The sequence below is a fragment of the Vicia villosa genome, linkage group LG1 (assembly GCF_029867415.1).
Source record: "Vicia villosa cultivar HV-30 ecotype Madison, WI linkage group LG1, Vvil1.0, whole genome shotgun sequence".
NCBI classification, from domain to species: domain Eukaryota; kingdom Viridiplantae; phylum Streptophyta; class Magnoliopsida; order Fabales; family Fabaceae; genus Vicia; species Vicia villosa.
This window is the reverse complement of record NC_081180.1, coordinates 246550341-246620670: the sequence shown is the minus strand read 5'-3', so window position 1 is coordinate 246620670 and position 70330 is coordinate 246550341. Positions and strand designations below refer to the sequence as shown.

General features: G+C 34.2%; 7 protein-coding genes across 15 annotated transcripts; 5 read left to right on the top strand and 2 right to left on the bottom strand.

The window, feature by feature from the left end:
• Positions 1-10574: 10574 nt before the first annotated feature.
• LOC131645085 (phospho-2-dehydro-3-deoxyheptonate aldolase 2, chloroplastic-like) lies at positions 10575-13845 on the bottom strand. Its single transcript, XM_058915745.1, has 5 exons — positions 13338-13845; positions 12123-12400; positions 11679-11955; positions 11178-11423; positions 10575-11085 (listed from the first exon to the last, which is right to left on the bottom strand). The coding sequence occupies exons 1-5, from the start codon at positions 13788-13790 to the stop codon at positions 10816-10818; spliced, it is 1524 nt and encodes a 507-aa protein (XP_058771728.1). The 5' UTR covers positions 13791-13845; the 3' UTR covers positions 10575-10815.
• Positions 13846-17751: 3906 nt separating this feature from the next.
• Positions 17752-22473, top strand: LOC131645084 (uncharacterized). 5 transcript variants are annotated; one of them, XR_009296876.1, is made up of 3 exons: positions 17752-21723; positions 21877-21978; positions 22063-22472. XR_009296876.1 is itself a non-coding variant. In XM_058915743.1 (2 exons), the coding sequence occupies exon 1, from the start codon at positions 17876-17878 to the stop codon at positions 21680-21682; it is 3807 nt and encodes a 1268-aa protein (XP_058771726.1). In that variant the 5' UTR covers positions 17752-17875; the 3' UTR covers positions 21683-21730; positions 21877-22473. The 5 variants fall into 5 exon arrangements, 3 of the variants coding, with proteins under 3 accessions (XP_058771726.1, XP_058771725.1, XP_058771727.1); XR_009296875.1 differs by having other exon boundaries at positions 17752-21978; positions 22063-22473; XM_058915743.1 differs by having other exon boundaries at positions 17752-21730; positions 21877-22473.
• A 5007-nt stretch (positions 22474-27480) lies between these two features.
• LOC131625133 (tRNA (cytosine(38)-C(5))-methyltransferase 2) lies at positions 27481-31782 on the top strand. 3 transcript variants are annotated; one of them, XR_009290748.1, is made up of 11 exons: positions 27481-27638; positions 27713-27823; positions 28747-28840; positions 28918-29036; positions 29136-29258; positions 29614-29950; positions 30091-30185; positions 30283-30345; positions 30504-30568; positions 30750-30885; positions 30964-31779. XR_009290748.1 is itself a non-coding variant. In XM_058896027.1 (10 exons), the coding sequence occupies exons 1-10, from the start codon at positions 27585-27587 to the stop codon at positions 30826-30828; spliced, it is 1140 nt and encodes a 379-aa protein (XP_058752010.1). In that variant the 5' UTR covers positions 27481-27584; the 3' UTR covers positions 30829-31778. The 3 variants fall into 3 exon arrangements, 2 of the variants coding, with proteins under 2 accessions (XP_058752010.1, XP_058752022.1); XM_058896027.1 differs by having other exon boundaries at positions 30750-31778; XM_058896039.1 differs by lacking the exon at positions 27481-27638 and having other exon boundaries at positions 28926-29036; positions 30750-31782.
• Positions 31783-33760: 1978 nt separating this feature from the next.
• On the top strand, positions 33761-45040 carry LOC131645082 (probable DNA helicase MCM9). Its single transcript, XM_058915738.1, has 20 exons — positions 33761-34093; positions 34175-34277; positions 34412-34517; positions 34608-34746; positions 34969-35035; positions 35745-35919; positions 36739-36838; positions 38142-38239; positions 38860-38925; positions 40340-40432; positions 40671-40787; positions 41115-41187; positions 41806-41872; positions 42000-42081; positions 42317-42438; positions 42516-42583; positions 43197-43306; positions 43390-43437; positions 43526-43678; positions 44391-45040. The coding sequence occupies exons 1-20, from the start codon at positions 33963-33965 to the stop codon at positions 44468-44470; spliced, it is 1998 nt and encodes a 665-aa protein (XP_058771721.1). The 5' UTR covers positions 33761-33962; the 3' UTR covers positions 44471-45040.
• Positions 45041-45203: 163 nt separating this feature from the next.
• On the bottom strand, positions 45204-48635 carry LOC131645083 (dicarboxylate transporter 2.1, chloroplastic-like). Of its 3 annotated transcripts, none has more exons than XM_058915740.1 (5): positions 47679-48635; positions 46592-46905; positions 46056-46504; positions 45831-45963; positions 45204-45342 (listed from the first exon to the last, which is right to left on the bottom strand). In XM_058915740.1, the coding sequence occupies exons 1-4, from the start codon at positions 48501-48503 to the stop codon at positions 45848-45850; spliced, it is 1704 nt and encodes a 567-aa protein (XP_058771723.1). In that variant the 5' UTR covers positions 48504-48635; the 3' UTR covers positions 45204-45342; positions 45831-45847. The 3 variants fall into 3 exon arrangements, with proteins under 3 accessions (XP_058771723.1, XP_058771724.1, XP_058771722.1); XM_058915741.1 differs by lacking the exon at positions 45204-45342 and adding an exon at positions 45346-45468; XM_058915739.1 differs by lacking the exon at positions 45204-45342 and having other exon boundaries at positions 45606-45963.
• Positions 48636-51236: 2601 nt separating this feature from the next.
• Positions 51237-54734, top strand: LOC131598546 (uncharacterized). The gene is made up of 4 exons (XM_058871136.1): positions 51237-51435; positions 51832-52774; positions 52970-53156; positions 53292-54734. Exons 1-4 carry the CDS (start codon positions 51237-51239, stop codon positions 54732-54734), a joined length of 2772 nt encoding a protein of 923 aa, XP_058727119.1.
• Positions 54735-62488: 7754 nt separating this feature from the next.
• Positions 62489-66182, top strand: LOC131645081 (bifunctional riboflavin biosynthesis protein RIBA 1, chloroplastic-like). The gene is made up of 7 exons (XM_058915737.1): positions 62489-62728; positions 63412-63724; positions 63821-64042; positions 64417-64739; positions 65007-65136; positions 65220-65516; positions 65632-66182. The coding sequence occupies exons 1-7, from the start codon at positions 62670-62672 to the stop codon at positions 65884-65886; spliced, it is 1599 nt and encodes a 532-aa protein (XP_058771720.1). The 5' UTR covers positions 62489-62669; the 3' UTR covers positions 65887-66182.
• Positions 66183-70330: the final 4148 nt, after the last annotated feature.

The window sequence follows — 70330 nt, the reverse complement described above, 5'->3', positions numbered from 1 at the left end:
TTGGGCCTGCCACGAACAGCTGCTATTCGCACACCTCGAGGCCCATACTGTCGTTTTTGGCAGAGTCATTGCTGTAACAATAAAACTCTGTTGGGCCCTGCGCCCTATTACTTATCACACATCTGTTTTCAGATCGCACCCCCCTGTTTCCATTAATATTTGTAGGTTCTATTAGTTTTTTTTGCCATTTCTTTTTAGTGAATAAGAACTAATTTTTCCCTATTAATTTTGAGACTTTAGTACATAAATTTTGACATATAAAAAATGACCACAAAAATATTAGTTTAGGCTTTTATTTTAATTCTTTTGCTTGATTAAAATTCTTGTTTTTGTCATATAAAAAAATCATAAAAATAAATAATATCTTTTGATTCATTTTGTACCATATTTTGAATCATTTGTTTTGATGTTTTGTGTTATACTTTCAAGTCATCCTTTTATTCATTTTTGTACTAATTTTGTACCATTGTTTACTTGTAATTTTTACTTGTAATTGTGGTTTCACTTGTGTGTTTCCTTAGATTTTAGGACCTATAATCCATAACTTTTAGGCTAATTCCCTTAAACCATATAATTTTAGGTAGAGCTTTAACTTGACAATTTAGGACTTAGAATCATCTTTTAGTTCATATTAGATTAGGTTCTTTTCCTTTTGCTTTTCAACTTCAAAACATTAATAAAGGACGACGCGAATCATGTTAATACTTTTTTTTTAGTGGGAAAGAAATGATTGGGGCGTAGGCCCCGATGTATGTTCTTTCCTACTTAGTGAAAGAAATGATTGGGGCGTAGGCCCTGATGTATGTTCTTTCCCACTTAGCGGAAGAGAAATGATTGAGGCGTAGGCCTCGGTGTATTTCTTAACCGTTGTTTAGAGAAACGATTGTGGCGTAGGCCTCGATGTGCATTCTCTAAATATTCAAAACTTTGTATTTCTTAACCACTATTTAGAGAAACGATTGTGGCGTAGGCCTCGATGTGCATTCTCTAAATATTCAAAAAAAACTCTTTTTAAGGCATGATTCAAGTCACAAATTAATTTCCCTTAAAAGACACCCAACCAAAAACACATAAAATATCTAATAAAGGCTCAGACCTAAACAAAGTAAGGAAGTGATGCGAAGCCTTGTAGTGGGTTTTCGTCCATCATGGAATTACACCTAAAAGACACAAACCAATTTTCTCTCTTCTCTCTCTTGCCTCCGAGGCATTCTTTCTCTTGCCTTCAGGGCATTCTTCCTCCTAATCGGACACGTTATTTCCGCTCCATTCCCAGCTTAAGACTCCAAAGGTCGAGCAGCGGAGTGCGAATGTAACTGTCCACTAAAAAACACAAAAACAAACAAAAACTAAAGAGCCGAACTACGGCGCTCTGAATCCTGAAAAGGATACGTAGGCATTAGGTCGCGGGGCCTAAGCGAGCACAATTATTTATAAACCTTATTTTCCCCGTGTTTCTTTTTCTTTCATTTGCATGCATTCCCTTAGCATTAAGCTTTAGATTTACACACCCTTGGAATAGAACAAACATAAGTGGATCCTGTGGAGTACCACAGACGTGAGGGGTGCTAATACCTTCCCCTTGCGTAACCGACTTCTTACCTGATCTCTGGTCGAAAGACCTCTTCTTATCCTTCCTTATTCTAGGTTTTCTGATATTCCTTTCCCTCTTTGGGATAAATATATGAGTGGCGACTCTGTTCATTTTCGCGAGCATGCGACAATAAGGTTTTGAAAAACACATTTTCAAGAGGTAACACTCTTGATAAGTGAAAATACATTGATTTAAAGGAAAACAATGCATATGTAAAAGGAGATTTTGAAAATTCAAAAGAATTACAACGTATAACCCATATAAAGATACCAGTAAGCCCCAAAAGACGGGAAAACATAAAGTTTCATGGAGGAACACCAATGAACGTCGGAATTTCCACCAAACGAGTAATCGAAGAGCCTCGTGACCATTCACGATTATAGTAAGTTCATCATAAACTTTAAAAATGGAATCGAGAATTCATGTTTCTGAAGTGTATGTACAAGGTTTTCACAATAAGCAAGAAATATTTAGGGAAATAAAAAATTATGTGTGAGTTTCGGGGACAAAATTATTTTAAGGGAGATATTGAAACATTCTAACCTAATTGACTGATTGAAGTTTCAGTTATTTCATAATTATTAGAATTGAATGGATAAAGGATAAAATGTGTAACACCCTTCTAAATACCGCGACAATTAAATAAATAATCAGAGTAACATGAAACAAGGGTGCCACAATTCGCTTTAAAAACACAAAATAACGTACGTTATTGTCATGCATTAACTAAGGAACATTCATCAATGGTTAACAACATCTCATGTCAACACAGCGGAAAATTAATCAAACGGATAGGCACAACATCTTTGATACCATATCCCATAAAATACCCCAATTCAAACAATTAAAGTTATAAACTCAAAACTAGCGTTCCCCAGTGTTACAATATCATAGCATGACACTTGACGCTACACTAAACACACTGACTTATGAGCTAATCCTCACCAAGTCGAAAGCTGTTATCCTCAATCTGAAAAATGACAACATGTAAGGGTGAGTCTCATTCACAGTTAATAAATATTATGCATTCATAAGCAACATAACATCATAGCATACCATTCACCCAAATTGCATTATATTCAGATTTTCATACAATTATCAAGTAACCATACCAACAATTACATCACCAAAATATAACACTGAAACTCATTCAATCATGTTATATCAATATGCATATGGACCAACTGACACTATGCATGTGGTACCAATAAACCGTGGACTTAATCCACCCGACCGATCTAAACATCACCGAGATACGGCCCAACCGACACAATTTCCACACAATGGGAAATATGTCTACCATTTGATCCAAACATCACCGGGATCCATCATCGAATGCATATGAATGAATGCACACATATAACATACTTAAAAACATCACCGATCCGATGCACCGCATCGTCTCATCATAACTCACCATTTCCATCACCGACAAAGTATGTACATGTTTGCACAATCATTCAATTATTCACACATTCATCATAACAACCATAATAATAACCACCATTCATTTGTCATCACACTGAAACATTGTCATATTCACACAATCACACATATGCACAATATTTCATTTTGCAAAGCAATTAAATCAATTTTAAAAATAAGTCGGGCCACTGCCCATCCCACCAATTCATCATATAAAATATTTAACTTGCTTTACAACGTCCAAAACGGCACTAAGAAAGGATACACTGATCAAAAGATACGTTATCTCAAAGTTCAGAAAAATTTCTGCACTGCTGGGTCCGCTCAGCAGACCACTAGCGACGTGAGGCAGAAGCGACTTCCTTCGGACCTCCGCTCAGCGGACCACTAGCGACCCTTGACAGAGGCTAACCAGGCCAGGTCCTCCGCTTAGCGGACCCCCCTCCGCTTAGCGGACATGCGATTTTGCAGATTCACAGGTCTGCGACAGACCCTGCAATTTCACACATTTCAGGTCTAAAATCGATTCTAAACATCATATACAGCCAAATGATCATCAATTGCATCATCATACATCATTATACATCAAAACAACACATTATCAACCAATAATCTATGCAATTTCATCAATCATAACCTCCCTAAACCTAATAATCCAAATCCCAATACAACCAATTGAATCAAACAATTTCCTAATCAGTCCTATTACCTATAACCACATAATAGATACTAAAAGGAAGAGTCCCCCCTTACCTTCGATCGGAGTTCTTGAAGGTTCCCTTCTTCCTCTTCTTCTTCTCTCCTTTGCTCTTTCACGTGTTCTTCTTTTTCTTCCAATTGGTTCTTTTCTTATTTTATGAAAAATAAAATAAAATGAACACAACTTAGTAAAAGGCCTAACCAAATAGCACCTCTCTTTTACTAACATTACACCATAAGGCCAATAGCTCTTATTCCATAATTTTCCAGTTAAATCCAAATTAAAATACAAAAATTCCAATTAATTAATTTAAATCCAAATTAAATTAATAAACGGAAAATATGGGGTGTTACAAAATAGACTTTTACTATATGAGGGTAATTGTGTCATTTCACAAGGACAAACGTATCATCAAACTACCTTATTAATTAATTTGGATATAATCATTTCCCACTTCATTTAAATAAGAAATTGAGGCAAAATGACCTATGTGAAATTACACTAATTCAAGCATAGGAAAAAATAGTCATTTTATCATGAAGGATTACTTTATCTTGAAGGATAGGCAAAATGAACTAGCAAAGAATATATGATATTTATAAAATAGTTAAGATTAATATAGGCTTAAGTGTGCGTGTGTGTGGTCTAGCGGTGAAAGGCTTGAGTCCTGAGAGTGTGCTTCTCTCAAGGTCTCTGGTTCGAAACCCGCTAGATACAAATTGCTTATTCAAAAAAAGATTAATATAGACTTAATAAGATAAAGAAGAATCTAATCCACTAAAACCACTATTAGTGAGTAAAAGACCGATTTAGGGATTATATTATAAAGAAATGGCATTTTAATAGGAAATTTCTTTACCCACCTCGTAACCTTCTTGGTCACCTCTGGTGAATTTACAAAAATGCCCCTTGTTTCGGAAGTTCATTTCCGAAAACGTACTTTTATTAAAAAAAAAGGTGTTTTCGGAAATGCATCTCCGAAAAGGTGAATATTTTAATGAAAAATATTGATTTCGGAGATGCTTCTCCGAAATAAAGTTGTTTTTCAGAAAATTGGTGTATTCGGAAGTTCATCTCCGAATTCACCCCCTTGGAGGAATTCGGAAATGCACTTCCGAAATAAGGTCTGGACAGAAGAAAAATAACAAACAAGAACAATTCGTTTTATTTAATCGGATGAAGATTACATCGATCACATTACATAAGATTAAAATTACATATTGTTAAACACGGGTAGGTGAGGATGAGTCAACATTTTGATAACGTCGGCCCCCGATCTTTGAAGTTTCGCGTCCAACTCGATCGGACCCTTTGAAGAAAATCGGTCGAACGTTGTCCACAAAACCGCTAAATCTTCGTCGTTCTTGATCTCAAAAGGTGTGAACTCAATGTCTCCCTCGTCGTTAAGCGATGGCGAGCGGTACTCGAGCTTGACAACCTTTCGATTTTCGGGATATTGCAATAGCGCGTGGAGCGACGTTATCAACTCCGCAGACGGCGTGTCGCGCGAGAAGCGAAATTGGAACGGCATCGGGTAGCCGCTGGTGAAGTAGACAAATGCTAGGTGGGGGTATGTTTGTGTCATTTGTGTTTCTAGGTGTGAAGAGGATGAAAAAGAGTGTGTTGTATTTATAGACTTATTGGATCAATGATGGCCCAACAAACCTTATCCTGCTTCAGTGGTCTTTTTGGAAATGAACTTCCGAAAATTGGAGGCAGACAAGTATATTTCGGAAGTTCATTTCCGAATTATGCAGAAACAGATGTAAATTTTGCATTTTGTTGATTGCTTAGTGTTTTGTGTAAAAAATACAAAAGGAATTCAAAATAGACATAAATTAGACAATGATGACATAAAACATACTTATATTATATATGTATTGAATCGGTCCGATTTTACATGATAAACAACAATACATACAAAAATGGTCATTATAAACAAAAAACGATCCGGAACAAACTAAAATTCACCGAACCAATCGGTGGATCCTAAGTCCAAAATAGGTACGTTCTTTGACCGCTCTCTATTTTGCTCGCGCTCTTGGCTCATCATTTCTTCAAACTCCGTCATTCTTAAAACGAAAGGATCCGGCCAAGTCTCCGCCTCATTTGAACGATGTGTCGTCCATTGATAAGAAGTAGCCGGTATAGGACACCCCGGTTTCAAAAACACTTAGACGAAGTGCCGCGATCGTAGATACCCGATGCATATGATGCGGCTCGACGCGTCCAATGGCGGTCGACTATGAAGTGGAAAGAAAGTCTCACTTAGTCCAAACCTCGTCAAATCGACACACACCATATCATATGCACTTGCTATTAGATGACCCATATCGGGGAATGACATCCACTTCGAAACCGGAGCGATACCGGTAAGTGATGGAACAAGTGAATCATGAATTTTCGCAAACTTTTCTTGATTTTCATATAGTCGGCCGTAGATGTCCCGATACGAAGTCAACTCCGCAATAAGTTCCCGTCGGACTAAAGTGTGATTATTTTCCCCTTTACCGAGCAAACCCGCAACGGCCCGATATCCACAATTGCCGTCGCCTCCAACATCAACGATGTTATCGATATATTTGTGCATAAAAAGTGGCATCTCATCAATGTAGACAATCGGTGATTTTTTGATCGGCGGTGTGCGAGGTGGCTTCGAAATACGGGCTCCTTTGTTACCACTACACTTGGACTTCGGTGTCGGTGAATCCAGGAATGATGCATCAACATGTTCAAAGTAGGAAGGAGATCGTTTTGTTGATGTGTCTTCTTGTGTAACTTTGGACTTTTTCGGTGCACCTTTCGTTTTAACCGGTTGAGATGGCGGTTTCAAATCTGTGGTCTCCGGAAATGCAATTTTTCGCAATTGTTCTTTTATGTGCATTTTCATTGTGTCATCCGTTTTAGCAAACTTCTCCATTATCACATCCAACTCGTCGGAGATGGTGATTTTGGAGTCATTTTCTTTCGGCGGATCAAAATCATCAAAACGAAGCTTCTTCCAATGGTAGGTTACCTCATCCATGCGTATTGGTGAATTCAACTTCTTCTTTTTTGAAAGTATACAAGCACGTGGAAGGTCGTATGTCTTTCTAATGGTACACCCACATAAAGAACTATCCGGACCCGTGGTCTCCGACTGCTTCGCTTCATGAAACAAAAAATTCAAACCCGATCGGAATATGTTGTAAATCAATTGGGAGAATAAAACTTGGCCCCTATACCGGTGTTCCATAACCGTCTTGCTCCGACCGAACAATGTTTGAATTTCATTGTGTTGATTTTCAAGCATTTGGTTCACGGTGTCCCATCCCCGACACAAATCTCCCTTGCTATCACCCAACCACCTCTTGAAGACCGCATGTGCGGATTCAACTCGGTTAGTCGTGGTGCAACCAAGATGTCTAACTCGATTTGTCCAAGCGCACACGACTTTTTCTCTGACTTTGTCAAGAATGGTGGATTCGACGTAATGACAAAAAGTCTTAATGGAACCACACAAAGACCTAAAGTGTACCAATTTCTCGGTATACACCTCTTCGGAGTATGCATCTAAAATTTCCCTCCATGCCGCCATTATCCCATCAACCACAACACCGGCTTTGATCTTTACCGTTTTCATCCGGCCTATCTTTTGTCCCAACCGCGGGTTTCAACTTACTTTTCACGTTGCAAGTTATGTGATACCGACAAAGTAACGCGGTCGATGTCGGGAAGACGGTATCAACCGCATTCATCAAAGCATTGTCCCGGTCGGTGACAATGACGTCTAGCATAACCTTTTGATCAACCAATAAAGACTTGCATATTCCCAAAGCCCATGTAAAGTTTTCTTCTTTTTCACACTCCAAAAAAGCAAACCCGACCAAATAAGTCTTGTCCGTCGAGGTCACACCGACGATCTCTAGAAGAGGAAGCCTATACTTGTTTGTCTTGTACGTCGAATCCATGACAAGAACGGTTGAAAATGTGTTGAATAATTTGATACTTTCGGGATGAGTCCAAAAAATATCACGCACCGTAACTTTGTCCTCAGACGTTCGGAAGCTTGACACATATTTGTTATCGCCTAATAGTTTCAAAAGTTGTTGCATTTCCGAGCGAGGGCCCATTTTCAAAACTTTGAGATTGTGTCGTTCATTGTAAACTTGCTTGATATTTGAAACGCTATCCGGTTTTTTACGCTTCAAATCGGCAAGTATGTTGCGAGGCGCCACTTTGACTATCGTTAAATCCGAAATCACATTCTTCTCTTCGCGGGACAAACGACACGCCATTGGATGTCCGTGTAACTTGGCATCCAAGGCATGATTATGAATTCCACAAATTACGGTTAAACGCCACAAATCATCAACCCTCCGAGTCGCGCGCAACTTAAACGGACACCCGCACTTTCTCGATCCCGTGTCTTCGTGTTTTAGCACCCGGTTTGATTGTGCATAACTCCCACCCCGTTCGCAATTCAAAACAACGAAAGCTTTCCGCCTACTATTTCCATTGTCGGACCTTAAAATAACAATTCCAAATCCAAGTTTACTAGCTTCGTTCCGAACCCAATCAATCAAATGCTCGCGACTACCGAAGCTCCGATCATTAGTAAATTGTTGTTGAACATCAACCGCGTTGATCATAGGTTTAACGTCGATAACCGGATCGTTATTAACGTTGACAACTTCCGGAACTACTGTGTCATCGTTTTGCACAATGTTGTCCGGATGCACCATACCTAACATATGCAAAAATTAGCAAAATTGGCCAAAACTGTTTTTTTTTTAACTGCCAGGGCATATTTCGGAAGTTCATTTCCAAAATTTGTTAGGTAATATATTTCGGAAATGAACTTCCGAACCATCGCAGGTTTCAGCATAAATTTGTTGAATCAATGTAGTGAAATAGGGGATGAAATGAGAGATGTTTACCTCACATTGTAACTTTTTATGCTCCCTTTAACGTGATCAACGATTTGAAACTTGATTTTGAGACGAAAAATGGATGGAGATTGATTAGGTTTTGGAGAGGGTTTGGAGAAGTTTTGGAGAAAAAATGATGAAATAGTGAAGGAGGGAAAATTGTATATGCAGGAATATTTTCGGAAATGAACTTCCAAAATATTCACGGTTTTGAATTTTTTTTTACTTCGGAAATGCATCTCCGAAAACACCACTTTTTTGGTGTTTTCGGAGATTCATTTCCGAGATGTATGAAAAATCTTTAAAAAAAATAACTTCGGAGATGCATCTCCGAAGCAGGGGTAATTTTGGGATTTCGCTGGGGGTGACCCCCATAGGGAGGTGAATAAAAAAAATTTCTTTTAATATTTACGCTTGAGGGTATATGTGTCATTTTGAAGCTTGAGGATATATGTGTTATTTTGAAGTCAAAATTTAGAATTAGAGTTGAAGAAAGAAGTTCTACACGTTTTTGAATAAGAGGAAGTAGAAAATTCAACACAAGAAACCTCGTATGCAACGAGGGAAACTCAATTTCATGTTGAATTCAAATAAGGCAAGATATCTTCCTACCTCGTCCACTCCTAATTTTTGCCCACTCCCTTCTAACCACAATCTTTTCTCCTTGTTAAAAGACAGAAAAAACAACTTTGAAAGGGATTATTGAGCACTAAGCCACCACTTGCAAATGATCATTCGCTTGAGAATTCATGGAAGAAATTAAGGGGAGAATCATACCCGAGTTCAGTTTTTTATTATGAATTAATCATGATGCATGCATGGTTACATTGTTGGTTCAATTTTAAAGTTAGTGAAATAAATAGTTTAATTTAAATTTAGTGCAAGTTTTACTCTTGGGTGTGTTATGTTATTGTTTATTACTTTTCAAAACGTATAACTATTATGGAAATAGACATAACTCTTTACCTATATTAATCAATGATATTTAAGATGGATTAGATTGCCTCCACAATAATGTCAAAATAACAATCTTTCATGTAATTTTTTTGACAGGAAAGAAAATCTCATTCAATAAATAGAGAAGAATAGATAGAGAAGGGAGAATACAACCATGGATGAGGAAATAGAGTTAAGAAATTTCCCAACCACAAGATAACAACAATACAAAGGATTAAGCCAAATAAGATATGGATATTGACCACCTTGAAGAGATTAGAAACCTAAGGAGAAGTATCAATCCAAACCTCAGATCCAAGCAGCCAAGAAAAAAACTTCCGCAAGAGCCAAATGAGCTGAGGAACCACAATCTTTAAATCTTTCCAATTAAGGAACATATCTTTAACTTTATCACGCGCAAATCGATTATACGGGCTTCCAAGATTGAACAAACTCACGATTTGTGGCGGAATCAATTGTTGACCGAAAGGACGAGGTTGATTTGCACCAGTCCTAAGTAATAACCCCCTCAAAAGCAAAACTTCAACATTCAAGCTTCTTTGAGGCAAATCCACAAACACCTTGAACACCAACCTACTGCAGCCTAAATCTAGGAACCAAATACACACAAGAACAAAACAAACAATACACCACAGCAACCACAACAAACCAAACATAATAAAAAAACACAAAACAGGAATACACATACATAAACGCATGAGATCCAAAACCTTTGGTGGAGGAGGCTCTGGGGGAGGCCGCTTTCCATGGCTGAGATACCTTGGGCCACCGAGAGGCAGAGATGAATCTGTCATGGGAAGGAGGTTGATGGAGGTTGTAGGAAGAGAGAGTTGGGAGGAGATTGTCATGGTGTCAGCTGCACAAACTCTCCGCCGTAGCCTTCAAACACAAATAAACTTCACTATGATGCATGCATTTTGATATCAACATATCTAAAACGTGGGATTTCGTAATCTTTCATGTAATAAACTTCACTATGATGCATGCATTTTGATATCAACATATCTAAGAATTTTTATTCATTACTAGTTATTTTTCAAACACAAATACACACAATATCTCTCACATCTTCAGAACAAAACTTGCAAGAACAACCAAACTCACACCTACAGACATTACACTCAAACAGCACAATTTAAGTTGTGCTACAAGATTTGGTCTGTGTCCATTGCATACTTTTTTACACTATCAGTTCAAATCCAAAGGCAAAAGGTAAGAACCCTTTTTCCTTAAATTGTGAATGAAGAAGACAGAGATTGAGTTGAGTTAAGCCTTCTCTTGCGCAGTCTCTCTGCAATAGCAAATGCAAGCTCAAGAGATTGAGAAGCATTAAGTCTTGGATCACAATGAGTGTGGTAGCGTGAACTCAAGTCATCAAAAGTAATAGTACGCGACCCTCCGACACATTCTGTCACGTTCTGCCCTGTCATTTCTAAATGAACACCTCCCGGGTAGCTTCCTTCTTGGTCGTGGACATCAAAGAATGCCCTCAGTTCAGCCTATCATCAACAAAAACATTCAGGGAATTCATTCATTCATATATTATGCAGAGAGAGATGAAGAAGAATAACCAAGTATAAGTGAGAATTACCCTTATTGAATCGAATGAGCGGGTTTTAAGTCCAGATGGAGCTTTAATGGTGTTCCCATGCATGGGATCACTAACCCAGGTGACAATTTGACCAGCACTACGGACCGCTCTGATAAGATGTGGAAGCTTCACTCGCATATTCTCAGCTCCCATTCTTACAATAACTGTACTTCTTCCAGGCTTGTTTTTGGGGTTCAGAATATCTATCAGCTTAACAAGTTCATTTGGATCCATCTTATCACTAGCCTGAAAACCAATTAGTCATTTAGTAGTTGCATATTTTTCATCAGAAACGCATTACGTGTACCACCAAGACCAAAACAGGATTGTAGTTAAGAGCACGTTAATACATAACTATATTTAATTACTTAGCCTGGTCAAGCATATGCGAAGTAATAACTTTGACAAAATCAGAGCACAAGCAATGCGAAACAAAATAGTAATAAAATCATATGAAAAGTAACTTATTGGGGTCGTTAATAACGAACACTTTATATGCACCTTGATGCCAAGTGGATTAGCAACTCCTCTCAAGAATTCAACATGTGCACCATCGAGTTGGCGGGTACGTTCCCCAACCCATAGCATGTGAGCAGAGCAATCATAATGAAACCCGGAAGTAGAATCCTCCCTGGTAAGTGCTTGTTCATAAGGGAGAAGCAAACACTCGTGGGAGGTCCAAAAGTCGGTTGTAGTCATGATTGGATGGTCAGCTGTAAGTCCAGCGCAACTCATGAAACCAAGAGCCTCATCCACTCGATGCGCCAATTCACGGTACCTGTTGATCCACGTCCAAAAGAAATTACTAAAATAATTTCACGAATAAGCATATTACTTGCAGAAAGCACAAAAAATGAACAGACATTAATGTAGTACAAGAACTAGAATAAAAAATGAACAGACACTAATGAGTCAAAATCCCAAAATAAAGTTTAGAAATGGTACCTGTCTCCCTGTTCACTTTGCTCCATGAAATCAAGATTCCACTGGTTGACCCTTTGCATGGCAGCATAACCTCCAGTGGCAAACGCCCGCAAGAGATTGAGAGTAGCCACAGACTGACAGTAGGCCCTTACCATTCTCTGTGGATCTGGAGTTCTAGATACTGCATCAAATGCATCCCCATTCACATTGTCACCCCTGTAACTCGGCAGCTTGACTCCATTTTTCTCTTCAAATGAATCGGATCTTGGCTTCGCAAACTGACCCGCCATTCTCCCCACCTAATTCATTCAGCAGATATCCAATCAAACACAAGATAGAAACATGTCGTTCTCATTGACCATACATAAAACTATAAACAATTGTGTTATTTGAACTAAAACTTGACAACTTTTCCGACAATAATCCAAGTGACTAACGCCAATCAAATAAGCTGCTTAACTCATTAATCATCAAACTAATTGCAAAAACCACGAATTTGGATATGCTTAACCAAATTTTCCAGGTGCTAAAATCTACATATACTTGCAAATCCAACCACATCTAAACTAGTGTTTATTGAAGTTAGGTAGGTGGTTAACGAGTTTCGACACCTAAACATAAGTAACCATCTATTTGAGCACAAAAATTGTCTAGGGTCTGTTTGGACAAACAACTTATTTGCAGCTTATAGAATAAGTTCTTATCAAAATAAGCAATATCTCATAAAACTTAAAAAATAAGCTAACAAAAGTTTTTTTTGGAAAAATATCATAAGCTGTTTATAGCACAAGTTCTTATCAAATTAAGCACTTATGAATAAGCTATACGTTATTTTCATAAACTATTTCATAAAACTTAAAAATAAGCTAAAAAAAAAATTTTTGATAAATATCATAAGCTGTTTATAGCACAAGTTCTTATCAAATTAAGCACTTATGAATAAGCTATAAGTTATTTTCATAAACTATCTCGAAAACTTAAAAAATATAAGCTAAAAAAAGTTCTTCTGAAAAACATCATAAGCTATTTTGATAAGGTCTACCAAACAGTGTCACAAAACTTATGCCCCTATATAAGCTCAAATAAGTCAATTCAAACATACCCTAAATTCAGTCTTAAAATGCCTAATTAGGGTCCCAAATCCAAATAATTATAGCTAATAGTATAGAATCTGATCTCAAATCCCAATTCCAGTAATAATCAAAGAGAAAGAGAAAAAGGGGATAAAGATGAAACCTTGATAACAGGCATTTGAGCCCCAAACATAAGAACAACACCCATTTGAAGAATAACCCTAAAAGTATCCCTTATATTATTCGCACTAAACTCCTTGAAACTCTCAGCACAATCTCCACCCATAAGAAGAAACGCGTTCCCCATAGAAGCTTGCGCGAGCTTCTCCTCCAGATGTCTAGCCTCACCGGCGAACACAATCGGCGGAAAAGACGAAAGCGTTTGAAGAACTTGATCGACCTCATTCTGATCTGGGTATTCGGGAAGTTGAAGTGCCTTTTTGGTTTTCCAGCTGTCTAGCTTCCATGAGGCGGTGGAGATTGATTGGGAAGGTGTGGCGGTTGAGTTTGGAGATTTGGAAGAGGTGGAAACGATGATGGATCTGCGGTGGAGACGGTGGTGTGAGGTTGAAAGGGAGGGTGTGAACCCGATTAGGGTTGCAGAAGCCATAGCCATTTTCTGTTATCTGTAATAATAACGGTAAGAGAGAGAGAGAGAGAGAGAGAGAGAGAGAGAGAGAGAGAGAGATATTTTATTGTTATATGTAGTCCGATTGAGAATTGACTTTTTTTTAAAATTGTTTGATTTTGATCGGACGGTCACGAATATCTTAATATTATAAATATGTTTTTTTATTGAATGATATACCATCTTTATTTTTAAACTTTGAATTTGGATTAATTTGGCTTAATTTGTGAAATAGGCCTAATTTGTAAAGTGGAGAGTTTTCTTATTTATAAATATATGGTCAAAAGGTATAATATTTTGATGGGAGATTTTTAATATTTATCATATATATATTGTAAAAATTTGAAATTATGTTTGGAAAATAATTTGTTGAGATTTATTTTATGAATTAAAGGAGTGGAATTTGAGCTGAAAATATAGAAGATTTGAATTTAAATTAGGAGTGAAAATAAATATATTTAATGATTATGTACAATAAAAATAAAAAATGGAATATTTTAAATTGTAAATATTATTATGAAACTAGACTAATATAAATTTAATGGTTCATAACTCGAATTCATGTAGCATGTAAAAGCATGGGCTTTTTATAATTAGGGGACGTTCTATAAAGGTCGAGCTTAAATGTTAGATTGAGTAGAGGCGAGGAGGATGTGAGACCAACCACTACTCCCTAGTGAGTATGGAAACCAACTTCAATAAACTTATATGTCCTCTTACATGGTTGCTACGTTAAATATAATATCTTAAATATGTGTTTGGTTTTTCAGTTATGTATACCATTGAATTTTAAAAACAAGGCTTATCACATGCTCACATTTTAATCTTCTTTAACCTTGAAAGCAAATATCTGAGGACATCCGACATTGATAACATAATATGTGCAGAGATACCAGACCCTTAAATACATCCTACTTTGTACAACTTAGTAAAGGCAATATGATACATGGTATGTGTTCACGTCCGTCCTCGTCATGTATGAAAAATTGGTAATGCTCGAAATTCATTCTCAAAAAGTCCTAATTTGTAAATTAGGCCTAATTTGTAAAGTGGAGAATTTTCTTATACATAAATATATGGTCAAATGGTGTAATATTTTGATGGGAAATTTTTAATATTTATCATAAATATATTATAAAAATTTAAAATTATGTTTGGAAAATAATTTGTTAAATTTTATTTTATGAATTAAAGGAGTAGAATTTGAGACGAAAATATAGAAGATTTGAATTTGAATTAATATATAGTTTAACTTGTTTATTTTATTACCTTAGAAGTTAAGATAAATATATTTAATGATTATGTACAATAAAAATGAAAAAATGGGAATATTTTAAATTGTAAATAATATTATGAAACTAGACTAATATAAATTTAATGGTTCATAACTCGAACTCATGTAGCATGTAAAATCATGTGCTTTTTATATTTAGGGGACGTTCTATAAAGGCCGAGCTCAAATGTTAGACTGAGTGGAGGCGAGGAGGGTGTGAGACCAACCACTACTCCCTAGTGAGTATGGAAGCCAACTTCAATAAACTTATAGGTCCTATTACATGGTTGCTACATTAACTATAACATTTTAAATATGTGTTTGATTTTTCAGTTATGCATACCATTGAATTTTAAAAACAGGCTTACCACATGCTCACATTTTAATCTTCTTTCACCATGAAAGCAAATATCGGAGGACATCCGACATTGATAACATAATACGTGCAGAGATACCAGACCCTTAAATACATCCTACTTTATACAACTTAGTAAAGGCAATATGATACATGGTATGTGTGGCCTTTCACGTCCGTCCTCGTCATGTATGAAAAATCGGTAATGCTCGAAATTCATTCCCAAAATGTTCATTGAGGAAACAATTCCTGATGTAGAAGGTTACCCTCTTTTCCGAAGAAGATCCAATACACATGTTATTCACAAAAATGGAATTACTTTGGACAATAATTTTGCACCCCAAAATTTTCCCTACTAGTTACAATCACATTTGACTTATGCTTCACATTCATTTGTATCTATCCATTAGGTCAACAACCTCACAATCATGAACACAAGGTTTGGGATCACATTATATTTCTCATGCTTTGGGTTTTTCCTTTTAAAATGAGAGGATTGTCTCTCAAAGGTTGATTCATTGTCATTAATAAAACACCATAATCAACTTCCCCTCAGTGTTTGGGCTTCACCATTTATTTCATCAGATGATTCATTAGAATTAGGATTTTGAATCTATTAACACATCAAGATATCATTGATTGGATTTAGGATTCTCAAGCACCTTAAATTGTTCTTTGATCGAGTCTTTGGTTCATCAAGACACTGTGTGTAGAGATTAGGGTTTTGGCCCTCCATCAGATAAAATCAAGATTAGAGTTTGAGCATCAAGGTACAATATTCAAGAGGATCTTCAAAGATATCATTTCATGACCTTTAAAGTGTCTCAAGATGTTCAACATTACTTCTTAATCACAAGGTCCAATTGGTTATAGGTCATTTGATTCATCTGATAAAAAGTCAACTACTCAAGGTCAAAGTTTGACTTTTGAGGGTTTTGTTCAACCATGGACTTCTTAAGTCAAGAATCATGAAAATATGGTTAATAAATGTATTTCATCAAACCTAATCAAAAAACTCAAACAAAAGATCAAAATTAAGGTCTTGAAGAATTTTCTAACATTCATTACAAACACTTACAAATCCTAAATTAGGTATCTAAAAGGGAACAACTTCATTCATCTAAATCCAACCAATATTCTCCAATATATTTCCAAACCTCTGCACAAGATATGACTTCATCAAACTTCCTTAACCGACAACATCTCAGTACTCCGCACACACTAATATTCTGGTTGCTGGGGGATAATGGAGGCAAAAGTTGAAAACACTGTCTCTCTTGAGCCTTCTATCTTAGGAAAATTTGTACCATTCGCGCCCAAGAAATTTCTATAACTTACCAGTAATCCATTTAAGCTCACAATCATAAGTTACACTTGTGTCTGTATCAAAAAGCTTAATCTTGATTTATGGCTCAAACAAAGCTTTCCTAATCACATCCGGGAGATTTGCTGCACATATATACACAAGTTAATCAGTTATCGTTAGCGATGTCAACTTGCCCCCGTTAGCAAGGATCCCCGTGGAAATTCCCTTTTTGGGGCTCCAAAGACAGGGAATTTTCCCCCCGTGGGGACGGGAATGAGGAACAAAGTCTCCTCGAAGGCACTTCGGGGACGGGGGTGGCGTAAATATCCCCGTCCTGTGGAATCCCCGCCCGCCTAAAATAGCATAATGTCCTTAATTTATATATAATTTTAAATTATTATGTAAGTTTATTTATCATTTCATATAATTAATCTTATACACAAATTATATATATATATATATATATATATATATATATATATATATATATATATATATATATATATATATATATATATATATATATATATAGGAAAAGAGTGAGATCTAAATGATTATTTCAATTATTTTTAGTTTGATATTTTGGTAGTCGTTACACTTAATATCATAGATTTAATATCGTTAAAACAATATATTTATTATAAAGGAATTATTTCTAAATTACTTGTGGTTAGTTTTTAAAACTTTTACTATTAATTTAGTTTAAAATAACAAATAAAAAAATGTTTATGGAACTCCGCACAAACTTTGGGGTTTCGTGAGGACCCACGGAAATCGGGGATGGGAGACAAAATCCTCTCATAACAGAGATCCAAAGTGGGAAAGAGAAATAAATTCGAGGACAAGAATTGTGATGAGAATGCATCTCTCACCCTGGCCCATTGACATCCATTAATAATTATTTATAATATTAAAAAAATTAATTGAACGTGGGCCCAATCCAAAAGTCCAACCTCGTGGGTCGGTCTCTATATATAAAAGTCAAATTTCCTTTTCATATTCCCTTTCACTTTTTTCTACACATTCGTTAGCGTGAAAATCAGTTTCAAGAAGAAACAAAATCAAAATCCCGAAAACAATCTTCTCCCCTTTCTCAAAACACACATCTAGGGTTTCGAAATCAAACCCGAACCATAACCATGGCGTCGAACGACGACGCAGAGATGATCAAGAAAACTCAAAACGAGCGTAAGAAGATCGAACACCAACTCGCATCTCTCAATTCACTCACCTTCGACAAAGATCTCTACGGCGCAAACGATAAAGATTCATACAACACTTCAATTCCCGCTAACGAAGACGAAGAAATTCTTGAACCTATTGGTAATAATGTAGCTTCTCGTAGAATAGCCTCAATCACCGGCCCTAAATCTCGCTTCATAGACATGCCGTCCGCCGACACTGATAATGACGGCGTCGACGCAGTTATAGGGTTTCGGAAGCCGCGGAGCATTGCTGATCGGGAAGATGAGTACAAGAAACAGAGGTTGAATCAGCTTCTTTCGCCGGATAGACATGATGCTTTTGCGGCGGGAGAGAAGACGCCGGATCCGTCTAAGAGGACTTATGCTGATATTATGAGAGAGGGAGCGTTGAAGAGGGAGAAGGAGGAGACATTGAGGGTGATTTCGAAGAAGAAGAAGGAAGAGGAAGAAGCTGGGAAAGGTGGTTCTGGTCCTGGTCCGGAGAAGTCTCATGAACAGCAACAGAAGAGGAGGAATAGGTGGGACCAATCTCAGGATGAAGGTGGTGGTAAGAAAGCTAGAACTTCTGATTGGGATGCTCCGGATTCGATGACACCGGGACGGTGGGATGTGACTCCGACTCCCGGGAGAGTTATTGATGCGACTCCGGGGAGGAGGAATAGGTGGGATGAGACTCCGACTCCGGGGAGGTTGGTGGATTCTGATGCTACTCCTGGTGGTGGTGCTACACCTGGTGCAACTGCTTGGGATGCTACTCCTAAGCTTTCTGGGATGGCGACTCCGACTCCTAAGAGACAAAAATCGAGATGGGATGAAACGCCTGCTAGTGCTACTATGGAAAGTGCGACTCCGTTACCTGGTGCCATTCCTGCTGGTGCTTATACACCTGGTGTGACTCCTGTTGGTGGTTTTGAGTTGGCTACTCCTACTCCTGGTGCTTTACAAGGTTCGTTTACGCCGGAGCAGTATAATTTGTTGAGGTGGGAGAGGGATATTGAAGAGAGGAATCGTCCCTTGACTGATGAGGAGCTTGATGCTATGTTTCCACAAGAAGGGTATAAGGTTTTGGATCCTCCAGCGTCTTATGTGCCTATTAGAACGCCTGCAAGGAAGCTTCTTGCGACTCCTACTCCGATGGGGACTCCGCTTTATCAAATTCCTGAAGAGAATCGCGGTCAGCAGTTTGATGTTCCCAAGGAAGCTCCTGGTGGTTTGCCTTTCATGAAACTGGAAGATTATCAGTATTTTGGGGCTTTGTTGAATGAAGAAAATGAAGAGGAATTGTCTCCAGATGAGCAGAAAGAAAGGAAGATTATGAAGCTTCTGCTTAAAGTGAAGAACGGTTCGCCACCACAGAGGAAAACTGCTTTGAGACAGTTAACTGATAAGGCTCGTGAGTTTGGTGCTGGACCTTTGTTTAACCGAATTCTGCCGTTGCTTATGCAGCCTACTCTGGAGGACCAGGAGAGACATCTTTTGGTTAAGGTAATTGATAGAGTTCTTTATAAGTTGGATGAATTGGTTCGCCCCTATGTGCATAAGGTTCTTGTTGTTATTGAGCCCCTTTTGATTGACGAAGACTACTATGCCCGTGTTGAGGGGAGGGAAATAATATCTAATCTTAGTAAAGCTGCTGGACTGGCCACTATGATTGCTGCCATGAGGCCCGACATAGATAACATTGATGAATATGTTAGGAACACTACTGCTAGGGCTTTTAGTGTTGTTGCATCTGCTCTTGGTATTCCTGCATTGTTGCCCTTCTTGAAAGCTGTTTGTCAGAGTAAGAAATCTTGGCAAGCTCGGCACACTGGGATTAAGATTGTGCAGCAGATTGCCATTTTAATTGGTTGTGCTGTGTTGCCCCATTTGAGATCTCTTGTGGGGATTATAGAGCATGGTCTGAGTGATGAGAATCAGAAGGTGAGGACAATCACTGCATTGTCTCTCGCTGCTCTTGCAGAGGCATCTGCTCCTTATGGTATTGAAAGTTTTGACTCGGTGTTGAAGCCATTGTGGAAGGGTATTAGGCAACACCGTGGTAAGGTGCTGGCTGCATTTTTGAAAGCAATTGGGTTTATCATTCCGTTGATGGAAGCCTTATATGCCAGCTATTATACTAAGGAAGTCATGCTTATTCTGATTCGGGAGTTCCAGTCACCTGATGAAGAAATGAAGAAAATTGTTCTGAAAGTGGTGAAGCAGTGTGTGAGCACTGAGGGTGTGGAAGCTGAGTATATTAGAACAGATATCCTCCCTGAGTTTTTCAGAAATTTCTGGGTTAGGAGGATGGCTTTGGATAGAAGAAACTACAAGCAACTTGTGGAGACGACGGTTGAGATAGCCAACAAGGTCGGTGTTGCAGATATTGTTGGAAGAGTTGTTGAAGATCTTAAAGATGAAAGTGAACCTTACAGGCGAATGGTCATGGAAACTATTGAGAAGGTGGTCACTAACTTGGGATCATCTGATATAGAAGCACGGTTGGAAGAGCTTTTGATTGACGGTATTCTCTACGCCTTCCAAGAGCAGACCAGTGATGATGCTAATGTGATGCTTAATGGGTTCGGCGCGGTTGTGAACTCGCTTGGGCTGAGAGTAAAACCATACCTTCCTCAGATTTGTGGTACCATCAAGTGGAGGTTAAACAATAAGAGTGCAAAGGTGAGGCAGCAAGCAGCAGATCTCATTTCCAGGATTGCTGTTGTCATGAAGCAGTGCCACGAGGAACAATTGATGGGTCATCTTGGTGTTGTCTTGTATGAGTATCTTGGAGAAGAGTATCCGGAAGTTCTAGGTTCAATTTTGGGTGCTCTCAAGTCGATTGTTAATGTTATTGGTATGACAAAAATGACTCCACCTATTAAAGATTTGCTTCCCAGGTTGACTCCAATTTTGAAGAACAGGCATGAAAAAGTCCAGGAGAACTGTATTGACCTTGTCGGTAGGATTGCTGATCGTGGGGCTGAGTTTGTACCAGCCAGGGAATGGATGAGGATCTGTTTTGAGCTTCTTGAGATGCTGAAGGCACACAAGAAGGGAATTCGTAGAGCTACAGTGAACACTTTTGGATATATTGCGAAAGCCATCGGACCACAGGATGTCTTGGCAACTCTATTGAATAATCTCAAGGTGCAGGAGAGGCAGAATCGTGTATGCACTACAGTGGCCATTGCCATAGTTGCAGAAACATGTTCACCCTTCACAGTTTTGCCAGCATTGATGAACGAGTACCGTGTGCCAGAGCTTAATGTGCAAAATGGAGTTCTCAAGTCTCTCTCCTTCCTCTTTGAGTATATTGGTGAAATGGGAAAGGACTACATCTATGCTGTGACTCCTTTGCTCGAGGATGCTCTTATGGACAGGGATTTGGTTCATAGGCAGACAGCTGCATCTGCCGTTAAGCACATGGCACTGGGAGTGGCTGGTTTGGGTTGTGAGGACGCGCTGGTCCATTTGCTGAACTATGTCTGGCCAAACATATTTGAAACTTCTCCACATGTGATAAATGCTGTGACGGAAGCCATTGAAGGGATGAGGGTCGCCTTAGGTGCTGCTGTTGTTCTTAATTACTGTCTACAAGGGCTGTTCCACCCTGCCCGAAAAGTTAGAGAGGTGTATTGGAAGATCTATAACTCGCAATATATTGGAGCTCAGGATGCTCTTGTTGCAGCATACCCTTCTCTAGAAGACGAGCACAACAATGTTTACAAAAGATCGGAGTTGACGATGTTTATTTAGATTGCAATTTACACATGTGAACTTTTGTTAGACGTTTTAAGGTATTTGGTAATGTCCTTAACATCATGGTTGATTTTGGATTTTATAGCTTTACTATTTCTCATAGATATGTTGTTTTTGGATTGTGCTATCTATTATGATTGATTAAATGCAATTATATAAATTTTTCTAACTACGTGTTTTGATTTGTGCAGTTGATTATAGAAGGGTTGATGGAGAAAAATTTAGTTGGACTCTGCAGTTATATTATTTCTGATATGAATATTTTCAGAATTTTGTTTTTCTCCTGTGTTCAAGTTAACAATAAATCTCTTATAGTATTTATCTTATAATAAATACAACTACATCAGATTTCTAATTTTGTGTTTTAATTTGTGCAGTTGACGATGAAAGCTGTAGAAATTACTCGGCTTCGTAGTTTATATTTCACCATTGAGAAGAATATCGATACATTGTTTATATTTTTTGTATCACATTCTCACAGAAAAACATATTAGACACTTAATATTTTTGTAAATACTTATCATATTATAATAATACAAATTTTAGTTTGGCTACTTTTCTTGTATTAGATTTGTATTGGTGTATCATTAAGTAGAAGTTGGCCTCTGTCTTTTAGGGCTAGAATTCACTCTTAGAAAATATCAAAAGAACACAAGCGAGCTCAGACGAAACATGTGTGAGGTCAAGCGGCAAGACCGACACGAACTCGCTGCATATGCGTATTCAATTGAGTCTTATTGGTAGAGTGACGTGTTAAGATATTAATAAATATGACAATTAAATATGACAGTGATTAATTTGTTATCAAATTAAAAAATATTAATCAATAATTTAAAAAGACATATGTATGATTGTCGATTGTACCTAATTAGACTGGATCATCAATGTCCTTCAACTGCTAGACTTCCTTCAACTGCTAGACTTTAAGTGAGGGGTGTACTTGCAAGGTACTCCGATGTCAAAGTAAGAAAGAGAGAAAAAGAGTGAAAGTTTAGAGAATAGGTGAGAGTGAATGAATACTTGACCCTCTAGGTGAAACTCCATGTTAGACTGGAAGTCCGAGCCCAAGATGGAGACTATCAGGATCTACGCGTGTAGTGGAGACCAACACGTGATCTCCCTCGCTCCGAAGTATCATGGGAGAAGCGGTCTTATTGGAAGCGCGTAAACTCCGTATGATTCAAAAGGTTGAAGGTGAAGTAACCCTGTCCTCGACGAGGACGGACCAGCGAAGGTGTTTGAGCCACGCGCCTGCCCGCAACCCTGAAGGGGAGTTTGCTCGAACCACATACATGTTCACGAGGTTTATGGGTTCGCTAGGCTTGGCTAATAGTGGACCCTGCTTGGTACTCGGACAGGTGCCTGCCTACGCGAGCGGGGAGCTCAATGGAGCCTTTCCTTTGTTCAGGTTGGGTTTGGACCTTGCACTATGTTTGGGCCAAGCGACGACTCAATCCAGAACACTTGTCATAAGTGTAATTATTATGATTTTTCTTTCTATCTACTATCTTTTTTGTAGGGTGCCTTTGAGCATGTGTTATCTTATTCGTTGGAAGACGATTCTTTATATTTCTCTTCAAGGTTGAAATCTTTCTTCTTCTTTGTGCAACTATTAGAAAAAAAATTCCATCTTCTTTGTTGTTTTTTGAACATGAGAATGTTGATTAAACATAAACATGATGTGATATGAGTGATGATCTTTCAGTTTAATCTTTGAAATTTATGAAGGTTTCTATCTTATAGATTTAAGAGTTGGAAAATTTTCCAATTCTTAATTCTCAAGATAAATGTTAGTTAGAATTAAAAAAATTTAAGAATTTTTTTCGTCTCATGTGTTCATATCCTCTTGCATGATACTTAGAGAAAATTCATATATCTTTTCCAAAGTATCTACATTTTCTTGGTGGTTTTACAAAACAAAAGTTATAATTTTTCTTTGGTCAAAGAAGTTTTTCCACTCTGTCATCATTTATTTGATGATAGGGTAAAACAGACCAATGAGTAGGTTTATGAAGAAAAAAATTTTAATTTTAAAGAAAACACATGTATATAAAAGAAAGAATGAATTTTTAAAAGGTGGTGGTGAATTTTGAAAAAAAATCTTGTATCGGAAGTCATTTTCTTTCTGAGACGATTAGTCCATCACAAGAGGGAGTTAGGCTCTTATACCACTTGTTGAGACTTCACAAGAGGGGGGGGGGAGATTGTGTGGTTTCGAAAAATATGATTTTGAAAAAATTCTTGAGATTAATATCAAGAGATTGAAAACATTTTTCTATTTCTAAGCAGCGAAATATAAAAATAAAGTACGGAAAGTAAAAGAGTTGAGAGAAGAAGAAAAACACCAAGAGTTATAGAGGTTCGGTAAAAAATAAAAGACATACTTCTCTCCCCAAGAATTGATCTTAAGAGTTTCCATTATATACTTGAAAGCTTTTAGTAGGTGAAGCTCACGAACCCCCTTATACAAGGAAATGGTGGTTGTCCTACAACCATGATAATACAAGGCAAAAGATATGATTGTTTGTGTCATCTCCATTGAAATGCTGAAACTGAAGTGACCAAGTTTTCTTTTCAACTCTAGATTGAAGTGATTAATCTTCTCTCTACGAAAATATCTGAGCTCAATTTGGTTTAACAGGATAACAAATAATCTCTTGAGATTTTAATAGATTGATCTTCTAACCTATGGTTTTAAACGGGTTAACCATGAACCTAATGGTAAGTTCATCAATATTGATAATCTTCAACCTTCAAATAAACAAGGCTTAATAAGAGCCTTAAGGGAAGTTCATTAATATTAACAATCTTCAACCTCACGCAATCCCCAGCCAAAACTTTTAATGGGTTTAACTTCTAACCACATATTTTTATCCCTAAATGGACTGTGTTCATCCCAGATGCATAAACAACATTCTCGGAGAACTTATACAATGTTATCCATTCAAAATTACAAGAACACCTCAGTCACAAAATATCTTTCCTCATATAAGCATTTGGCTATAAGAACTAGTGAGAGAAAGTGAAAATGAAAACTTAGAGAGAGAGAGAGAGAGAAGAAACAACATTAAAATTGAAATGAAATGAGGAACGAGACCTCTATTTATAGGCTTGAAATCCTCCAAAAGTAGAAACAACATTAAATAAAAAATGACTGTTACTAATCGATTGAGTCAATCGATTAGATCGTTTAAAAATAATGGCTAAGAGCTCCAAAATAGATAAGAAGTGATATGTTGTCGTTGCTAATCATTTTATTTCATTCAAATTGTCTTGTTCCTCAAATACACGCTAATCTAATCACTTTGATTAAGTCAACAAATATTTTATGGCTTTTTGAACGCCCACATCACTTTATATGCAATTTCCGTATATACTTCTCAAGGTTTATTCTTTTCAAAACATTTTATAAAAAGGTTTTAAGTGTGTGTGTATGTGCGCGCTTATAAGCATCCACTTCTACAAAAAAAAGAACTTTTGCTTTTACAAAAATTTCACTCATCTACTAAATTGGGAGATTAACTCCTCGAAATCTTTTCTGATAGATTCTCTTGTGTTGACAACCGCTTTGAGATTTCTTTTGAGGCTTTTGATGTAATATATTTGTTTGTCTTTATCTGAAATTGTGTTTGATGTTTGAAGCTTTATCTATGTCTGAAGCTTTGTCAATCTTTATCAAATCATTGACTTGCATCTTTAACCGCTTAAGTGCATTGATTGACTTGATGTATGTCTGAAACTTTGTCGATGCTTATCAAACCAATGACCCGCATCTTTAACTGCTTATGTGCATTAGGGGTGTTCATGGTTCATGAACTGCACTGAACCGAACCACATAAATGATTCAGTTCAGTTTTTAATAACCACATTAATAACAATTCAGTTAACTGTTAAAACAGTTTTAATTCAATTATAAATTGGTTTAAACCAGTTTGTATATTTAAACCAATTTAAAACCAGTTTGAATATATAAACCGGTTTAAAACCAATTTATAGTTATATAACCAATTTTATATTAAAAACTATTTTAAAATTAATCTATTTTAAAATTTTGTCATATATATATATATATATATATATATATATATATATATATATATATATATATATATATATATATATATATATATATATATATATATATATATATATATATATATATATATATATATATATTTGTTTCAGTTGGTGTTTTGAAGATTTAGATTTCAAAAATCTTTGAAAATCCACAAATTTCAATTTGCGGAATCTCATTTTATTTTAAACATACAAACTGGTTAATGGCATTGGTTTTTCTTTAGTAGTATGTGATGCAGTTCCTTAAGACGATTTAAAAAATGGAAAATTCAATGCACACATATTTTATATTTTATTTATGCACACGTTGAATTTTAATTGGTTTTTATTTGATTAATCATATTATGTTTTTGTACACATATTCTTTCCGAATTTTTTTAAAAAAATTTAAAATAAAAAAATTGAAAAACCATTTATAAACAAAATGTGATCTCAACTATTTTATTTAAAATCATATTCTTTTATAAACTGCTTAATCACATTTTGTTGATGCACACGTTGAATTTCAATTGTTCTCAAAACAATATTTTCCTTTATTCTGAAACACTAAAATTTTCTTGCAAATACAAATTTTATTAATGACTTATATGAAATCATTAATAAATTATTAAGCTTATTGAAATTAATTAATCAAAATAAAAGAACTAATTTAGTCATATGTTCAGTCAAACAAATTAACTATTTTAAGTGGACACAAAACTTAAATTACAATTAGATATTTGCAATTTGGCAAAGGAAAAAGGACACTATTATGTATAGTAAGAAACATATTATATTTAGCCTTCATAGTTCATATAATATAACCAGTTTTTATTTTTGAAATTTTTTTCCAAATTTTTAGGAAATAATTTATTTTCAGATTTTGTTTTATTTTCAAGAAAAAAAATATTTTTTTACTTTCAGATTTTTTTTTTAATTTTTCGGATTTTTTTTATGTTAAATTTTTTTGGAAAAAATATGATTTTTTATTTTAAAAAAAAAATTTATATAATTAAACCAGTTTATAAAAGAAAACTGGTTCTGAACCAGTTTTGAACTGAATTTGAATTGTTTAAATTAAATGGTTCAGTTCATTAACCATTTAAGTGGTTCAGTTTTTTTATGGTGCAATTCAGTTCAGTTCCAGTATACAATTCAATTAACCATATTTTTGAACACCCCTAATGTGCATTGGTTCACTTTCTTAATTGTAGCATCTTTACTATGTTGAATGCTTATCTTTCTTTTATGATCTTTTACAGTTGTAATCATGTTGTATCTTTATCATACTGAGTATCTGTTCTGTTCTTCACAACTGTCAGCTTTGTCATGCTAAATATCTGTTGTGTTCTTCGCAGTTGTTATCATAAAAACAAAAATCTATTACCTATAAAACAAAGTTTCCACATTATGTTAAGGATGATTGTTTCAGAACGATAAATGAGTTTAACAATAATGAAAATTGATTATTTGTTATAATATGAACATTTGAATAATATTTAAAAAAAATTTAGTTCAATTGAAATAAATGAAATCCTTTCTTCAACCTTTTTAATTCTATTACTTAATTTAAATATAATTAATAAAATAATAAAATATTTTATATGTGATGTTTAAAAAAAAAAGTTCACATTATCATTGTGACATCATAAATAGACATGCCAAATATAAGAGGAAAAAAAAAAAGCATAGATCAAAAAGCCTGATTTTTGTAAAGAGATTAAAAAATTAAAAATTAAAAAAAAAAAGCTAAAACTACACTTAAGAAAGAAAAAGAAAAACTGTCTAGAACCCTAGTGGTTTGGGTCGTTGGGCAGTGACTTGATTGTTGCAAGCAGGAGTAATGGGGAAAGAGATGCAGAGAGTACTGGAGTTCTACAGTGGAATCGGCGGCATGGTAAACACCCAATCCAACCCTAATTCATTTTTTTTTTCCAATTTGCAAATTGAATTTTTGTTTTGTTTTATCAGAGATACTCGCTGATGAAGGCCCAAGTGAACGCGCAAGTGATCGAAGCATTTGAAATCAATAACATTGCAAATGATGTTTATCAGCATAACTTTTCTCATCGTCCTTATCAGGTTTCACTCTTCTCTTTTTGAATTGTTTTTCCATTTGAGATTGTTAATAGTTTTTTTTTTTTTGTGCCTATTACCCTGTTTTGCTTAGTTAGTTTTGAATTGTGATTTTAAAGGTTTGTGAGAAAACAAGTGTCCCAAAAAAAGGTTTTCTTTTCTTCTACAAAGACTATTTTGAATTGGTGTCCAACACCTAGCTGACACTCATAAAACAAACGTGTATTGGCACAATATTATCAATGAAGAATTACAAAACATTAGTTTTGATTAGAATATTTTAAGCTCTATTAATAATAGATGGATAAATGATGCTCAAATACTATCATATATGTAGCAGTGTCTTATGTTTTTGACATTATCGGTGTTGGAGTGTCTGTGTCGTGTCGTGGTGTCCGTGTTTCATAATAGCGTTTTGGGGCCAAAAGTGTTGTGCCAAACCCTATCACTGTTACGCCATTCTACTATAGCACCTGCTACGTTAGTAACAATATAGAACTTATAATATATTTAGGCTGGTTGTTTGTTGTAAATTCTATAGTTTCAAGCAATGTTTCATTTTTCAAGTGACATTTTTATCACTTTTTTGTTGTGATATGTAACCTTGGTGAAAAGAATTGGCATCATTAATACTGAAATGTTAAAGTAATGGAAGCCTTAATTAGCTGAATCCGAGCTAATGTTTATTTTTTGTATTATGTTATCCCAATGCATTTGTTAGTAGAGACTGTAGGAGGAATTTTATTTCCGGTCAGGAAGCATGACATGATCCTGCCCATTTTCCCTTTTAACAAATATTTAGCCGAAATTATCCACGCCACAAATATTTTCAGCCAGGAATTTTGTGTCACATTGAATGTCATAGACTATGTCTATTCAGGATATTGTTGATCTACCTGATTGAGATTTATTTGTGTTGGCTGACTTAGGGAAATATTCAATCCCTAACTGCTGCTGATCTAGACAAATATGGTGCCGACGCATGGCTTCTTTCTCCTCCATGTCAACCTTACACGCGACAAGGTGATTTTTTCTTCTACTTGTTTATGATAACTTATTTAATTCTGTAAGCAAAATGTCGCTCAATAATCTTGTGTTAGGTCTCCAGAAGGACACTGGGGATGCACGTGCATTTTCTTTTCTTCAGATTCTTGAGCTCATCCCGTTCTTATTGCACCCTCCAAGTATGTTGTTTGTGGAAAATGTTGTCGGATTTGAGGTTTGTGTTCTTCAATTCAACTTGTTGACTAAGACCCTAAATAAGTCTCATTATGGTTTCTTCTATTAATTGATTCTTTTGCGTCCTTTCTGGCTACAGACGTCTGATACGCATGCAAAACTGGTTGAAATACTGGAGAAAACAAATTTTACCACACAAGAGTTCATTCTGAGCCCTTTACAGTTTGGAATTCCATATTCTAGGCCTCGTTACTTTTGTCTGGTAGGTATTCTATAGCCTTGTACTATTCTTCTTCTGAAGTTTAAATGCTTGTTTCAAAAGATTTGGGTTGTATTTTATATCATCAAGGAATCGGTTGATTTTCAGACAATATACTTTAGGATATGTTCATACAAATTGGAATCCGGATCTATTGCTGCAGGATCTTTAATTGCACTGTAGTATCATACAAAAAGTTGGTTAATTACTTGATTTGCAAGTTGTGTTAATAATGGCTTATTACACGTTTCAGAGATGGGGAGGGCAAAAGTAGATTTAGTTATTCTAATATCTTTAACTAGGGTTCTTGTTAGTCGAAGCTGTAAACCTTTTGACTTGAATGTGTTTAATTTTTCAGGCTAAGAGAAAACCGTCATCTTTTGGAAATAAATTTTTGAACTGCCAACTGATTCAATCTCCAAAGCCATTATTTGAGCCTTTCAATGCAGACGCCAAGGAAGATGATTTACCACTAGAGGACAGACACAATTTGTTGCAGTCATGTCAACCTATTGAGAAGTTTCTTGTATTAAAGAATCCTAGCAACGATACAGATGTTGAACCTGCGGCTTCAACGGCCGGTGTGTCCAATGACATTTCTAGTACTTCAGAGGAAGATAATGGTCATGAATACGACTCTTTAGACAAGTATTACGTTCACCCAAGTTTGTTAGAACGGTGGGGAAGTGCTATGGGTATCCTTACCCCATTAATTGGTTTTGAGCATATTTAAATCATTTTACTATAGCTTATAACCCTATTTATTCCCAAGAAAAATTATGCTTCGATTATATTCTCTCTGAAGTCTGAACCCCTTTTCCTTAAAAGAGCTTAGATGTTGTGTATCCTGATTCAAAGCGCTGCTGCTGTTTTACGAAAAGTTATTACAGATATGTGAAGGGAACTGGCTCCCTTTTGGCTACTGTTCAGGTTAGAAATATTTTTCTCGTAGTTTCATAGCTATTCCCATGCGTATGATACTAGTCCTACTCTTTGCTATCATCAGTAACTCAATTTGAATGTGCAGCCAATGAAGAGGGACAAAACATCTCTCAAGGAGCAGCGACTTAGGTACTTTACACCGAGAGAGGTGAGTGGATTTTCTTTATTCTCAGGGATATCATGCATTTTTGTAAATCTGTCTATCATGCGTAAACATGCACAATAATGTACGTGCCCATAAAATTATATTGTTTTGATTTCAAGCAGTATTACTAATTTAAAAGGTATTTATCATCCTGCAACTAGGTTGCAAACTTACATTCTTTTCCTGAAGATTTCGAGTTTCCAGAACAAATCAGTCTCAGACAACGGTATGGTGTTTTGTTCGCTTAAACAATACTTTTACATTCCTATATAGAATGGTTTATCATTGTAATTTCATTTTTTTTGCTTCGCATGATTAATTAATTGGTTTCGGTGACTGCTGAATTGCATTGGCATTCATACATTTGTATTGTTTTTAAAAATGTTTATAATGTTCTTTTTATACAGGTATGCATTGCTAGGGAACAGTTTAAGCGTATCAGTTGTTGCTCCCTTACTTCATTATCTTTTCTCTGAAGCGTTGTGATTTTTCAATCATACTATCCATTCAACAGAAGCAGATAGTTTCTACCTGTGAGACCTTGTAAGTTGTAACACAATGCTGTGAATTATTGTTTCAACCATGGTAATCAAACCCTGAGTTTAAGTATTTTCACTGCAGAATTCGTAATTCTAGTGTAGAATTATGTGACCATTATTTTTAAAACTGACTGAGAGGGGAGTGCAAAAAATGTAATTTGAAGTTTGTAGAGTTAAAATGTCCATGCCAAGTATCTTGCAGATCAGAAGATAGGATCTGGTATACATGTTTGTATTTAGAATAATGTATTAATGAGTATATTTTCATGCTGATAATTAATTTATAATGCACAATTGAAAGTTAAAGGGAAATTAAATACTCAGAACCAAGATGTGCCTCTTTGTATGTATGTTGGGCAAAATTACTTTGAACCTGAGAATAAATGGCAAACTACGATTATGTTACTTCATGCAACAGTTGGCTTCACTCCCACTATTTTTGAAACCTTTTATGTTCATTTTGTTGTGGTTGAATGATGTCACGATATATTTTTTATATTCATTTTATTGCTGTGATTATGACTGTTTTATGGTACAATTTAGTCGTAAAATAAAATTGAATTGAATTATCTTGAATTTTACCGTTTCAATGTAATAAGAACTGATTTTAAATTTCGAATCGGAATAAAAATTGGAAATATTAATAACAAATACATTATGCACGCTGCAACCTCCATGGAAGAAGAATCACAAAGAACACCTTTTGATGAAAGAACACCAGAATGACTTGGTGAAGAACTCATTGAAGAAGGACAACTTGAGACAAAGTTTCTCTTTTGTGGAGGATACTAAATTCGAGAAATCTCCATTCCACTCCCTTTTTTATACTTCGTACTTTCCCATATGTTTTTAATCAAATTTTACCCTTGTTGATACTCCCTCCGATCTCAAAAATAAGCCAAAAAAAAAAAAAATTATGGTTTTAAATATAAAAAAAAAAAATTATGGTTTTAAATATAAAAAAAAAAAATCTATATTTATTACATTCAATGTCACAATTCTAAATATACCCCTACAATTTTTTACATTTTAAATGTTTGCAACAATTTCTAAAGTAAAAAATAGGGATAAATTAGAAAGAGTGTAAGAATTAAATGCATAGAAACATCCTCCTTAAAGGGTGAGTTTTTTTTTTCAATATATATATATATATATATATATATATATATATATATATATATATATATATATATATATATATATATATATATATATATATATATATATATATATATATATATATATGAGGAGGGATCAAATTACACCCGAAGAGTTACACCACGAGTTACACTCGTTCAATAACTACATCTCGAATTAATATTTTATAAATTCAACCGTTGGATTGAAACATAATATCATATAGATCATACCTATAAAGTTTGAGCTTAATCTATAATGATTTACTATGTCACTGAATTACATTAAAATTAACGTTATATGAAAGCTCATTTTGACGTTAATCTTTGGATATCTTGATGATATAGTAAATCATTATAGATTAAGCTCAAACTTTATAGGTATGATCTATATGATATTATGTTTCAATCCAACGGTTGAATTTATAAAATATTAATTCGAGATGTAGTTATTGAACGAGTGTAACTCGTGGTGTAACTCTTCGGGTGTAATTTGATCCCTCCTCTATATATATATATATATATATATATATATATATATATATATATATATATATATATATATATAGGAGGGTTATATTTACTCAAAGAGTAAGTTATTATAACTTACTCCAAATCTAGACCATTGATTCTTTTCAATCTAGTGATAAATTAATAACTAATTAAATGTGGAGAAAGAAAACTATTACTTGGGTATTTCAAAATAAGGTCTGAGCTGAAGGATATTTGTTTTACTCTGAAGCTGCATATTTGGGTAATGTTTCAACTTTTTAATGCTTATTTGTGTTAGTTTGCTTGATGATTTGCGGATGTTAGTACTAGTTTGTGAATCATTTTAAAACTCTCTTCTACCCTTATTTGATTATAGTGAAGCTATTTTCTTTGTTCTGGACGACTAATGACTTTTACTCATCATGGAGTTTTCCATGTTAAAATATCGGTGTTCTTTTGTGCATTTTATTTGTTCGATTTAGCGTCTTATATTTGTTATTGACCCTCAAGATCCCTACAAGTGTGATAAATTTTATATCTGTTGCATATTGGTCTGTTATTGTGTATATTTTATATCACTGTAATGTCTAGTAATTATAGAATCATGTACACTTATAATGAACCCTCGTTTTGGACCAAAATTCAAGATCTTCCTTAATCCAAAACGAGGGTTCACTGTAAGTGTACATGATTCCATAATTACTAGACATTATAGCGAAGTCTTCAATTTCAAACTTAGAACTTCTTGTCTTCTTGGTTCTTCGCTTACCTTCAGTCTCGGTGTTCTTCGATTTTCATGCTTCCCCTTCAAATTTCACTATCTATTTGACAAAATCCCTAACCTTACTATATCTTAACTTGTTTAATTTATTTAATATTAAATTATAATATTTATTTAAATATAATTATTTTTTAATAAAAAATGACATGTCAAATTCGTTAATTCAACTAGAATATGTCATCAATTAATCCTCACATATTTAAAAATATTTCACATCAACATTTTTTTACTGGATTAGGGACCAAAACTAGAAGACCAAATTTCTTAAGTAGGAATATAACATAATGTCAAAAGTTAAAACGGTAACTTAAATTATATAACACTATCAGAATTGATATTTTGACACTTAAAGTGACATCAACACCTTATATCCATACGGTTTTGTTTTATTACATATAAAAAATATTATTTTTCTCCTTTAATACAAATTATTTTAACATTTCATTGTGTATTACGGTGTTGATACAATGTTCATTTTAGAGGTGTACAACTACAAATAGTATCCCTCAAAAATCATTTAAAGAAAAACAAACGAATCTTAATCACTATTTTCACATTAGAGTTGACCCAATCCGCGCGCCATATATAGTCGTTTCGTTTCCACTCTCCTTCCCGCCCAAACCAAACCACTGTCACTGAAAATCTTCCACCGGAACGAACGAACAAACCAGCATGAACACCACCGATCCAGAATACTGGAAGAAACTGATGGTCAATTACCTCTACCGCGACGATTCCGTCAATCAACTCCGCTCCATCGCTTCTTCTCCCGATTCACATCTCCATTTCCCTCTCTACATCTAGTAACGTTTCCTCTTTTTCATTCCTTATTTTACTTCTATATTAACCCTAACCCTAACTATTTTTTTCTATCTATTCTTCAGTTTCGCAGAGTTAATGGATTATGATCCTCGCATCGCTCATCTAATCTTCTCACAATCCAACACCTATCTTCAACTATTCGACGATGCTGCACTTATGGCTCATGTATGATGCATCTCTTTCTCCTTTTCATATAGTCTCTCACTCTTCAATTTATCAAAAATAAATAATTGAGTTGAACTAGATAAATAGCTGCTAGTAATAAGATTGACTTGTATTTGTGTTTTGGTTGATGATAGAGAATTGTGTTAGAAGAAATGGCTGCTGATGAAAAGAACAATGTGGTTGAGAAAAAATTCATTCATGTTCGGATTAATGTCGGTGGTTCTCCACTTGAATGTCCTGGTTTGTTTCTGCTCACCACTTGTTTGTTAAAATTCCTCGTTAAGGATTTTTCGAGTCGAATTCTTACTGATGATGATTTGATTTGATTAGAGACTTTTCCGAGCATAGGGCGTGTACGGGTGCAGCACCGAGGGATTCTACTCACTGTTAAAGGGATAGTAATCAGGTCTGGAGCAATCAAGATGCATGAAGGGGAGAGGAAGTACATGTGCCACAAATGCAAAAACAGGTGCTTGTGAAAACCGGAGGCTGTATGCTTATAAAGTTGTATTATTTGGTACTACAATAAGGGCTGTAATTAAATGCATAGTCGTATTTTATCTGTTTATATAGTATATATAAATCTGGTTTCCTTATGTACAGGTCACAATTTAGTGAAGTTATATTTTTTACGGCCTTGTGTCTACCATGATACATTTGTTGATTACCAGCTAACAAAGCATTTGTGCAGCTTCACAGTTCATCCTGAGGTGGAAGCTCGAAACGCTATATCATTACCTTCAATGTGCCCATTTCAGGTATGTTTTGCATCTTTAGTTTGGAATCCCGTGTTTTCTCAATTCAGGTATCCTTGAGCATTTGTTCGCATTACGTTACCTAAAAAATCATGATTGCGATCATCATATATTAAAATGTAATCTTAGGCTATTTGTTATGTAAGAAATTGCTTGCATGCTATTGTGAAGTTTCTTGCTATAAATTGAGGAGTTTGTAGCTCAATCTATCTAAATGGTTTGGGAAGCTTAAAATTTGATTTTTGGACTTCTATCGTTTGAATATTTATCTTCTCATTTTTATGTAATAAGATTTACATTACTAGTATAGTTCTGTTAAGAAATGTGGTTGGACCTAACTCAACCCTACAAAACCGGCTTGTAGGGTGAGGTTGCCCTCACATATTTATTCACCCAACCGTCCGGGAACCTAAGCAATGTGGGACTTCAAACAAACTCTAACAACACAAATACCAACTTCAACACCCACCCTCACGCCTAGCGTGGGCCTGGGTCAAATACCCACATTGCAGTCCTTAACCCGGCTCTGATACCATGTTAAGAAATGTGGTTGGGCCTAACTCAACCCTACAAAACCGGCTTGTAGGGTGAGGATTGCCCCCACTTATAAGGACATGTTCAGGCCATATATTGTCCGATGTGGAACTCTTAACAAGTTCAATTGGTAAACAGTCCTGTTTCATTTGGTTATGTTTGTTGTTTTTAATGGCAGAAGCCGAAGCCCTGTGGTGGTTCAAAATTCCAGTATGTAGAGAATACTATTGTGTGTCATGATTATCAGGAGATAAAAGTCCAAGAAAGTACACAAGTTCTAGGTGTTGGAGCGATTCCTCGTTCAATTCTCGTCATCTTGAAGGATGACCTTGTTGATGTTGTTAAAGCTGGAGGTATTATTCCCTCAAATTTTAATCTTACTATGCTATCTAACTTTGGCTCATTCAACGTACTGGGCTGAAAATATTTAGTTCATTCACAGGTCTCTCTGTTTCATGTTTGAATGCATGTATCTGTAATTGATAACAAATGAATATAGTTTCAAGATATAATTCATGGTAAACCTTATGTGCAAGGTCATTTAACTTAGGCATATAGCAAAAGAAGTTATTTGGGTCACAATAGTGAAAGGAAGGCCTACTAGAATCCCTCTGAAAAGAAGCACTTAAATGAGTATCACAAGCTAAAGTGTGATTTTTCCAGAAGTAGTTTACTGAAAGTTTGATGGTCTATCACAAGCTAAAGCCGGAGTGCTGCAAGAGAATAATGATAAATGATTTTGGGCATTTATGGAAAAACAGAAAAATAAGTATTGATGGAGTTTTCTTCTGAAATAAGATTATAAGTGATGATGGTATATTCTTTTGTTAATGGCTATGTAAGGAAACAGTAACTGATTAGTCATATTATAGAGGATATCTATTATTTTTGTTTCTTCTAAAATAATTAAATTAAGAAATTTATGTAGATGAAATGATTAAATTATGCATGAACACATTGAGCAATATATATCTAATAGAGATTGTCTGGTGGGTTGTGGAATACAAGCTGAGTTTGTAACAGGTTTTTGAAGTTAGCTCAACCCTGTAGGATTGCAATCTATTGTTTCTGTGTATATATGTTGCCCAAGGTGTAAGGGGCTTGATGAATTCTTAAATGCAATAGTTGTTGGAAGTTGATTATGAAGGACTTTAATTCTTCTTTTCTTGCAGATGATGTGATTGTCACCGGTCTCTTAACAGCAAAATGGTCTCCAGAGTTGAAGGATGTGCGTTGTGACCTTGATCCCGTATTAATAGCCAACAATGTAAGGTGAGAATACAATAGTTATAATAATATGAGCATCCTGGTATTTGACATTTTGGTGCTCTTCATGGAAAAGTTTGTCAAGTGAGATATATTTGTAATGTATAGTTGTTTATACACGTTCTAAATTATTCTCCTATTAATAGTCAACAATCTAAGGTGAAATAAACTTCTCTCGTTGTGTTTGTCTCTGAAGTAAATATAAGAAAATAAAGCTTCCTGATATTAGAAATTTTTGTGCTCTTTACGAAAAACTTTGTTGCGTGAAAAAATATCTATTTATGCATGTTCTTACTTAATTTTCTTCAACTCCTCATAGTTAATAAACCTAGCAGTGATGCCTAAGGTTGAATTACCTACCTTTTCTGGTAATATTTCATCATTCTCATTTTGAGCTACTCATTTCTTAGTAAGAATCCTTTGTAGCTTGGATTATCATACCTTTCCCATATTAGGTGCTACCTTAATATGAATCCCACTTTCAACATTGTTTTTTAAGCATTCACTTTCCTGCTCAGAATGATTGCCTAATTACTTTTCCATTACTATAGTCCTCTGATGTCCAGGACGTTAAGATAAAAACCATTCAAGCACCTCACCTAATATTGTTTCTCTATAGATCAGTTCACGCTTCCTTCATTATTCTTGATTAAATTATATTGTTAAAGTCGATCTAGGACCACTTAAAGATAGATACTATAACCATTATATTTGAAACTATCCCACTATAACCCTAAGAAACAATTATATTGTTTTAAGATAGATACTAAATTATACTGAGATAGTTTTCATATATTGCCTCCTTCAACCTGTTGCAAACTTGCAATGTATGGAAATTATCCCATTATATTTAGTATCTATATTAAAACAATTAAGGATATGTGATGAGGACCACTTCAAGCATACCATTCATTCAATTCATTCATGCTTCCCCACTCTCTAAAGTTTCTTTTTACCTTCCTCTAACAAAATCCTTTCTTTCTCTTGGCCAGTGTCCAATATGTCACTCTCTTCGATTCCGTTTGTGAAATTGTATCTACTTGTAAACATTCCTTTCATGATTTCATCTTTGCTTGCCTGTAACTATTTTAAAATTTCCCCTTATTTCTCCTAGTGTAAACTGTAAACCTTTGCAACAACTAATTTCTCCTAGTTTTACATGTTATATGTTTTAATGATTTAGATGAAGCACAGATTGAGTGCTTTCAGGAACTTACCCTTTAAATTAGTAATTTACTATGATTTAATGGAAGGAAAGCAAAAAAACTGATAGAGTTCATTCTCTTACATATTTTCTTATTGATGTCAGGAGAATCAATGAATTGAAGTCAGAAATTGATATTTCTGATGTCATGGTTATGAAATTCGAGCAGTTCTGGAATCAATTCAAAGATGAACCTTTAAAAGGTTGTATTCCGACTACGCGATAACACGTATTTGATATTGTTGTATCATTCAAATTCATATTTTTGAACCTTTAGGTTTTGTTTGGGAATTTGGAGAGGAAGGAAGGGTAAGACTTTGAAAAAAGGGAAGGATTGAGAAAAAAGAATAGAGGGATTTAGTTGGGGAGTGTTTTGAATTTTGAGGGATTTATTTTTATTCAAAAATCAAAATTCCTCTAAATTGGGAGAACTAAAAAAATTGCATTGGAGGGTTTTGGAAGGCTAGACAAATTGTTCAATTATAATTTCTGTTTTTATAGTATTCTAAGAATTAAAAATATGTTAATGATAAGTACTATTTTATCATTCTATACAATTTTTTTCAAAGCCCTCCCTCCCTTTCCCCTCAAAATCCCAAACAATGCCTTAGTGTGTACCTCTCCCAATATTTCTTAATTTATTTTATCCTTGAGAAACTGGACTGTACAACTCAGTATAATCTATCATCTAAAATTTTTGGACCAACTCAGCCACACCCATCGCAGGTCAAATTTGGTTTACGACTGTTGTAGTTTTCTGGGTGGTTTTGATTTGTAAATTATGTTTTGTGAGATAAATCCTCAAAGCCTTTTTTTTATCCAGGAAGGAATGCTATTCTACGAGGAATCTGCCCACAGATATTTGGTCTTTTTACTGTCAAGCTAGCAGGTAAATACATTTACCCAAGATTATGGCTATTTACATATTCACCTTAAAATTTATTGCCCTTTGACATTTGATAGTTTCTATTTGGATGCTCTGGTCACATTCCTACTGTTTCTCTCAATGATTTCCTTTGTCATATTTCTACTTGTTGTATGAGGTGGCCTAGAAAGAAATGAAGAAATAATAATCTGAATAATATTGGTAGAATTTTTCTGTACTTAGGTGCTATGTACTATTTATAGACTTCTCCCAATTATGGAAAGACAACTATAGTTCAAGAATATACAACTATTTTATCCCAAGATAAAGTTTTTTTACATTATTTTACAACATTGGATTGCTTGATGTATAATCTTTTGAAACATAAAACACAAAAATGTAATACAATCATGCAAATTAAATAATTTATAGGACTCGTTTTTTGTAAATTTACTAATAAAAATAGTAATTAAACCGTAAAACGAGCTGTTCAAATATTATCAAACTTTTAACTAATCCAGGTACTTGAAAATGATAATCCTAAGGGTGAAGACATGGTCTCTTTGGAGCCCTTGAATAATAAAAAGAACCTTCTAAAAATTGTAGAAACTAATATATGACCTTAATAGGACTTAGATTGGGAAAAGTTGGGAAAATAGATTATAAATGTGAAATGAAAACCTTCATTTATTTAGATTAAAAATTTTCAATGACATGAACTGACTATAATTGATTAGGCTTTATAGATAAGAATATTGTTGGGTTTTCATGGATCCAAACCCAAAATTTTCTCAGGCTGATCCAAAGTATTAGGAAAGGTATTAGAGTGGTAGGAACTAGTCGAAAAAGGAAATTGTTCAATTGGTGGGAGCTAATTACAGGAGAGGAAAAAGGGAAAGGTATGCCGACGCATGTTTGGTTTCAAAAAACATTTTCTAATTTCATTGTTTTCAGTTATAAATTTTAATTGTTTAAATGCTATATTTCCTTCACTTTGTTTTTGGTTCTTAAAGTTGTCTACAGAAAGCAATGAAAACAAGAAAAAGTTGTTTTCACTTTTTCTACAAATTTTTTAAAATAAGTATCGAAAATAGAAAACTTTTTCCAACGCCCAACAAACTAAATCTTTTGGAATAAGGGTGCAGTAGGGCTAGTTTACGCCGGGTGTCATCTTTTCTGTCTAGGCTTATGCCTTGAGTAAGAGTTTCCTCTCTCTGTAATCAAACTTCAGTTTATAGAAGAAGTCAATTTCCATCTACAGGATAGGAATCACTCCAGTAAAATATGGGAGGATTTGTAATTCACAAACTAAGAATTATTCATTTGCTTTTGTAAATCAGTATAGCAGTTTTTTGTTCTTTAACTGAAGTTTCCCTTTTGAGTAAACACTTATCTTGCCTCTAAAAAAACATTTCATGTCTTGTGTTTTCTTGCTCAGTTGCACTAACACTGATCGGAGGTGTGCAACACGTCGATGCTTCCGGAACACGGGTAAGGGGGGAGTCCCACTTACTCTTGGTCGGTGATCCTGGTATGCAATCAATTTCAATTATTATTTCTACTTTCCCCGTCATTAATACTTACTATTATTACTTAAATTTTTTAACCTGTATTATCATTTAGTGCTTGATGAATACTACACTACATCTAGTACACCCCTGAAAGTGGCATAAAATAGACACACAAAAAAGAGGACTTCTACCATTCTAATGGCGTTGGAAAAAAAGTGTACATTTAACTCACTTATTGTCTCTGTCTATTTGTTATAGGCACTGGAAAATCACAGTTTCTTAAATTTGCTGCAAAGTTGAGCAACCGATCTGTTATTACAACTGGGTTGGGAAGCACAAGTGCAGGATTGACTGTTACTGCCGTGAAAGATGGAGGTAATTTTGCTACAGCCTTATTTTACACCGCCGCAGTTTCTTTTTCCATCACATAAAGTGGCAACCTAGTAGTACCACAAAGCTCCTGCAATGGAGGGCCAGGGAAGAGTTGGACTTGTTTTGGATCTCTTATAGGCAGTCCTACCTTTGCATGAGGTTTTGAATTTGTGACCTTCTGGTCATGCTGAAGCAACACCAATTATTTCGTCATAGCTCCCCTTTCTTACAAGTAACCACACAAATTATTGATAGAAAAATTCAATATTCATTGATCTGCACCTCGTAGTTGGTTATACTAAGTGCTACACCAATTTATGGAATCTTTAGGTGAGTGGATGTTGGAAGCCGGGGCCCTTGTCTTGGCAGATGGAGGATTGTGTTGCATAGATGAATTTGATAGGTAAGCTCGGGTATAATTGGTTTGGTTTTGACTTTTTTTGTCTGGAACTTTAGTCCTTGATTTAAATGCAATGTGTGGCCGAGTAATACCCAATTGTGAAGCTGGAAAACAAAATAAAAAATATATTTATGGTTGGAGCTTGGAGGTTTAGATTGAATATTGCATGCATGACATATTGTGTTGGTAAGAATTATAAAACTTATTTTGTTTTCGTTTTTGTTCATTATATTTAAAGATTAGATGATTATCTTTTCAAAGTGATGATATCATTTAAGTAGTGCCTTAACTAATAATTATTTTCCTCTTTATTGCTTATGACTATGAGTGACACAATATAGCTCAGCGTCTGTCATAGGAAAGCATTCTCCGTTTTAAGAACAGCTAAAGTTTAAATACTAACTACACCAAATTCTTTTGCATTTGGAACTTCAAATAACTCAACGAGATATACATTTAATTAGTTCTATAGTTTTAAATACCTCAAAACTTCCATACGTTTTAGTGAGGTTGTTTTCCTTAGACTTGTGAAAGTACAGACTTAATGTAAATTCTGCCAGAACAGTTTATGATTCTTTAACATGCTGGTACTGGGTGTAAAATTAAGAGTTCATTTGACAGTATGAGGGAGCATGACAGAGCAACAATACATGAAGCCATGGAGCAGCAGACAATAAGTGTTGCCAAGGTATACTACTTTAATCAATTGTATAAAATATGAATGAACTTCATCTTTGTTCAAAAGAGAAGTCGTCTTGTGCTGGTAGGTTTGTGGTAAAAAAGTTTAGCTACTGATTAACTCTTGTTCTAACCAGGCTGGTCTTGTAACAACCCTCAGCACCAAAACAACAGTATTTGGCGCCACAAATCCTAAGGGACATTATGATCCTGACCAACGTATCACTTTAGTCAATATATTTTAGTTTAATATTTGTCAAAATGATGTTGAGTTACAGTCTCTATTATTCTTGATGTATACTTTGAGGTGCATATAATTCCACCCCCTTGCTGTTTGGTTGTGAATTTCCAAACCATGATATATAATAAACCATTGCTGGTTGCTGCTAAATGTCTGAAGTAGTTTATTGTACTTTGCTTTGATTGATAACTTGTCTGACTTAACACAAGGTAGCTCTGTCCGTCAATACAACCCTCTCTGGTCCTTTGTTAAGCAGGTTTGATATAGTCCTGGTGCTTTTGGATACAAAGAATCCTGAATGGGATAAAGTAGTTTCATCTCATATTCTTTCTGAGGTAATCTGGATCCCTGTACATTGCATTCAGCTTTCTATGATTAAGATTATAATACTTGTGTGAAAACTAATATCCAGGCAGAACCAGATAAAACACCCAATGATGAAGATCTAGCAAATATCTGGCCTCTTTCTACTCTTAAGAGGTAAAGTATGGGGTTAATGGTCTGTTAGCAAGTAAATCTTTTTTTTTCTTTTCAAAAAGATATTTGAACCCGTCTTTCATTGGTATTACACTGCATTATAGATGCCTTTCGAAACTTGGTCATGGTTAAGCTCTGTCAGCAAATTAGGGATCTAGAATTTTGATTTCTGTTCTATCTAACTTGATTTTGTGCTCCATTGCTCCATGATTAAGTTGGCTTTTTGAACCTGCTCATAATTTTACAATAACTTGTAGCCTCCCAATCTCTTTTTCCCAACTTTGAATATCATATAGTGGATGCTTTGATTTATTGATGGTTGATACACTCTAATCTAACTTCCTTTGTATATCTTTTTTTCCCTTTTGGTATGCAGATTCCTAATAACTTTAAAATAAAAAAAAATATTAAATACGATTAACCATTGTGGAGTATGGACAAGTAACAAAAATATAGCGATCTTAAGTTTTGCAAAATCATGTCTATTGAGTACATTTGATCCAATAGAATGCTCTAAAATTTGATTGATCTGAACTTATCCAAATTTCTTGATTTTAGTATTGATGACTATGTAAGATGTTTGTGATTACTTATAGTAGTGAAAAGAACCTTGCAGGTATGTACACTATTTAAAAGAAAACTTCAGACCAGTCCTTACGAGAGAGGCCGAATCAGTTATATCCAGCTATTATCAACTTCAAAGGAGATCTGCAACTGATAATGCGGGTTTGATCTAAAAATTGTCCTTTTATTAATTGAGTCCAACACTTATTCATGTCATTATATTTAGTTTCAAATTTGCAATGTAGCTAGAACAACTGTCCGCATGCTTGAAAGTTTGATTCGCCTAGCTCAAGGTACGTGACTACCACTGAAACTTCTCTGTCCAACTCCCCGGTCAACTTCCCTATCTTCTTATGTGCTATTACTCCTTAAATGTCACAGCTCATGCAAGGCTGATGTTCAGAAACGAGGTGACTCGGCTAGATGCCATCACAGCTATTTTATGCATAGAATCTTCCATGACCACCTCAGCTATTGTGGATTGCATTGGGAACGCTCTGCATTCCAATTTCAAGGACAATCCTGATCAGGAATGTATCCTTGCTGTCTTTCTTTGCATAATGTAGTTTTACATGATTTTTTCTTCAATAACTGATATCTTTTTAAGACTGCGGGGCCGGAGTATAGATCAATTGATGGCATTAGTGCTTCTAGGTCTCCTATCTCTAACTATTAAACTATGTTTTACTCAGTCCGTCAACTTTGGCGCTTTTATAAGTTTTTGACACCCATGTGGCCATGTTTAAATCCTTCAACACATAACTACAGTTTTTTGTACTATGAAGGCTATCTCAGTTTTCTCTCTAATAATTATATTAATTAATCATATCTTATTTTGTACAAGTAACCATTCATCTAACTTAGATTTTTATATTTATGAGTGACATTAAATTAAATTGCTTAATGCTTAATGATATTTTTGTCCATACACAACACTGCAGGTGTTACAAATTTTCTTTTAAACTTGGGTTGTGCTTTACAATTGCAGACTAAAACATAAAAATACACCCATTTCATTTTACTACTTGGATTGTATATTTGGTGTCATTTTTTCACAGAAATTTATTTCACTCTAATCATAGGGAATCTATCTCCAGTGGAGAAGGAGAGGGAGTAGAAATGAGTCTTAGGGATAATCAATGCATGTGAACGACCATACATTTTGTACTTAGCTAGCATGGGCACTTGTTAAGACATAATTTTGATTTGCTTCAATTAAGTACTTCTTTAATACACAATACAACAGATGCAAAGCAAGAAAGGTTGATCCTAGAAAAACTGGGATGCAAAGACGACTTTTCTGATATGAATATCATTGAAGACTGAAGTCAAAGAAAGGAAAACAAAATTGAAGATCGGGTCAATGAAATCGTTGACGTGATTTTTTATCTGTAGATACCTTTTTTGTTATATCTTTCTATTTCTTGTGTAATTTAAGGTGATTGAGGTCAAGTACTCCCAGAGATGTATATTGATAGAATGATTGTCTATTTAACCAAAAGTGATTCTGTGTTCACGAATCATCAGCTTGTGGTAAATTATCTATTTCCTTCCTTCTCAATTTGTCGTCATATTCATGCGTTTTTTGTTTAGTTTCTAATGACAATATTATTATTGGTTTATTGTTTGGTGCATGTTTGGAATCATGCCGTGTTTGTAAAAATTACAGTATCTCACCGATATTTTACAAAAGTAACTAGGAACCCAAAGACAGTTAAATGGTTTTTTTGGGTACATCGGGTAAAAACAAAAGAGAAAAAACGAGAAAAAAATAAGAGTCGGGGGTTTCATGAGGAGTTTTTCAAGAGGAAGTCATTCATTCTATTAAGGGGATGATCATCATTTGTTGCTTTAAGCTAGGCTAGAAAAGTAGCGCTTGCATTCCCTTCCCTAAAAGAGTGCTAAATATTCACCACTTAATCTGCACTAAAGAGATCTTGAATATTTTCTATAATTGAATCGAACAATTGAATCAAACCTATAAAATTTCATGATTGACTTAAAACCAATTATTCAATAATATTTTTGGAATCAGAATAGCAACAAATGTTATTGAGACCTTGCGATCAAGCCAACTTTAAACCCACTAGGATTAATAACATCGTAATGATTGCAATCGAACCTAAAATCAATATACCAACTACTTCGAACAACCCTTCTTGCACCTGCTCTACCCTGGGCTCCATGACAACTTCCATCTACATTCAACACAATGCCCATGACTCAGAATCAAGACTGCTGGATGATGATCAAACAACTTATTTTGCAACTGATTAACTGACTGAATTTGTGACCACTGACAACCTTAATCCTTAATGACACACCTAGCACACATTAAGATTGAATTTTAAGATATTATTTTCAATTAATCAAGAAAAGCATAATCCTGTCGGCTACAACGAGACGAAACATTAGAACTACACATGAATTCTACAATGGAAAGAAAGACACTCCAAAAACATGGTGAAACCGGGTAAATTTTATTCTAAAACTTGCCATTAAGCTCCCACATTCAAATCATTGTAAGTATATCAGTGAATGTATATATAAAGTCAGACAAGGGTAACTAACAAATAATTGAGCCAAAAGCAGAAAAAGCTTTATATGAACTCAACTGTCCTCAAATGAGAGGGATCTTATCTCTTGGCCGGTAACAAAGAAGCATACAGAACTGCTATTTACTTACACGCAAATGGAAACTAATCAATACAAGCCCAAAAATTTCCACCACACAGAGCCAACACCTCCCCAAATGATTGCGTTAATAACCGCCATAATGAATCCTGTTCTGAATATATCAGGAAGTTCGACATAGCCAGCTGTTCAAAAACAAGAATCGGAAATCACATCAGTTACCAATACTTCAACATATCTTCAAACCAAATTCACAAGTATAAAGGGTGACACAAACCTCCATAGTACACAGCCGCTTGACCACTGCTGTAGTGAGAAATTGCACCGAAAAGATTTGTATTATAACCTAAAGCAAGCGCTGCGAGAACACCAGGAACACCGGCTGCCCTTTGCATGGCGAGAAATGCGGAGAACAAAGCCCCTACGTGCCCGGTTTGACTTGCAAAAAGGTAGTGGATGAAGAAATAAGCAGACTGAAGAACAGCCAATGAAGCTGGCCAACTCAAGGAGAATGTTTGAAGGCTGTTGGCCACACAATCAGACATCCAGCTGACAATTCCGAGGTTTGTCAACTGACTTGCCATACCTACTAGAATGGCAAACCAAGCTAAGGTATCCCACGCCGATTTTTCGTTCAAGCAGTCTTGCCAGTCAAGGACTCCTGTTACGAGGAGGATTGATAAACCAACCATCGCAGTTACAGCACTTGCTATGCCAATAGCATCTCTGCATGAACAAAGAAATATTTTCAGCATCGCCGTTATTCAATCCAAAAAATCAACAGACTATTACAATAGAAGGCATAGGACGTACCCGAAGATCCACAAAGAGACTGCAAAAAGCATTGTAGAAACCATAATCCATTCATTTGTAGTGACAGGGCCCATGTTTTCCAGTTTCTTAGTAGCCATGGCAGGTGCTTCTGGCGTGTCCTTAATTTCAGGGGGACAGATCTTGTATAAAATCAACGGCGTAGCAAGAAGACAAACGAATGCGGGTAAACTAGCTGCCTTAAACCACGTAACCCAAGGGCTTGTAATTATCACCCCAAGCTCTTCAGCTAATTTAATACACAGAAGGTTTTGAGCAGCAGCAGTTAGGAAAAGAGCACTGGAGTTTGCTGCACACTGTCACGTGCCACGGAGGCAACAAACAAGTTATTTCATCAACATACAATAGCAATTCGCAAACTAGAAACATCGCTGATAACACACAATTACAATAAGCCAAACATAACAAAACATCGCTGAGAACATATAATTACAATAAGCCAACCATAACGAAACATCACTGAGTACACATAATTACAATAAGCCAAACATACACAAACATCGCTGAGAACCATAATTACAATAAGCCAAACATACACACACGCATCATAAAATCAACAAACACAACAAAGGATGAAACACAATTTAATAAGACAAAACCATACACCAAGCTGGCAATATCATCTCAAGTGTTGTTTCACTAATAGCAAAATTTGAAAAACACGTAGAATCGACACTTTAGATCAAAGGTGTGTCAAAGTCTGACACCAACTCGTATTCAATCACTTCAATTCTCTCAATTAATCTACGGTGTCTACATGTAAGTGTTCAGTGTTTGTGAAGGAGTGCCAAAGTCTGACACCATCTCATATTCAATCACTTCAATTTTCTCAAATTATCAACGGTGTCTACATATCAGTGTTCAGTGTTTGCGAAAATGTGCCAAAGTCTGACACCAACTCATATTCAATCACTTCAATTTTCGCTAATTATCAACGGTGTCTACATGTCAGTGTTCAGTGTCAGCGAATTTGTCAATGCTACATACTTTATACAGTCATTTAAACAAATTTAGCACAATTTCACACAATAAGTATAGTAAATGAATCTAAAGTAGAGTAAAACCAAACCTGAAATTGGTTCTGAACAAGAAAAGAGCCCAACCTCTTAGAGGTAGGACTATTAGGCTCACTCCCAGCAGAGAGTGCAAGAGACTTAATAATAGGCAAGAAAACACCACCAGCTCTAGCAGTGGTACTAGGCATAGCAGGTGCAATAAGAACCTCACTAAACACCAAACCATAAGAAAGCCCCAAAGTACTCTTTCCCATCCATTTCACAAAATAAGTAGCAATCCTATCCCCCAAACCAGTTTTCACAAACCCACGAGCAAAGAAAAAAGATATCACAATCAACCAAATCACTTCATTAGTAAAAGCACTAAATGCAGCTGTAAAGCTCAAAGTTTTCGTCACCACAGATGTTGTCAGGCCCAGAAAAGCCCAAGCACCAACAGGCAACGGGCTTAGAACAAGCCCAGCTATGGTTGAGAGGAAAATTGAAAGCAACTGCCATGCTTGAGCAGTGACTTCAACTGGCTTTGGAACAAAGAAGCGAACAATGAGACCTATGGAGATTGAAATCAGAAAAGGAATTGGCTTTGCACCTTGAAGAATAGTTGGCAAGGGTTGTGGTGGTGATGGTGATGGAGGAGGAGGTGGAGGAGATGAATTAGCATGGATTGGGAAATGGGGTTTTGAGAAAGGGTTAAAGGTTGAAGCTTTGGAGGGAAAAGAGAAAGATTGAGAGATTGGTGATGATTTGATTGATGGGGTTGAGCGTGAAGATGGGTGAAACGGAAGAGAGGATTGAGATCTGAAAATGGGTTGTGGACGACGATGGAGTAGGAAGGTGGTTGAAGGAGTGGAGAGCGAGTGAAGTGCTAAGCTCTCCATTGGAATGACACAAAACAACAACAATGGTAGCAACAAATGAGTGAGTGATGAGTTTGTGAGGCTTTGGTTGGTTTTTTGAGGTTGTTACTTGTCACTAACTTACGTTGTATGCGGAGTCACCTATGTTTTTTTTTTTAGTGTTTTTCTTTTTAGGAAAATAAAAAAGAAAACTTTTTGTAGCACTGAGAATTTGTGTGACCCTCATGTACCTGGTTATTATCGATGTCGTTTTCAGCTATATCTCGGAGAATAGAATGAAATTACTTTCTTTTTTCCTTTTATTATCATTCTCGTTTTTTGCTATAAAGAGTTTAGTGTAAAACTCATACTTTCTCTAGGGCTAATCATAAGTTCTTCCAACTTCATTACCCAACTAAAAATGTTGGGTAAATTTACCCAATTGAGTTGTCTAAAATATATTGAATTAAAAATGTATTAAATGAACAATAATTTTACATTCTAGCAACAATATTTTTAATAATTAGAAATCCTTCCCTATCATTAATGTGATAGTTTCATTGATACTTTATCTTAAAGGATCTTGTTAACCAGTGCTCTCAGGACACAAAATATATTTTATAAAAGTTTTCAATGCATTGAATACACGTATTTTTTTAAAAAACTTACCATTTAAATCACTTAAAGAGTGCCCTAAGAGTCTGTTTGGTTCAAATGAATATATATATATATATATATATATATATATATATATATATATATATATATATATATATATATATATATATATATATATATATATATATATATATGTTTGGTTCAAACGAGGGGAGAGAAGGGATTTGGTTTAAAAATATGTTTGGTTCACGAGGGGAGGGGAGGGATTTTAATAATAATTTACAATTTTATCCATACTAATTTTATATAAGTGATATCATATTCAATTGTAAAAATTTCATAAATATTTTTTGGAAATAATATTTGTATAACTGAGTGATTAAAAAGTGATAACTTATCGCATAATATTAAAAAAATTGAGTACACTTGATTCGTATTATAACTCTCGACACAAAATAAACTATGCGTTGATAACAACTTTTGAATATATAAAATAAATTATAATAAAAAACAAAAAATTTTAGTAGTTATAATTTTTATTAAATAAAAAAATAAAAAAAATTGAAGGTGGAGAATAATTATAATAAGTTGATGGATGCAATAGAGAAAAAATCACAAAAAGAAAAGTAAAAACATAAAAGAAAATAATATTTTTAAAATAATAAAATAAAATTGAGGATATTTTAGTAAATATATTAATTTAATTAATATTAAAACTCAAATCCCCTCCCCTCTGAATCCCCCCGATTCGGGGGAACGCAAAAAGTATCATTTGGAAGGATTTTGCTCCCCTCTCCTCCCCTCCTCTCCCCTCCTAAAAATTGAACCAAACATATTTCATTTTAAATATTCTCACCCCTCCCCTCGCTCTACCTCGAACTAAACACACCTTAAGGGCACTGGTTAATATTTCCCTATCTTAAAAGCATATGCTCTGATTTATTTTTGGTTTTTCTTTTTTTAAATATATTTTCTTTAAAAAAAAATTAAACCAGTAGGTTAGGCATAGTTAATTAATAAATAATTTTTTTTTGTGATTATTTAGAGTGTTCTTAAAAAAAATGTATTTTTTATTATAAATAAAATATTTCATAAAATTTTAATTACTCACCAATTGAAATAAGATTACTGATAGAACTACTACAAAAGATTGCGATGGGAGCGAAGCGTTCTCGGGGGCGGCCGAAACTGACGGTGCCAACGGTGGCGACAAGCTCCACGCCGGCGGCGAGTCAACCGGAGGCGACATCGGATAAGCATACTGATGATGAAGAATTGAAAACAAGTCAAGTGGTAAAAGCAATTCAAGGAGCAAATGTTGAAACCCTAACGGCAACCAAAGAGGAACCTGAACAGAGACGATTATGGGTTGATGTTATCAATGATAATCGGAATCCTGCGAAAGGTGGATCTATGGAGTACATTGCACCGATGGTGACTGATGGTGAAATTGAAGTTGAGATCAATGATGATGATTTAGTATCGGAACTCCAATTATGGGAAAATGCTTTGATCTTGTATGTGCTAGGGGCGGATCTGAGAATGCACGCTATCAAGAATTTTATGCAGAAGGTATGGAACTTTGTTCAATTACCAGACTTATACTATCATGATGAGGGATATTTCATACTACGATTCAAGGACTCTGAGGATATGGACTCGGTGCTGATGAAGGGACCGTATTCTATTCAAGGTATGTCTGTGTTGATTAAAGAATGGAATCCTGAATTCAATCTTAAGAAGGATTTGATGCGAACTATCCCTATTTGGATTAAGCTTCCAATACCCCCTCTGCAACTTTGGGGAGCCTCAAGCTTGAATAATATAGGGAGTGCCTTAGGAACCCCGTTGGTGACAGATGAGTGTACGACTCATAAACTGAGAGTATCTTATGCCCGAATTTGGGTTGAGGTGGATATTACCAAGAAATTGCCCGATGAGATAACTATCAAGGATAGCAGAGGCCAGAAAAAGAAACAAGTGGTGGAGTATGAATGGCGACCTAAATATTGTGACAAATGTCAGCAAGTAGGACACCAGTGTGGTGAAAAACCAAGAGTTAAACAATGGAAGCCAAAGTAGCAACATCCTGAAGAGAAGAAATCTGAGCCAACAATTGAGATAGTGCATACTCCAAAGGAACCAGTCACTGAGGTCATGACTACTCCTAAGGATAATCATAAGGATAATGCTGAAGTAGTTGAGGAGAAGGAATGGACAAGAGTTCAGAAAGTTGGGAGAGATAGAAGTAAGAGTCACCTATTCCCTAAAACATCACAGCAATTGAATTGTTTAAATGGTTTTGAGGCACTGGGGGTTTTGATTGACCACCATGTGGCTGTAGATAGAGGTCCATGTTAGTCTCATGGAACATAAGGGGGCTTAATAAAGCTGGGAAAATTAGGGAGATTAGCTCCCATCTCCTAAATTTCCAGGCTGAGATTATAATTCTTCTTGAGACTAGAGTGAAAAAGAGCAATGCTAAGACAATAAGAGAGAAACTGCATTGGAAGGGTAGTTTTATTGATAAATATGACCATCATGCAAATGATAGGATATGACTTTATTGGGATAATAATAAAGTAGACATTAGACATGTGAGTAGCTCTGAATAATACATTCATTGTGGTGTTTATGATATGATGGGAGGATTCAAATTCTGGTTGACTGCCATTTATGCATTGAATCAGTTGGAACATAGGAAAAGATTGTGGAGACTATAATAATGTTGCTAATGCAAATGGTGGGGTAGGTGGTAAAATGGTGGTAGAAGCTGAATATGTGGATTATAATGATATGCTTGGTATCACAGGTGTATGTGAAATGGATAGTAAAGGTGATTTTTTCACATGGTCTAATAAGCAGTGTACAAATCCAATATATTCAAGAATTGACAGGATTATTGCTAATGTGGAGTGGTTGCAAGATAATGGTAATCTCCAGCTGAATGTGCTATCTCCTCACATTTCTGATCATTTTCTACTGTATCTGAGTGATCCCATGAGGCCTAGACAAAGAAAGAGGCCTTTTAGATTTAACAATAACTGGATTGGTATTGAGGGTTTCCAGGAAGTTGTTAAGGATAGCTGGACTAAGCCTATGACTGGTAAACCCATGGAGGTGCTATGGAAGAAACTAGCTAGGCTTCAACTTGTTCTCAGAGCTTTGAATAAGCCTATAAATGACTTGCACATAAAGATTGCTGAAGCCAGGAATAATCTTGAGTTGGCTTATAATGACCTCAGGACTCACCAAATGGATGCTCACATAATGGAAAGGATAAAAGTTCACACTGAAGACTTGATTAAATGGAATGATATGGAGGCTACTAGTCTTATGCAAAGAACCAAGATAAACTGGATAAAGATGGGGGATGAGAATAACACCTACTTCCAAGCTTATCTGAAGGCTCGAGGTAATACTAAAAGTATTCAGTACCTTCAAAAAGAGGATGGGAGTATTGTGACTTCTCAAAAGGACATTGAAGCAGAATTCTTGAGGCTCTATGGCGGTCTGATGGGCAAGGCTAATCTGACTATTCACCACATAGATGTGGATGCAATGAGAAGAGGCAATCAACTGGACATGGAGAAAAAAGAGTATCTGATCAGCAGGGTCACCATTGATGAGATTCAAGAGGCTCTAAAAGGTATTGGTGATCTGAAGTCACCAGGGGTGGATGGATATGGGGCAAGGTTCTTTAAAGCTTGTTAGCATACTGTTAAAGAAGATGTCATTGCAGCCATTCAGGAGTTCTTCACACATGGTAGGATCCTGAAGAACTTCACTAGAACCAGTGTGACTCTCATTCCAAAAACCAAGGATGCAAAACAAGCTAAAGATTTTAGACCCATAGTAGGCTGCTCTACTGTGTATAAAATAATATCCAGGATCCTGACCAAAAGATTGGGTAGAGTTTTTCCTAGCATTGTCAGTCTTAATCAGGCAGCTTTTATTCAAGGCCAAATGGTTCACAATCACATCATGCTGGATTTTGAGTTGATCAAAAGGTACACTAGAAAAGGAGGGCCACCTAAATGTATGATCCAACTAGATCTACAAAAAGCCTATGATATGGTAGACTAGTTTGCATTGGATACTGTACTGCAAGAGTTAGGGATGCCCCAAGTGTTTACACAATGGATAAAGACTGCAGTTCAGAATGTGTCTTATGAATTTAATATTAATGGTCATAACACTGATATTTTGCAGGCTAAAAGAGGGCTGAGGCAAGGAGATCCAATCTCTCCTCTGCTATTTGTTTTAATGATGGAATATTTTGACAGGCTCTTGAAGAAAATGCAAGCTACCTCAGATTTCAAGTTTCACTCAAAGTGTGAGAAAGTTGGTATAACCAACCTCACCTTTGCAGATGATATCCTGCTATTTTGTAGAGGAGATACCAACTCTGTTCAAAGGATTCTCAAGACTGTGCAGGATTTCTCTGATTCCACATGGTTGGTGATGAGCCCTAGCAAGTGTCAAGTATTCTGTGGAGGAATGGAAGAAGAGACCAAAGACAGTATTGTGCAGTTAACAGGATTTGCTGAGGGCCAGCTCCCCATGAAATATCTTGGAGTGCCTATTACTAGTAAGAGGTTAAGTATCAATCACTACCTTCCACTGATTGACAAGATTATGAACAGGATTACCCATTGGACTGCAAAGTTACTCAGCTACTCAGGAAGACTGTTGCTTGTTAGAAGTGTTCTTATGGCTATCACCCAATATTGGATGCAGTGCCTACCTCTGCCTCAGTTTGTGATTAACAAAATTGAATCTATGTGTAGAACTTTTGTTTGGACAGGTAATATTTCTGCTAGTAGGAAGAGTCCAGTTGCCTGGAAAACTGTCTGCAAGCCTAAAGCACAGGGAGGGCTACGTGTGATCAACCTTACTTTGTGGAACAAAATTACTATAATTAAATGTTTGTGGAATCTCTGCAGGAAATCTGACAATATGTGGGTCAAATGGGTTCATATGTACTACTTGAAAGGACAAGAAGTGATGGAAACAAGGGTTGCTCAAAGTAGCTCTTGGGTGATGAAAAGGATCCTGGAGTTAAGGGGAGAAGTGCAGCATTATCATCAGACCTGGACTAAACTTCTACACCAACAAAAATTCAAAATGCACTTGCTGTATGATGACATGATTGAAGAGGGCCCTTTGGTGGATTGGAGATGTCTGTTTCAGAGGAATGCTGCTAGGCCTCAGGCTCGTTTCTTAACATGGCTATTGTGCCATGGTAAGCTAGCAACAAAAGATAGGCTCCATCGTTTTAACATGATCACAAATACTATGTGCAGCATTTGCCAGGAAACTGAGGAGAGTATACCCCATTTGTTTTTTGACTGTAAGGAAAATGCTGCAGTATGGACACAGGTTCTGAATTGGCTTGGCAGATCACATCAACCTCTTCCTTGGGCTGAAGAGTTGAGTTGGCTGACTCGGGAAGTGACCAGGAAAGGCTGGAGAGCATGCCTACTGAAGATAGCTTTTACTGAGACTGTATATGGCATTTGGAGTAGAAGAAATAGCATTGTTTTCAAACATAGTACAAATAGAGATATTATACAAAGCGTATTAGATAATATTGTATATAGGGGATGGCAGTATAAGAAAACTAGGAAACAAATAGCTCTTTTGATGTTATAGGTGCTTTGTTGGGTTGGATCTAAGGATCACCCTTTGTATTAACTGTTTTTTTGAGAGTAATATATTCTATTTGCTTTAAAAAAATAAGATTACTGATAAAATGTATTTATAAAAAATATTTGTAAAGTTTTAATTTAAAAAATATGTTTGAAAGCTTAAGATCTTTTATTAGAGATTTTGTTTGTTACAAATAAATACGGGAAATTACACTATTTTTTTCCGAGGTCTATTACACACACCATCTTTATCTTTAGCTTTAAAATTTTTAAATTGGCATCAACATTCCTCTGCTTTTTGTTGGTATTTAAAAATCATAAGTATATATAGTTTAAACACGTTGGTGAATAATTGAATGTGGAGAGGGAATGAGAAAGGTTTTAATGATGAATAGGTTCGTGAATAATTGAAAGTCGTAAGTATATATTATTGGAACTTAAAACTACAAGGTTGATGAATAACTCAATGTGGAGAGGGAGAGAGTGACATAATGAGAAACATTAATTATTTAGGGTGCATAATATGAGACATTATAATTAATGAAATAGAAAAACTGAAAAATCAACAGCTATAATCTGTTATACTAAAGTTGTAATCGGTTACAGAACAATTTTGTTTAAATCATGTTTCAATTGTAATCGATTACACCAAAGATGTAATTGGGTGTAACCGGTTACAATCCCGCGGTAACCGGTTACATGCACTTGAATTAGCTTTTTCACTTAGCAAGCATGCATACGAGAAGTTGTTGCGGGATTGTTGGAAAAAGATTGGAAACTGCTACGAAGCACGAAGTCGACCGGAAATTATTAGAGAGATCATAAATCCAAGGTAAGGGTGAGGTTCAATCTCTATAACCGGGTATATGATAGACCGTATATTAGGTTGGATTGTATAAATCTGTGCCATGAATTGTTTGTCATAATTGGTTCCGTGAAAATTAGTTGAGTTGAATTTGTTGTCTGCGATGTCATAGAATAAGTTAATTTTGGTTGGCCTGTAATTGTGATAGATTGTTGTTGATATTAAGTGATTGTATTGGGTTGTGTTAAATCGAAAACGATGTGATTGCTTGAGAATTAATTGTTGACGAAAGAAGACGAAGTTGTTAGAAAATTAAGAAGAAGGAGAAAATACTGAAGAGTAAAAAATTGGAAGAAAATTTGGGGGTGGGGGCCACAAATTAAAGGGACGGGTGTCCCTGTTAGAAAAGGGTGGGACGGGGTCCCACATAAGCTTGGGACGGGTAACCCATTGATAAGGGGCGGGCGCCCTTGCCTGGAAATGTCCCTTTGGGACGTGTGACAATTTATGGGCGGGGGCCACTTAGTCTAAAGGTGGGTGCCCACACCTATGTGTGTGCTCTGTGTTATTCTTTTCATTTTGGTTGCAGATAGTGTATATACATGGGTAACCGAATATTACATGATATGTAGATACATAATAATAATTATAATGGTAATGATAACCCGCGTAGTAATAATTATACTAAGTATGAGTTGGATTAGCAGTATATATGATTAGATTAATTAATTTAACTAGGATAGCATATACATATACGTTTAGCAGAGGGATCTTATAAAAGTAAAGTTGTATGATGGACGAAATAGAGATTCAAGAGAATTATAGGGTTCAAACATATTTATTTGGGAGTAGCAGAATTACTGTAAATAGCATAATAATATGGCGACAATAGTACGAGGCAACTAGTGGAAATTATGGAATTGGTTACCGTATCGTTATGTAGCAGTATTTTCCTGTAGCAATATTAGTAGTAAATAGCAGGAAAGCGGCATGACAGGAAATAATTTAGTACATAATGAAAATTGACAGAAATAGTACCTACTAATAGTTTTAAGCGGTATAATTAATTATTGAAATTAATCGAAATTTTTCGGAGTAATTAATATATGTTGGTAGGTATTTTTGGTTGGATTATTTTGTTGAAATTATGTTGAATAAGTTGATTTGCTAGTACAATCGAATTGAGTTGAATTGTCCCGATTTATGGACATTATTAAGTTGCAGGTCTTATGACCAATGTTGATTGAATTGAGTTGTTGTTGTTATAAGTTGTTGTTAATGCGTTAATTAAGTTGCAGGTCCTATGACCAACGTTGTTAAGTTGTTTTGCAGTTGTTGTTCTTGTGACCAATGTTGATTAAGTTGTTTGTCGTCGTTGCATTTTTTCGTTGTTGTGTTGTGTTTATTAAGTTGATGTTGTGGTTGTGGTGGTATGCATAGCATAGAATTATTAAGTTGGTCTAGATTGGCAATTTTTAAGTTGGAGCTAATGCTCACCACGTTGGTCTGGATTGGCAAAATAAGTTGAAGGCTTATGTCTTGTTGACGCCTCGATAACCTGGCGGATTTTAAGTTGGGAGTTCTGCTCCAATGGTACCACATGCATATACATAGTTGAGTCACATCTAGAGTTGTATGTTGTTTGAGGTTGCTATTAAGTTGTGATATTTTGATGTTGTATATATGAAGTTGTTGTTAAGAAGTTGCTGGTGTTATTAAGTTGTTGTTGGTGTTAAGTTGCTGTTGTAATTAAGTTGTTGTTGTTGTGGTTTTTATGTTGATGGTTGATTTAATGTTGCTGTTGTTAACAAGTTGTGCTGATTTAAGTTTGTCTGTTACTTGTTGTATAGTTGTTGGTAGAAAGTGGTAATAATTGTATGATCTGAGCTATTATACTATTTATCATACACCTGTTTATATTGATTTGATATCCCACCCCTTTCTTTTGTTTTGCCGTTACCTTTATACTGATAACATGCAGGTGATACACAATGATGAAGATTTAGTAGCTTCATCGAGTCCAAGTTGGTGTGTCGCTCTGATACGTAGCACTCAGGGGGATGTTTATGTTGTGGTTCCTATGTTGTTATTACTGTAGTTGTTTAATAATTATAATTTGAATTTGGTGTTAGTTGAATAAATATTGTTAAATAATTTTTAAGTTAAAAAGTTATGAATTCCGCTGCGTTATTAATAAAAGAAGTTGTTTTGTGGTTATAAGAATGAAGTAGGTTATCAATTGTCATTCGAATGTTATGTATCTATGTTGAGTGAAATACAAGTTGAAGTTTATGTTGAAATGTGATACCCTGAATATGTTGAAAAGTTTTTCAATACTCTGATTTTTGTATTATAATTTACCGGGTAGATTTAGGGTGCTATAGGTTACATAATGATTTTGTCTAAATCATGTTTCTGCTGTAACCGGTTATACGAAAGCTATAACCGATTATATTACGATTTTATTTGATTATGCCAAAAGGGATGTAACCGATTACAGTCCCGTAGTAACCAATGTCAAGCACTTGAATTAACTTTTTCTTTTAAATATATGACATTTACTTATGGTTTTTTGACCTGTTACTAAAAAATTCAGTTAATATATGTAAGTTTAGGGGAAATTAGTCAATATTTTAGAACTAGAGGGAATGTAAATGTCATATTAATAAACATCAGAAGATGAGTATAATTTTTTCTAATAAATATATAAAATAATTTTAAATTTATAATTTATTATTATTATTTAAAATGTACAAGTTCGATTATTATTATCAATTATTTTTTTAAGTGTAACCAAATTTTTATTTTTTTTAAGTTTGTTTAGTAATCAATGTATCTATGTTAAATATAAATCAAATACATCTAAGTTTATGAACTAAAAAACAAATGTTTACTTATAATAATAATAATAATCAAAGTAAAGTTTAAATTTGTTTAGTAATCAGTGTATCTATCCTAAATATATATCAAATACATCAATAGTTTATGACTAAAAAACAAATTATTTACTTGTAATAATAATCAAAGTAAAGTTTAAGTTTGTTTAGTAATTAATGTATCTATCCTAAATATAAATCAAATACATCAATAGTTTATGAACTAAAAAACAAGTGTTTACTTATAATAATAATCAAAGTAAAATTTAAGTTTGTTTAGTAATCAATGTATCTATCCTAAATATGAATCAAATACGTCAATAGTTTATGAACTAAAAAACAAATGTTTACTTATAATAATAATCAAAGTAAATAGTATATGGGCCAATTTATTTTAACTTAAAAAAATTTATTTATTTTTTTAATTTTAAAAAAATAATCATATGAAAATTTTATTTAAAAATACTAGAAGTTTTTTAATTAATTTTTTATAAATTAAAAAATTAATTTTGACATTCAATAACATAAATATATATTATCGAAGATCAAAACATAAAATCACATGATTTTTTAAAAGATATATCTAATTTTTTTTAATAAAAAGTTATTCAAAATAATTTTAAATTTAAACATTTTTTTGAAATTTTGATATTTAAAAATTATTTTATATATAAAAGTTGTTAAGTCACTTAATAATTTTGCCGCCAAAAGAGAGGGTAATTTTGTAATTTACATATATTCTATTAATTAATATTTTTATATTTATTTATTTATTAACTTATCTTATATATAAAAGTTGTTAAGTCGCTTAATAATTTTGCCGCTAAAATGAGAGTAATTTTGTAATTTATGTATTTTATTAATTAATATTTTTATATTTATTATTTATTATTATCTTATATATAAATATTATATATAAAAATTGTTAAGTAACTTAATAATTTTTGCCGCTAAAACTGAGAGTAGTTTTGTAATTTATATATTATATCAATTAATATTTTTATATTTATTTATTTATTTATTTATTTATTTATTATAATTTATTCTATTAACTATCTATTTTTATAAATTTTTTTATATTTATTTATTATTATTTATCCACTAAATTCTTATATATCATTTATTTTATTTATTTATATATAACCCATTTATACACGTATTTTATAAATTTTATGGTGCAATATCAATATATTATTATAACTAATCTGCTGTATAATTCATGTGTGTTTGATCCATTTTTGGTGCCTTTAGAAATTTTTTTATATCTTATATATTATTTTCTTTTACCTATATTCTTCTATTCTTAATTTTATTCCGTTTTTAATTTCTTACTATGTATTTTTTTAGGTGCTTTAAAGAAACTTTTATTATTTTATTCTTGGACTTAATTGTAATTTTGATTTTTTTTATTTATTTATTTTTTTCAATTTTGGTCTCTCCATTTTTAAAACCACAATTTTGATCCTCCTATTAAGTTTTCTGTTGAATAATGAACAAAAATATGAACTAATTTTGCAGAAAAAAATAAAATAGGGGGACGAAAATTGCACATAAAACTTAAAAAGAGAATTAAAATAGTAGTTTTTAAAATAGAGGATCAAAATCAAGAAAAAAATAAAATAGGAAGACTAAAGTTGCAATTAAGCCTTCTTCTTTAAACAACATCAAGTTTATTATTATAATATTTTTTTCCCACTTTTTTATTAGTATTTTTTTAGGTGCATTGAAGTTGTTCATCATATATATCATTTTCTAGAATATGATCAATTGACATTAAGGTTCATGACACTAAATCCTACCTGTTAATTATTTTTAATTTAAAGGTTAAAATATATTCAATTAAAAACTAATACATGAGTTTTTTAAGAGATTTTATCTTAGGCTATGTTTGTATATCATAAAATCAACGAAGTGGAATTGAGCGGAGCGGAACGAAGATATCATTTTATTGTTTGGAAATTTTAGGACGCAATAAGGTAAGTTGTTCATTCCGTCCAAATCGAAGGAGAAAAAAATGGTGGTAAGTGATTGAATGGAATGAAATCCATATCACTCTATTCTGGTTCTTCCTTCCGTTTTTAAATTATCCAAACAACGAAATATCCTTTTATTTCATCCCTTTTCGCTCCGCTCCATCCAATTTCATCAATCCAAACAAAGTTTTAGTCTTTGAATTAATAATAATAATAATAAAATGGTAGAATTTGATGTCAATCGATTTTATTCCTTTCTTTCATTTTTAATCTTAATTATTGGTTTTTAATTATTTAGTATTTTTGTATCAATCTTTTTTAAAAAAACTATATTTTATATTTTTATGTTTTTTTCCTTCATTTTCTTCTATTTTTTGTTTTTTTAACTTTTTGTTTATTTATACTTATGAGAGTGTTTATTTATACATACTATTAATTCTGAGATTAAATTATAAATATATTAATCAATTTAATATATTAAAAAGTCAAAATAATATAAAATATTGTTAACATATTTGTGAATAATTTTTTTGGTTTATAACCAACTCATCGAATCGTGGTCCTCCCTATCAAGTTCAACGTCAATCACCACTGAACTAACTAATAATTGGTGTGTCAATTTTTAATGTCTAAGATATATTTTTCTTGAATGAAAACTAAATAAAAATATATAATATTCTATTTCATGTTACATGTTATTACATCATCGCCCATCTAAGCTTACCTTTAGAAAGTTTAAAGCTACGGAATGGAAGTGAAGCTCATTTTGACCGTTCAAAGAGGAATAGTCATGGTCAACACGATAATACAAATTTGATACTCCCATTTTCATTCATTGAATAAAGACCGAAACAATTTTATTGCGCCATCCACACCGGTTGTATTATACTAATTATACTAATAAAATATTACTACTACTCTTATCATTGAAAGAAACTTCCATTACATAATTTAAATAAATATAATAAAAATTAGGCATATTCTTAGTTTTAGTTGGATACGAGTGTTAATTAATTTAAAATCTTACTTCTTTTTTAAAAAATAGAATAATAATTAAAAATGATGTGACATTGATTAAGAAAAGTTACTAACATTTAACTAAATTTAAGAGTACTCAAATGTTTACCTACAAATTATTATATTTAAAGTTTGAGAAAATGGGTGATGCACTGACAGTGTAAAAAGTTTTACACTGTCAACCAATCACAACCATGAATTAGAATAAATCAGATTTTAATTTTTAAAAAAATTATATGACATGACAAAACGATTTATTTCTATTGGATGACAGTGTAAAACTTTTTTACACTGTCAGTGCACTACCTTTAACCTCTTAAAGTTTTGAACAAATATCATATTTAAATATTTAATTTCATCCTTCTAAAATTTTCTAAATCTCGCCTCTAATACAAAATTAAGAGAATTTTATATTAGAAATAAAAATACATTCTCAAAAACTCTTCATTTAAACTCCTTTCATTGTTTTTACTTAATTTTTTTTTAAAGTTCTCTGATCTCTTAATATTTTTTAAATAAGTAGTGCAATGACAGTGTAAAATAATTTTATATTATTATTTAATTGGAATTCATCAATCAAGTTATGTCACATAATTTTTTTAAAAATAACAGTGTGACTTGACATTTAACAAGATCGTAATTGATTGCCAGTATATTTTTTTTCTCTTCTCTTATCCCTTAATCTCTTTATATATATATATATATATATATATATATATATATATATATATATATATATATATATATATATATATATATATATATAGGGATAAGATCAAATGACACCAAAGTGTCAAAGTTTATTTTGACACCAAATCTCAACCGTTAAAATAATTGATCAAACGGTGGTACTAAATGTAATAAAATAATAATAATAAAATATTTAGCATATTCTTGAATGAGGTAATTCACACAACTAAATTAAATATATTATTTTAATAAATAATTAATGAGAGATTTCACGTGGAATTATAGATGAATCATTTTAATTTTATTAAAATAAGCATTTTATTAAAATATAAAAAACTGGTGATCTTATGATATAATCTAAAATCATATATGCATTAGTATATATTATATGAGGAACGCATGGTGGCTAAGAGGAGACACCGATCTCTCTTTCTGTCATCACCACGTTTCGACGTTACTTCCTCCACTCTTCCATACTCCAAGACTTTCAATTTTATATATAAACACAATTAACAATTAAGACCCACAATCACAACACAACACCATTTTTTCATCCCCATTTTCTCAAACAAAAAACTATGGCCTCTTCTTCTCTCAATCTCTCTTCTTCTTCCTCAACGCCACTCTCATCTTTCCGGTATGTTCTCATCTCTATCAATCTCTAACCAATTTTCTTCCTATCACGTTTTCATCATCCACAATTTTTTTTCTTCAATTTATCGCATGACACGTGGCACAAATATTACTGTTCCGTTCCTCTGAACTGATTTTAGTTCAAACATACCAGAGTTAGTTAGAGTTGTTAGTAGGCAGTTATTTTGTGGATTCTCTATCCCCTCTCGTCTATTAAATTGATTTTGTATTAATTTTGAGATGTTTGGTTCTTCTAGGCTATGTTTGGATTGATGGAACACGACGGAGTGGAGCGGAATGGAATGGAATAATATAATGTTCCATTGTTTGGATTGATAAAAAGAGGATGGAATGGAGCGGAACATGATGGAATGCATTCCATCCTATTCCATCCAATTCCCCATTTTTTGTTCCATCCAATTTGGGGTGTATGGGATGGAATGAGATATTTTAAATAAAATAACCAAACAATGGAGTGGGATTTATATTTCATTCCGCTCCGTTCCATTCCGCTCCGTCATGTTCCATTCCGCTCCGCTCCACTGTGTTCCATCAATCCAAACATAGCCCTAAAGTAGAATTGATTCGGCTTAACATTTACTGTTCAACTGATTTTTGCATTAATATTTGATGTTAGGATATTATAATTTATAATTAACCTTTGATTTGATCGGTTCTTCAATGTAGGGTATCCAATCAATTCAAATTATTCAGTGATTTCCCTCCTTCCAAACTGAATTATAGATTTGCTTCGAGTCGTAATGCTGCTTTTAGGGTTAAAGCTACATTAGCAACCGGAGGGGGTGACCTGCTTTCTTATCCAAAAAATAGCAATGAAGTTGTCATAGGTAAAGATCTGGTTGTTGTTGATGAGTCGACGCTGAGCTCGGGGATAACAAGCATTTCTTTCCCTGCTGACAACAATGAATTTGATTTGGACAGTCCCGCAGAAGGTTTCGCTTCTATTCCTGAGGCCATTGAAGACATTCGCCAAGGAAAGGTTGTGAAATAGTAGTTTTTTTTTTTATGGTTTGTCAGTATCATAATAGATTTATTTTATTAACTAATAATCTGATATCAAATATCAATCATGCAGATGGTGGTGGTTGTAGACGATGAAGATAGAGAAAATGAAGGAGACTTGATAATGGCAGCACAGTTGGCGACACCTGAAGCTATGGCTTTTATTGTAAAGCATGGAACTGGCATAGTTTGTGTAAGCATGAAAGAGGATGATCTTGATAGATTGGAACTTCCTTTGATGGTTGACAGTAAGGCTAATGCCGAAAAACTTTCTACGGCGTTCACTGTGACAGTGGTATGTATTACTGTTCTTAATTGCATCTTTTATACATCTGGAGTTAGTGCCATATCACCATTGTTCCGCAATACGTTGTTTAGTGGAAAATATTGTGTAGTTTCTTCAATCTGCAACTGACAATATTGGCCTAAGGTCTTGCGCTTATATATCATGCCGAACTTGTATAATGCATTTAATTTGTTTAATGTGATAACGGATTCTAATGTCTGTTTATCTATGGGGCATTCATTGTTTTGTGACAAAAAGGTTTCAAATCAAGAAAACTACTGAAATTTGATCTGTTATGTTGTTGAAGGAATTTTCTTTTGATGTGGTTTAGGCCTTTTATTGATAGAATTTGATACATTTCAACAATTTAAATGCATTTGTAGGATGCTAAACATGGTACAACCACAGGGGTGTCAGCTCATGATAGGGCAACTACAGTCTTGGCACTTGCATCTAGAGATTCAACTCCGGGTGATTTCAACCGCCCAGGCCATATTTTTCCACTAAAATACAGGGATGGTGGTGTCTTGAAGAGAGCTGGACATACAGAAGCTTCAGTTGATCTTACCGTACTTGCTGGTTTGGATCCGGTGTCAGTTCTGTGTGAGATTGTAGATGATGATGGTTCCATGGCTAGATTGCCTAAGCTTCGCCAGTTTGCCAAGCGTGAGAATTTGAAAATTGTATCTATTGCTGACTTGATAAGGTATGACGTAATCAAATTCATTGTTTGCATATTTATGATGTAATCAAATGATCTTTTCTGTGTATAGATATTGTCAATGACATGACATTGAATCGTCATTTTATCTTTGTTGTTCCATTTGTTTTACCCTGCATTAGATTCATTAAATTAAGAATCACTGTGTAAGTTCAAATACTAAATGATTGTATTTTTTTAATGTAATTTGCTGCCTAGGATACTTCTTGTTGGTTATAGCTAGGAGATTAACACTTATTGTTGTTATCTCAGATATAGAAGAAAGCAAGATAAATTAGTAGAACGCTCTTCTGCTGCAAGAATACCTACAATGTGGGGGCCATTCACATCATATTGTTATAAGTCTCTGTTAGACGGGATTGAGCATATTGCAATGGTTAAGGTGAGCATTTCTTGTGTATATAATGTAGTTTATTTGGAACTACCTAAATTTTGCAACACTTAGTTACGGTTTTGATTTAACAGGGTGACATTGGAGATGGAGAAGATGTTCTTGTTAGGGTACACTCGGAGTGTCTAACTGGAGACATATTTGGATCTGCCAGATGTGACTGTGGAAATCAGCTTGCACTTGCAATGCAACAGATTGAGGCTGCCGGTAGAGGTGTACTTGTATATCTACGCGGACATGAAGGTAGGGGTATTGGTTTGGGCCACAAGCTCCGTGCTTATAATCTACAAGATGATGGACGCGATACCGTAGAAGCCAATGAGGAGTTGGGATTGCCTGTTGACTCTAGGGAGTACGGCATTGGTGCACAGGTAATATATATACGCTTATTGGTTCCATGATGAATCTCTTGCAATAACATTTGAACTGTTTTAATACACGCTGAACACAATTGTTATGGAGTTTGAAATGCTACTACTTTTGCAGATACTGAGGGATCTAGGTGTTCAATCTATGAAGTTGATGACTAACAATCCATCAAAATATATTGGTCTCAAAGGTTATGGTTTAACCGTTTCTGGTAGGATACCGTTGTTAACTCTCATCACTTCAGAGAACAAGAGATATTTGGAGACAAAACGTGTGAAAATGGGTCACATCTATGGCACGGAACATAACAGTGGCAATGTTAAAACTAATAGTGTTGAAGATTCAAATTCAAATGGTGCTACTGGCCTTTGAAGAACCCTTATTTTTCATGCAGGATGCATATGTCAGATGCAGCAGAAGTCAACACTTCCGCAGAATCCAATATGTGACAGTTGATTAATTAATTCTAATTATGAATTGATTATTTGCATAATTGTTTTGCCTGATTTTCTTCAACCCAACACTACTTAGTTACACTTCATTCATTATAGATAAGGCCATTGCCAAAACAAGTTTCTGGTTTCCTTGTCTTTCTTTTGTTGTCTATTATAGAGATTCAACATATTGTATTGTATTACTGGAATATATAAATCATGTTTCTTTCTTCATTTTTGTTGGTGGTCTCTATAATCCATGATAGAAAGAATTACAAGTTCTTTAGCTCTACTATGTATTGGAGGTATCTTGTAGTTTTGTGTCATTTTTGTCAAATCTTTACCGATTAATAAGGTTCATAACGGCCAGGGAGGCAGAGACGCAGATAGGATTCGAGGAGGCCGTAGACGCATATAAGACCAATATAGCCCCCAGTAACTTAAATTGTTTTTGATACAAGCCACTAATGAAGAAAAAGCTGAAAATGCTATAGAAGAGAGAAGAACAAGGCGAATGTTGGGTGCCATGTACCCCAATAGCAAAAGAAAAGTTTCACATTACACAAATAATTAGCACATGAAGGCTAAATTCTACATATTACATTGTTTTGAGTCTTTTGACTGGTGTGATTAGTATTCACCTATAAATAACACACAATCAATCAAACAAGATTTTTTTATCCCTTTATCATTCGTTTTATATTTATGTTACTTACTTTCTAGTCTAGTAGCTAAAAAATCTAAAAAAGTAGACTGGATTTTGGCTCTGTTTTTAAATGTTTTTAAAAGTAGTTGGTAGTTTATAGCTGGTGATTGAAAGATGATGAGTTAACATGAGTGTTTGATAATTTGATAAATTAGCTGTTTTATTAGCCGATAGATATAAAATGACATAAAAAATCATTTAATTAATAAGTGTAATAATATTTTGTTAAAATAATAAAGATATAAATGGAAAAAAGTCACAAGCTAAAAGTTACAAGCTCAAAAGCTACTTCAAATAGCTTTTGAAAAAAAAATCTAAAAGCTAGTAAAAAAGCTACAAGCTAAAATAACGTTATCAAATAGAGTTTTTTCATTAATGTCAGTAGAAAAGCTAAAAGTTAAAAGTTAAAAGCTTTTTGGGTCTTACCAAACAGACCCTTATAAGTAAAAAAGACAACTTCCACGTTTATTAAGAAAAATAGCTAAGTGTATTAAATTTTCTTGATTTAAGTAAGAGAAATAATACCAATGTTTTAAAAATCGGACCGGTCAGCAAATCGGTGAGGATGTTGGGTCACTGATCGAACCGCATGACTAAATCGGATTAAATCAGATAACTCGGTTGAATAAATTGGTCTCTATTGCAATACTATATATTTATTAAATCGGTCGAACCGAGTGACTTAATCTCTAAAAAAATATCACAACACCTACAAAATTTTAAAAATTTAAAATATCATAGTTTCACATGTTTATTCTTTACATTCAAATTCTAAATATAATATCACTCACAATAAAATTATACAAAATATAAATTTAAATAAATTTTAAATCAGGCCTAATTGCAAACAGAAAAAAATTGTTTCAAATAAAGTTTGAATAAAATCTAATTATATTTTAATTATATATTTTTAAAAAAAATTTGTTTTGTGCAAAAAAAAAACATGCATTTGAACCACCGGTTTTTTAAAACTGCCGGTTCACCGATTTTTTTTTTCCGATTTTGACTGGTTTTGGCCGGTTCTTACCAGTTCAATAGCATACCTGGTCCAGCAATCAAACCAAACCGGTGACTCTTCCGATTCTCGATCTAATCGATCCGACCGATCGGTTCAGTCCGATTTTTAGAACAATGAATAATACAATTACGCATGTACAAATTTGGAAGAGTTAATTTCACAAAATTTCTTCCTCAAGGTACTTCATAAAAAGATAATTATTGTTGACAATTTTTAGGCAAGAACCACAAAATAATGTATAGAACCATTTTTTTAAACTATAATAACAAGACAAAATAATGTATCCGACCATTTTTTAATTATAATTAATTAAAATACTTTTTCTAAAAATATTAATTTTAAAATTATTTTTTTCAACAAATCTTAAAAATCATGAAATAAAGTAAAAAGGTAACGTCGAACCAAATTATACCATCTATATAAATCAAATCAATTTTTTTTAAATGTTAAAAAAAAAAAAATATTTTCTATTTTCCTTTTCTTTATAGATATGAATTCTATATTCCACCTACCAACATTACATTGGTCAAAATTGAATTGAGTTTAGATCTTTCGAATAAAATTTTTAAAAAAATCCAAATCCTCTCTCAATAATATATTGTGTTGAATTGAGTTCCCGAGTTATAAATAAATAAATACAAAAATTTCAATAATTTTTCTTCACTTTTAATAAAATTATAAACCAATGAATATAACAATTTTGTTTTGAAGATTAAAATTTAAAACAAATAAATTTAATATTTTACTTGATTTTGTTTTGGACCGTTACCACTTTTCCAATCTCCAACGGAACTACGCGTAAATGATAGATTGGAAGACGTATATTCCAGTATCAACGGTTTAAAATAAAACGGTTGCGCATTTCACGCGCATAGATTTCACGCGCTTACTTTTTCTATAAATATCCCTCTACTCTCTTGCTTTATTCAATCACTTTACTCTCTTTTCACTAACACTCTTATTATTACCTCTTTCTATTCTCTCTTTTGTTTTTTGAAGAAATAGCTATGTCTTTCTTCAACTTGAAATTTTCTTTTATCATTGTGGCTGCATTGTTATTGAGCACTACGATGGCGCAATCTCCAGCTTCATCTCCTATCAAATCCAAGTCACCGAGAAAAGCAATCTCTCCGTCACCAGCCGCCGTCACTCCACCGCCGGTTTCTTCCCCAACCGCCGGAGGTTCTCCTCCCGAACAATCAGCATCTTCTCCGGCGATCTCTCCTTCTTCCATCTCTGGTCCACCATCTGAAGCACCAGGACCTGCTTCCAACGCTGTCGTTTTGAATAGAGTTTCAATCGCTGCTGGATCTGCTCTTATGATTTTCTTAGCTGTTTTGATCTTGTAGTTGTAGACACGGAATTCTTGTTTCTAGTTTTTTATTTGTTATTTAATTTTTTTAATTATTTAAACTTCTATGTATTCATTGATTTGATTGATTAATTTTTGTTTTACAGTCAAAAAACACATTCTAATTTTGCCTAAAGAAAATATCGGGAAATACATGTACCGATGGACAACTAGCTCCGCACATATGTGACTTACTCTACTAACACTCTCTTCTATGTTCTCTCTCAATTCTTCATCACAAATTCACAATATGTTGTCAACTTTATAGCCAAATTCAGCACCGAGATTTCTCTTATCAGTTTGTGCATTGTCATTCAAACTAATTAGTAGTTTTAGTTAGATTGTTATCATAATATGATGATGATGGTAATGAGAAACAGATCCTTCATTTGCTGATGGGAAGAAAACTTGCATCTCAAGAAACTTTAAGTAGATATCTTCGGATCTGGAATCCGGAGATGCTAATTCTTGTACAAATCCTCCATCTTTGGTTACTTTGGATATATTTGGTTCCTTCTCCTTCATCAGAAGCATAGTCATTGCTACCAAGCTTATCACTGACATAATATTTATAAATATTATAATAGTAATTTTTTTCCTAATAGATTCAAAAATATCTAACCAAAAAAATATTTAATCTAATACAAAGACTTTTGAATCTATAACAAATCACTTGAATTAGTATGATAATGAATATGTTTCATAGCTATGTGCTCATTTACCATATTACACCACAATTTTCTAATAAAAAGTTAAAAGGAAATGCTAACTAGTGTCCTCAGGGCAATGGTTAAGACTTTAAAAATAGTAAATTTATGCCTCGAAAATTGAAATTTTAAATTTTCTATAAAATATTTTCTTTTTTTTTGGAATACTTAACCATTGCCTTGAGGGCACTAGTTAACAAGATTTAAAATAGGATAACTTGTTCACATACGACATTTCACTTTTTTCTTTCACTTTTTTCTTCTTAAAGTTGGATGCTTGGCAGTAATTTTCACTTTTTTCTTCTTGAAGTTAAATGCTTGGTAGTAATTTATTTTCATGATAAATAATTATGGTTGGTTTGGGTTGAGTTTGCGGGTAGAAAATTGAAAATCCGATGCCCGAACCAATTGTCATTGGATTTTATTGGTTTGGTTCGATTCTTGCCTGAACTAAAAAAAGTCCAACCCAAACACTATGGTTTGGTTCCGATTCTAGTTTGGTTCGGATTTACCCGAACCAATGAACCCCCTACTCTTATCTTCACTATCATTAAATGATAAACCATCAACTTCAAAGTCAACATCATCACAACTATCATT

What these genes read in the sequence shown, in the direction of transcription:
- LOC131645085 (XM_058915745.1), bottom strand. Translation starts at nt 13,790, where the DNA reads ATGGCTATGGCTTCTGCAACCCTAATCGGGTTCACACCCTCCCTTTCA. An exon ending in CTCAAATGCCTGTTATCAAG is followed by an intron (nt 12,401 to 13,337) that starts GTTTCATCTTTA and finishes TGAATGAATTAG; the next exon opens with GTGGGGAGAATGGCGGGTCA. An exon ending in GCTCATTCGATTCAATAAGG is followed by an intron (nt 11,086 to 11,177) that starts GTAATTCTCACT and finishes TGTTGATGATAG; the next exon opens with GCTGAACTGAGGGCATTCTT.
- LOC131645084 (XM_058915743.1), top strand. Translation starts at nt 17,876, where the DNA reads ATGGCGTCGAACGACGACGCAGAGATGATCAAGAAAACTCAAAACGAG.
- LOC131625133 (XM_058896027.1), top strand. Translation starts at nt 27,585, where the DNA reads ATGGGGAAAGAGATGCAGAGAGTACTGGAGTTCTACAGTGGAATCGGC. An exon ending in GGCCTCGTTACTTTTGTCTG is followed by an intron (nt 29,259 to 29,613) that starts GTAGGTATTCTA and finishes TTAATTTTTCAG; the next exon opens with GCTAAGAGAAAACCGTCATC. An exon ending in GGTACTTTACACCGAGAGAG is followed by an intron (nt 30,346 to 30,503) that starts GTGAGTGGATTT and finishes TCCTGCAACTAG; the next exon opens with GTTGCAAACTTACATTCTTT.
- LOC131645082 (XM_058915738.1), top strand. Translation starts at nt 33,963, where the DNA reads ATGAACACCACCGATCCAGAATACTGGAAGAAACTGATGGTCAATTAC. An exon ending in CATTTCCCTCTCTACATCTA is followed by an intron (nt 34,094 to 34,174) that starts GTAACGTTTCCT and finishes TCTATTCTTCAG; the next exon opens with TTTCGCAGAGTTAATGGATT. An exon ending in TTTTACTGTCAAGCTAGCAG is followed by an intron (nt 38,926 to 40,339) that starts GTAAATACATTT and finishes TTTCTTGCTCAG; the next exon opens with TTGCACTAACACTGATCGGA.
- LOC131645083 (XM_058915740.1), bottom strand. Translation starts at nt 48,503, where the DNA reads ATGGAGAGCTTAGCACTTCACTCGCTCTCCACTCCTTCAACCACCTTC. An exon ending in TTGTTCAGAACCAATTTCAG is followed by an intron (nt 46,906 to 47,678) that starts GTTTGGTTTTAC and finishes GGCACGTGACAG; the next exon opens with TGTGCAGCAAACTCCAGTGC. An exon ending in AGCGGCTGTGTACTATGGAG is followed by an intron (nt 45,964 to 46,055) that starts GTTTGTGTCACC and finishes GTTTTTGAACAG; the next exon opens with CTGGCTATGTCGAACTTCCT.
- LOC131598546 (XM_058871136.1), top strand. Translation starts at nt 51,237, where the DNA reads ATGACTACTCCTAAGGATAATCATAAGGATAATGCTGAAGTAGTTGAG. An exon ending in GGCTGTAGATAGAGGTCCAT is followed by an intron (nt 51,436 to 51,831) that starts GTTAGTCTCATG and finishes ATGGTGGGGTAG; the next exon opens with GTGGTAAAATGGTGGTAGAA. An exon ending in TACAAAAAGCCTATGATATG is followed by an intron (nt 53,157 to 53,291) that starts GTAGACTAGTTT and finishes GATATTTTGCAG; the next exon opens with GCTAAAAGAGGGCTGAGGCA.
- LOC131645081 (XM_058915737.1), top strand. Translation starts at nt 62,670, where the DNA reads ATGGCCTCTTCTTCTCTCAATCTCTCTTCTTCTTCCTCAACGCCACTC. An exon ending in TCTATTGCTGACTTGATAAG is followed by an intron (nt 64,740 to 65,006) that starts GTATGACGTAAT and finishes TTGTTATCTCAG; the next exon opens with ATATAGAAGAAAGCAAGATA. An exon ending in AGTACGGCATTGGTGCACAG is followed by an intron (nt 65,517 to 65,631) that starts GTAATATATATA and finishes CTACTTTTGCAG; the next exon opens with ATACTGAGGGATCTAGGTGT.